The 72,089-nt window shown below is 40.5% G+C and overlaps 1 long non-coding RNA gene across 3 annotated transcripts; it reads left to right on the top strand.

The window, feature by feature from the left end:
- Window positions 1-4,815: 4,815 nt before the first annotated feature.
- Window positions 4,816-31,073, top strand: LOC136167000 (uncharacterized). Of its 3 annotated transcripts, XR_010663038.1 has the most exons (4): window positions 4,816-4,866; window positions 8,128-8,278; window positions 16,266-23,390; window positions 29,980-31,073. It is a non-coding gene; the product is annotated as an uncharacterized lncRNA (long non-coding RNA). The 3 variants fall into 3 exon arrangements; XR_010663037.1 differs by lacking the exons at window positions 4,816-4,866; window positions 8,128-8,278 and having other exon boundaries at window positions 9,281-16,410; window positions 16,972-23,390; XR_010663039.1 differs by lacking the exons at window positions 4,816-4,866; window positions 8,128-8,278 and adding an exon at window positions 9,281-13,680.
- The last annotated feature ends 41,016 nt before the right edge of the window (window positions 31,074-72,089 follow it).

Consider the following 72,089-nt stretch of genomic DNA (forward strand, 5'->3'; position numbering starts at 1 on the left):
AGCCTGAGCGTCGCAGCTGCGGAAGCCGGGTGCTCAGAGCCCGGCTCCGCAGAGAGAGAAGGCTCCACGGTGAGAAGCCCGCCCTGCGACGAAGAGGCGCCGCACCCACCGCAGCTGGGAAAACCTGTGCCGCGGCAGAGACCGGCCGGACGCCTAAAGAGTGGGTAACCAGCAAGGACCCACGCTATGGCACAGGGAATTCTGCGCAATGCTATGTGGCAGCCTGGATGGGAGACAGTCTAGGGGAGAAGGGGTGCATGTGCATCTGGGGTGGACTCTCTCTGCTGCCCACCTGAAATTATCACAATATTGTTAATCGGCTGTACACCAATATAAAAAGCAAGGCTTTAAAAAGTTACCCTATCTTTGCTCTTCTCCTCAGTTCAGTTGCTCAGTCGTGTCCGACTCTTGGCGACCCCATGGACTGCAGCACGCCAGGCTTCCCTGTCCATCACCAACTCTCAGAGTTTACCCAAACTTACGTCCATTGAGTTGATGATGCCATCTCACCATCTCACCCTCTGTCGTCCCCTTCTCCTCTTGCCCTCAATCTTTCCCAGCATCAGGGTTTCTTCCAATGAGTTAGTTCTTCGCATCAGGTGGTTCCTATTTTCTTCCAAATCCTTATACAGTTTTTACCTTTATGCTCCTAACATCTCCTATCTTCTCTACCTCTTTTCAGTAAGACCCAATTCAGAGTACCCTCTTTGTCTCCATGGGGGTGAAATCTGTAAAATAAAACTCTGCTGAGGTCATTACCTTGTCTAAAATCTTCCACCAACTTCTTGCCATCTTCTGGGATGAACTTAACTTCCTGGCTTCCCTTTCAGATCTCTATCGCTGCATGAGGAACCACCCCAAAACCCAGTGGTTTAAAATAATAGCCACACACTTTCTCATAACACTGGGACTCCTGGTGGCATCTGCAAGGCTCACTCACGTGTTCTGTGTTTCTCGGGTGGCAGATCAGCTAAGGACTGGCAGGCCCCAGATGACGGTTGCCTGGGGATGCCAGCCAGCGTGCCTCCCTTCTCCTCTTCACGGACTCTACAGTGTGAGGAGGTTGGCAGGGAAATGCTCTGGAGGCAGCTGGATTCCAAGAGAGTCAAAGTGAAAGATGGAAATGCTTCCTGGGGCCTCAGTTCATCACACAGTCAGCCATTCTACACCCTATAGGTCAACGTAAGTCACTAGAGCAGCCCAGATTTGAGAGGTTGGAGGAAGAGTTTTTTGCTCCTGATAGAACAGTAGCAGCAGTGGTGTGTGACTAAAGGGGTATTGGAATTTGTGGACAGACAGTAAACACCCTGTGCACGAAAGTTGAGTTGTGAACTTCCAAAGATGCAAATGTGACCCTGTATGCCAACAGTTGTACTGTACTGTAAGATTAATAATGCTTTCTTTATTTTTAATGTGCATATTGCTTGTGTGAAAGCTGTTACATTATAAACCCTTTATAGTTCAGTACTGTATAGCCAATCGTGTAACTTGGGTACCCAGGCTGACTTTGCAGGAGTTATGAATAAATTGGATTTGAGGACGTGCCCTCCGGACTCGCTCATATGTAGCGGACTTGCTGTGTTTTGCAACTGACCATACTTTGCCGTGTGTCCTCCCCGACCTACACTTGCTGACCTCTCTTCGCGTGTCTCCATTACTCTCCCAAAATGATGCTCTAGACTTGGCCACATAATAGTGATGATAACCAGTACACAATCTTTGAGGACTTTGTCCCAAGCACTGTAGCCAAAGTTGTGCATGTACATTGTCTATTTCATCCTCCAGATTCCCTATCATGGAGGTATTTTGTTCCCATTTTAGGGTCAATGAAATTGAGACATTCAGGAGCTTAAAAGGTCTCACAAGGAAGAACCTGAATTGGGATTCAAAGTTAGATATGCTTGATTCCAACATCCATCAAGTTTTTACTCTGCCACACAGTCACACCACAATGCCTGCCTTATTTGTTGTGTACTCACATGCCTATGTGACCCTCACAGGCCTTTCCCTCAGGCAGAAAAAGCCTTGCTCACTCTTCTCTGCTCTTCCTTTTCCTTCCGTCTCCCTCCCCACTCACCATGGAAAAGCACACACGTGACACTTCACAACAGCTCTCATTTCCCCAGGCAAAGTTAGATGACCCACTTCAGGATCCTATAAAACCCCTTTGCTTACTTTTTCCTCCTTCTTGACCATTTGCTCCTTATCTTATTTATTTTTGCATCTCCCTGACCTATTATTGTCCTCAGCTTATAACCATTGGTTGATAAGTGACTGTTGAATGGAATTTTCAAAAGCATGCTAACTTTACACACTATTATATATAAGATAAATAAACTATTATATAAGGACCTACTAAATAGCACAGGGAACTATAGTCAATATCTTGTGATACTATATAATGGGGAAAAAAATCTGAATAAATACTTATCTATCTATCTGAATTGTTCGGCGGTACACCTGAAACTAACACAACATTGTAAACCAACTCGACTTCATTTTTTCAAAATGCACAGCAAGCAGACTAGAAGGAAATGTAATAAAAATAGAGTTAATATATGAAGGGGGTTTGAGGCATTAGGTCATTTTATTTTCTATGTCTACTTCATTTTTCAAATTTTCTATGATGAACATGTATTGCTTTTACAATGGCTAAAATAAATTTGATAAAGAGAAAAACACATGCTAACTTTGTCAATTAAGATGATATTCAGACATATTAATAATTCCCATTGAAAAAAGCCATCAAATGAGTCAAATGGTCAAAGCAGTTGTTCATGTAGTGTTTCAGGAAACCTTTTGCAAGTGCCAATCTCACCAGGCCGTTCATTCATCCAGTTATTGGCTTATTCAGGTTCTTGTGTATAGGACATTGTGTACTTTGACAAGACATGCATGCATTTAGTTACTTATTAAGAAAATTACCAAATGCAAAAATTAACCAATCTTATGTTTAAATGTCACTCGATTCTGTTTTGGTTTGATTTTATAATCAATACTGTGATCTACACTACAGGTTAGCTGGCTTGGCACCTTTCTTCATAACCTTCAACCTTCAAGGCTATAAATACTATATACTTACTTTCTCAGTCTCTCTTGCAGATATGGGTAGTCATGTGACACAGTTCTGTTCAATGACACATAATCTGAAGTATGAATCTTTTCACAGTTTTTGTGAAAAGTTTCTTCTTTAAATAAATCATAAACACAGCTGGCTTCATGCCTGTCTCCCTTCTTGCTGCTGTGAGTAGAGACATAATGGTAGGAGCTGCAGCAACCATCCTGATTCTATGAGAAATGAGCATCATGCTAAGCATGGGAGAGCATTCAGAGCCTAAATCCTCCATGATACACTGGAGCTACTGCACAAGCCTCCAGGCAATCTATATCCAGCCTTTTGCAAAGTACGAAAGAAAACACTGTTTGCTTAAACCATTTTTGGTCAATTTTTCTTACTTGTAGCCAAATGCATCCCTGTATAATACAAATAGAATTTGACAATACAATGTGGAAATGGCCTAAAAGGAGAAGTGCTAATTATAGTTAAAGAACAATAACAACATTACTGCAACATAAAGTCTTAGAGGGTAGGGATGTTTGTTTGTTTTCATTTTATTCACTGTGGTAGCTCCAAAATTTAGAACAGTGACTGGCATGTAGTAGGCATTCAATCAGTGTTTGCTGAGTGAGTGGTAGCATTTATGTTTGGGGAGTTGTCCCCTAAATTCTGTGTCCTTTCTTCACTTCTGCAAGATGCATTTTCAGCTGCATGTCGTAATGGTTCTCTTAAACCTGACTCAACCACTAAAAGTGTCCTGAAGCAAAAATTTCATGCAACCTCGGGAGTCAAAGAAATGAGTCAGAGGAGCCCTATAAATTTGGTGAAATCTTACATTCACTTTATCAGAGGTCAGAGGATACTGGAAAGAGACCTGAACTCTCAGCTCCTAAGAGCTGTGTCATATGTCTTACCTTGGGTTCACCTGCTGTCTGACTCCATCTGCTTGAATCACTCATTCCACCTTTCAAACAGGATGGGATCAAGTAAGAGCGCTGACCTCAAGCACCAAAACGTGGCCATAAAATTTTCAGTTTATTGCCTCCTATCTACCTGCTATCATCAGGGAAATGTTGGAGGTTTGTGAGGCAGAAAAGTATTAGTTGTTGAGTTCTTGGCTTTTATGCATCTGTTCAAAGGTAGTTTTCCATCTTTCCCATCCAATATTCCCTAAAGGACCAAAAAGATAAAATGACATTTGGGTGAGTTTCCTTCTTAAATAATTAAACATGACTCATCTTTCCTCCAGCCATGTGCAAGAGATATTTCAAAGGGAAATTCTTCCTCCTATCAATCGATCTGCTCTAACAAGAACATCATTTTGACTTTCAGCACTCAGTTTATCTGTGAGAAAATACCTGTGGCATGTACAGTTAATCATAAGCTGTCACTGTGAGGATAGCAATGCTGATGTAATCAAATGATTTAAAAATAACTAGGCATGAAATTCACTCTCCTATCAATAATTAAGTTGTCACCCTCTGGAAAAATATTATCAGAATCATTACTATTACTATTTTTCCTGTTTAAAGATTTCTAGGATTTCCCTGATGGTCCAGTGGTTAAGAATCCACCTGTCAATGCATAAGGCATAGGTTCAATCCCTGGTCTGCAAAGATTCCACGTGCCTCAGGGCAGCTAAGCGCATGCGCCACAGCTACTGAGCTTGCGCTCTGGGGCCCGGGAGCTGCAGCTTCTGAGCCCACGTGGAGCAACGACGGAAGCCCGTGCGCCCTAGAGCCCGTGCGCCCCAACAATGCGCCCCAACAAGAGAAGCCCCCACAGTGAGAGGCCCTGCGTCACATCTGGTGAGTAGCCCCCGCTCGGCCGGACTGGAGAAAGTCTGCACACAGCAGTGCAGACCCTCACAGCCAAAAACAAACTAAGAGAAAGATTTCTAATGAAAGATTCACTGTGATTCTTTAAAACTGTACTTGGTTACACTTCTTAACTCTGTCCCTCTACTGAAAGCGATACCAGGTAAGTGACTTCAAGTGGATTTTGGTGTTTTTCGAGTCCTGCCTGAAATGTCCAAGGGAAGAAATCATTCTCCGGGGAACAGTCGAAACTAGTCCAACAATTTGCCTGAGGAAAGCCTGAAGAAATAGGCTATTTTCACTTTGTTTTTAAAAATAGGAAATGAGGCTGTCCGAGTTCAGTGTCCCTGAACATGTCACGTCTCAGCCCAAAGACATGAGTCCTAAGTTTTGTCACAGGAATTAATTCCATCAGGCATATCTTACTTTGTTGCCCTGGGCTTGACTGTGTTTCGCAGATACAGTGTTTTGTTACAAATTGAAGATTTGCGTCAGCCCTGTATCAAGTAAGTCCTTTTTCCAGGGCATTTGCTCACTCTGTGTGACACTTTTTAAAATATCATTATTGAGACTATTTTTAAAGAACAGTTTAGGGTTGACAGAAAAATTAGGGGGGAGGTACAGATATTTCATATATTCACTGCTCTATGTCACAGTTTGATAATTCTCAAAATATTTCAACCCCTTTACCTCACTGAAGGCTCAGATAATGGTTTACATTTCTTTTTTAGCAGTAAAGTATTTTTAACTAAAGTACATACTTTTTAAAAACATAATGCTATTGCATACTTCATATACTATAGTGCAAACATAACTTTTCCAGCACTAGAAAATCAGAAAATTCATGTGACTCACTCTATTGCATTATCCACTTTATTGCCATGGTCTGGAACCCAACCTACAATATCTCTGAGGTATGCTTGTTTTGGGAGGAATTTCTAGTTCTCCATTTCCTTCTCTCTTTGGAGCTCAGGAACTCTCCTAACTACAACAGCATGCATTGACATTTTTCCAAATAGTGCCGACTGTTAGTTTTGAGAACCAGGTTTGGCAGTTGTTTGCCTCACTGAGTCCTTGCTTTTGTCTTCCATTTGGGATTTTCACCACCTTGCACACCAGGCCCCATGCCTGACTTTGGAAAATTCACACTGTATATGCTTCTGCAAAGAAGTAATTGGATTCCTCTGTTGACTTTTGAACCCTGTTTTAACCTCAACCATCATCCCTTGTCTAGCCCAACGGACATCTGAGCTTTGTTTATGAAGGAAAAAATGAGGAAGAATCAACTGGCAGATCAGGGTCAGGAGGTAATGAGCCACTGCGATCAGGTGGGGGCAGCTTGAGCATTTTTCACAGGACACTGAGCAGGAATGAAGGCTCAAGGGCATCTCTCAGAGAAGAGCAGAGCTGAGGACTAAATCCAGGGCTTGGCTACTCAGAAGCTTCAGGGGCCATCATTGTCTTGCAGAAAACATTCCCAGCTGGGCAACTGGCCTGGTTTATGGAAGGATGAAGCTGTTTATGGTAGAGAAGTGGTGACAATTATTTTATACCCTTGAAAAGGGCATTAGACATAATCTATGAAGCAATGAAAAGTATGACTATTTCAGAGATTATCTCCCAAGCTTGGCTTCCCAGGAGTGCCCCCTTTCACAAGTCTGTGGTTTATGCTCCTGTGGATGTGGAGGTTGGAACACTATTCTGGGGACTGCCAGCAGCAACAGTCAGCTTGGTTGCATTCATGCTCTTGAGGGTATAGAAGCGGTCATAAAATCTGGCTTCTTGCTGGGAAATGACACCTGATATGGAGCTGTCCCCTAAGGAGGTGTCGAACATAAAAATTCAATGGAGAGGAAGAAGTATGAGTTCAGCTGAGTATACACACCAGACTGGAACTGGCAGAAGTGAACTCGTTAATGACCTTTAAATAGTCTCCCTCGTGCTCTGCTGGGAGATTGACTTGGAGCTTGGTTAGGGGGGAAAGACCTCTCTAGAGCCTATGTCAACAACAACAAAAAAAATCATGAAAGATATATAAAAGAATGTGTGCGTTCTAAGTCACTTCAGTCCATATAAAAGAATATCTGATGTGTATTTAGTATTTGGGAAGAGCCAGGCCCTGGGTTAAGTCTTTTTCAAGCATTCACAAGTAAGTTCATGATTAAATCCTTGGAGGAAGACACAGTTACGAACCCCATTTTATAGTGGAGGAAATTGTAATTTTAAAAAGTCAACTTGCCAATAAATGGCTCGGTCAGGTGTGTCTGATTCTAGTGCCCCCCAAATCTGAACCTGATAGACTGTGTTGGATTTTCACTTGTAATTGCAAAGTCAGTCATTATACTAAATAAAATGAAAGAAAAATAATGTGGAAAATGCAGATAATCATTGAATTCCAAAGGGCAATTTATAAACACAAATTCTGAGCTATCATATTAGTCATCCAGCAAGGCTTCAGTTGCACATAGATTCAAAGAAATGTAAATGTTTGTTCCACACAGCAATTAATTTCAGAATAAAGAGCAAGTTTGTCAACACGATAATCTTTCTCTTAAAGTCCTGATTTTTAGAAATTTAGGCGTTGTGCTCTCTCCGTTGTTTTGCTTTTTACCAAGATGCTCGGGGGCCCTGTGCTGCAACACAAGTTCCCTTCTCCTGTCTATTCAGGGGTTTGGATGAGCTGGTACAGATAAAGATACACTTTCTGTCAGAACTTTTCTTACTAAGAGTTCTTTTAACTCATGTGAGTAAACGGGTCAAAAATTTCTCCCAGGAAAAGTACAGGGTGGTTTGGTGGGAGGCAGCTTGCAAATGCTCGATCTTAGCTCAGTTCAGTCGCTCAGTCGTGTCCGACTCTTTGCGACCCCATGGACTGCAGCACACCAGGCCTCCCTATCCATCACCAACTCCCAGAGCTTGCTCAAACTCATGTCCATCGAGTCGGTGATGCCATCCAACCATCTCATCCTCTGTCGTCCCCTTCTCCTCCTGCCTTCAATCTTTTCCAGCATCAGGGTCTTTTCCAGTGAGTCAGTTCTTCGCATCAGGCAGCCTAAGTATTGGAGTTTCAGCTTCAGCATCTGTCTCTCCAAATCTTAAAGTGTTGATATTTATTTTCCCCACTAGAGGGCAGTGCTTGAAAGGATTACAGTCCTTACCTCTGAAGTTAGTACAACGGACTGGAACAAACCCTAGTATTGTTCCTTGCCCTAACCCACGCAGAGAGAACATAAAGATTTTATTTCTTTGAAGGAAAAAGGAGAAAGAAATGTTTGCTCTAACATGACGCAGAAATCAATGATGATGCTGTCTTAACTTGCTGAGCTTGGAGAAAGAGAAACGCTAGTAAAATTTAATACTCTGAATCATCAAAGGATAAATGGAAGAAGACATCTTTATAAACGTAAGTGAAATTCTTTTACGATAAACTCTTAGAGACAGAATATTGCGACCAAATACTCAGAAAAATAATCTCTGTTGCTTTGGTTTGATTATCATTAGAATTTACTGGAGTGAACAACGGATTTCAATAAGCCTCTTTTTTCTTTTGTCAGTATAATGGTCACACAGGGTGTATGGTGCAAAATACAAGCTCAAAAAATACAGACTATTATGTAATGGTTGAGCTTTCCCCTTTGAAAGAAGGATGAGTGCTGAAAGGGCAGTAGCTGGTATTCGAAGATGGATTTAAAAGCTGTAGAAATTTGCTGAGAACCCTTGGGTTACCTGCTTGAATCTTCCAGAGTGACTCAGAAAGGCTGCCAAAGTGGAAGCACTGTTTCCTTAAACCATAATTAAAGCCCATGGTTCTTGGGTCTTGACCTCTGCTTTAGCAAGGATGACTGGGAGGGACCCTGAGGGATTCACTGAGCATTCTTACTTTTCAAAACAGTCTAGTGGGGACGGGGGACGGGAGGGGTACCCTGACAGACTCAGTCAGCAGTTTATCAAGGGGTTCCCAGTCCAGACATTCTCATTTTTTTCCCGGTCAGCCCAGGTGATTCCCTATCAGCAAGCAGATACTGCATGCCTACAGAGCCACAGATTGAGCAGCTTTGTGACCCAGCTACGGGCAGCGCTGGGTCCTACAGGAGGTTCCAAAGTTTACATCTTCTCCCTGCCCTGAAGGACAAATGAATACACTCACCTTCACTGTGAAAATGCAAAGAGCTCAGGTGTGAGGATGGGCTGGAGGGCATTGTCTTAATTCACCGAATTCAATAAAGCAGAAGCCCTCCCCTCTAAGAGCTTCCAACCTAACGGAGAAGGTACCCTGACACCCAGCTAACCTGCTTCCCTAGTTGGTGTGTGACCCTATCTGAAGAGCTTTTATTCAGAGGACACTGTGTATTCATTCTCACTGTTTGCCCTTGACTTAAAGGGAACAGTCCTGAAAACACCCCAAGGAAGATCGTTAACAAAAATCACCAGTCTGGAAGATGATTTTTATTCACCCTCAGGAGCTGTGTTGACTCTGATGGCCCTGCCCAAGGCAATAACTACTCTCTTCAACACCAACAGTTTCCCTCTTTGTAGAATGAAATTACAGAAACACCCACGTCACAGGATTCAGCATGTGGATGGACAGGAAATAAGGGTAGAAACCACTCTGATGAGCCTCACAGAGGTCTTTCTGTTCGGGACCCATTGCAATCTTAGAGACTTCACTCATCTCAAAGCAATAGGCTTTATTCAGCCTTCATTTTGGGTGTGCAAACATTTAGCCCCAGATAAATGGAGACCCTATTATCCACATTTCAAAGGGTTTTTAACTTTAAAAGCCTTAAAGCAGATTTTTTTCTGGAAATAGGCTTTTTTTTTTTTCTTCCTTTTGAAATGAATTAGCTGCAATTGTAGAATGCTGGGCCTGGAAGCGATTTCAGAGATCTTTTACGTACATACACACTCCCGATTTACAGAAAAGGAAAGAAAAATCAGGCTGTTTTCCCTAAGTCAAGAGCAAATTTTTGGAAGGGCTGGAATCATGTTTTCTGATTCTCAGCCCTGTGGGTTGGTCAACTGAGAACAACAAACACAAGATTTGAATCAGATACAAAGAGAAACTGACTTCAAGACCATCACATCGTTCAATGAGATTTGTTTGTTCATGAATTCTACATTCTATAACTAGCTATTCAGAAATACAACTACAAGAAATATTGAAGTACCAATATAAAGAGGAACAAAAACCAAGTGCACAATTATTACATGCAGTCACCAGCCCATCAGGTATTTTTAGTCTTATCAAAATCAACATGGCAATAAAATGTCTCCTTGTCCTTCCAACTTCCTTATTAAAAGGCATTAAATTTGTTTTTCTCACACATAGAAAGATAAGGTTGTTAATTGCAGGAACTTCTTATCAGCAAAAATGTAAAATAGCTGGAGAGTCATTTGATGGTTTAGCTAAGAAGAAAAAGGAACGGAGGAAGGAAGGAATACAGAATAAAGAAAGGCTCAAGGAAGGAACATGAAATCAATCTTCATAATGAATTTAATATCTGTAAATGCAAATATTTCCTAGAAATTATCCTTTGTATTTTTTAAAAAGGAGATAATGCAAAATATAGAAGTATGAACATATATAAAATGCCAATTAAAACTAAAGGAATAAATTGACATAGCAGAGGACAGAGGAGCCTGGTATGCTGCAGTCCACGGGGTCACAAAGAGTTGGACAAGACTTAGCAACTGACTGTTACAAATGAAAAATGTCTCCCCACTTCAGGATGGTCCCGGCAAGACTGTACGTGACTGGAGTGAACACAGGTATGGGAAAAAGTGACCTCAGAGTCTGCTCCAGGCCTGAGTCTTATAAATCCTGTCAATGACTGGAGTTTGGAGATGTCTTAGGTTGTGAGAAGGTTATTTCACAGTGGTTAACATAAAAAAGCTGCACTAGAAAGTAGAAGGTGATCCTCTCACAGAAAGAGAGAAATGAGTCCAGTTCTATCCACCTTCACTGCGTTTACAGCGCTGATGCTAAATGTGCAGTCAGCTCTTGGCTCTCGTGTTTTCTTCCCTGTCAATCAGAACGCTTGCAAAATGGACTTTCAGTATTAAGGGTTAGTCCATAACCTCATTAGAAAAGACCGCACGCATCAAGCTTGTGGCTTTTAACTTCTATGAATTTACATATCATAGTCCCAGATTTTTGCTTCCTCTGTAAAATAAGTTAGTGTAAGTCACTTGTATGGATACAAAGGTTTTCAGATTAATTCATCTAAAACATACACATGCATCTAATTATTCATAACTCCTAATTTAGAGGAACAGGCAAGATGTTTGGGTATTTGGGGCCATTATTCTTTTATTGGGCTTCCCCAGAGGCTCAGGGGGTAAAGAATCCATCTGGAATGCAGGAGACTGCCAGCAATGCAGCAAACCTGGGTTTGATTCTTTTATTATTAACTCTTTTACTTTTTTAAGCAGGAAGGAATATTTTAAATATAATTGGGTGTTGGTGAAGAAGGGTTTAAATTCACAAAGCCTTATGGCTAGAAGCAGCATTTTTTTTGTCCAACAGCACTGTTCTCTGTACACCACCTGTCTGTCTAACTCTCCACTTACCAATCTGGAGTAGTTTTCCAAAACCCTTTCAGCTGTAGAATCCTTTAAAAAATCCTGTCTAAAAATGTAACATTTAAAAAAAAAACACACACTCTGGCTGTGACTGGGGAGAAACCCACATGGGGGCTCTCTGTACACCACCTGTTTGTCTAATTCTCTACTTACCGATCTGGAGTAGTTTTCCAAAACTTTTTCAGCTGGAGAATCTTTTAAAAAAATCATATCTGAAAATGTAACATGAAACAAAGGCACTCCAGCCGTGACTGGGGAGAAACCTACATGGGGCGGGTTCTGTCCCACTGTTTGGACAGAGGATGGAGGCGGCTGAAGGAATGTGTGACCCTGTGGCAGCGGCTGCCGGCAATTCTCAAGGCGAGGTGCTTGCAAGCCAGCCTGGGCAGCGGTCATCAAACAGGCTGCCTCAGCCTTTGCCCAACCAGAGATCATTCATAATTCATTATCATTAATTAATAAAATACACACTCCTCCTTTTTAATGTGTACTGACCGAAAACACTGTAGCAAAATTAGCAGATACTCTAAATTATGACTCCTGTGTATTAAACAACCTTCAAATCACAGCTCACACATAAAAAAGGACATCTTCTGAGTCCATGATGAGTAGAGAGGTTCAGGAAAAATCTATTGTTAGCTATTTATAAAGAAAGTATTTCGGTTTCTGTTCTATACTCTGATGGGAGGGGATGGAGTACTCTTGCTTTATTTGCTTACATTTTTATTTCAATATAAAGAGCCATATTTTGATGGTTGAATATTCTTATCGTTGGCCAAGTGGTGTTGAATCATGTATTTGAGCCAATGTTGGCCAGGGACTGTGAGCTCTCAGAGGATGAGGCTCACAGCTGCTAGACATCAATTCTCAGCCAACTGCTGTGTGTTTCAGGCACCTAGGGATGAGATGGCTTTGGAGCCAGATCGCTTTCTACTACTTCCTGTTCTTCCTTGTTTTTCCTCTGGTCCCCATTCAGACTTTTTAATAAATGCAAACTATATCCCTCCTTAAAAAAAAACCATCTTCAGAACTTTCCTCTTGAGCATCTGCCATGCAAGATTGAAAACTCCAGAAAATGCAGACGATATTTGGCTTTTAGCTAAAATAATTTTAAGAGACTTGGAAGGCATAGGGGCCCCACTAGTTGAACTTCACTGGCACAGTGTTGCTTTTTTAAAAAATATTGAACCCTGGAACTAGCTCATCAGATCTTTCGAATAAGCTCAGCTGATCAGACTGCAGTTCCAGTGACAGCATATTGTACTAAGTGCTAGAAACAGATGAGATAGTGGGTAGACAAGTTATGATTCTCTATGAGAATGGAAGAGTCAGGGTGAGTCTTTGTAAATGCAGGCTCGGCACTCCTTGAAGCCCTTGAAGATTACATTTGATTCCTGGGTGCCTTCTAGATCAGAAAAATTAAAAATCTATTCTTTAATTGCTATTTCAAGGTAAGGAGTCTTTGTACTTTCCAAAAAAAAAATCCCTTCAAATTCTCACAAGAGAAGTTCTTTGAAATTTATATGTCTCTAAGTAAATTTGGATTGGTGCATTAGTCTCAGGCAGTCTAGTAATTTTCAGCTGGTGGACAATCAAATCAACCCTAAATGAATGAATCTTTTCACAAATCTGTATTGGAAAGAAAGGGGTAAAAGAGGAGAGAGGGTGCAGAGGCCACGGAAATTGAGTATCACTTATTCTCAGATACAAAAGTCCTTACAGCTTAAAATGAGCGTTTTGCTTGGAACAATTGGCAGTCCATTCACTCATTCACCAGTTTATTCTGTAAATGTTTATTGGGTGCCTGGATATACCAGGCACCATGCCAGGTTTGGGTTACAACAAAGAGCATCTTCTTTCCTTAAGGGGGTATCGGTTAGTGCTATAGACACAGAAGTAAACAACAAGTACTAGTAATGGACTGGCTGAAGACGCACGAGCTTGTAAGGGACAGCAGAGACAGGAGATCAGACCAAGCCTTGGACGTGAGGGCGACACCGAGATGAGCTGGGCCAGGGAAGGTGGGTGTTAGTGAGTGGTGAGATGTGAAAAGGGAGCGATACTCAGGCCCTAGAGTTTGAAGAGCCTTGTGTACCAAATGAATTTATCTGACCTTCCTCTGCCTTTGTGTCTCTCGGGACTTGGATATCTTGGTATGGCCCATATCCCAAAACCACAGGATAAACAAGAAATGTCTTCCTGGAGCATTAGTTCTGTTTAATGGTGAGTACTTTAAAATATTTGTTACTAAAGGAATAGAAGGCACGATCTACACACACATGTAAGATGAATCGTGAGATGCCGAAGACACTTTGTGCTTGTGATGGGGAACCTGAGGTTGTACCTCCAGCCCCACTCTCCTCCCATTAGGGGACATTTATGGAAAAGTTTGCAAAGCATGTTGTCATGGGAGCTACTTAAGTTAAGCCGACCAATGACAGGAGCCAATCTGCAATTTGGAAAGACCCGCGGCTGCGAGGTAGATAATGATTCAGAGAAGGGTGATGGGGATAGCAAGAAAAGCTGCTAGGAGGCTCTTATAATCTCCGGTCTGTAACATCTCACGACTCTGACTAGCGGAGTAGCAACAGGGATGAAAAAAAGTGATTTGCAAGATCATTTATTGAGTGGCTCTCATGTTCCAGGCGTTATTGCTGGCAGGGAAGAACACAGAAAAGATCCCTGCCTTCTTGAGCTTATAAGCTAGTGGAAGAGACAGAAAAAAAGACGGTAAATGAGAAATTAACGTCATTGTATAAATTAGTGATGAAGTTTGTGAAGGAAATGAAAGTGGGAAATGTGGTATTGTCTTGGGGGGTGAACAAGGTGGTCGGGAAAGGGACTGGGAGAGTGAGAGGGGAATGAAGGCAAACGCGGTTGAATGACCGTGGCCTACACTGAGACCGGGAATGTACGGAGAAGGGGAAGTCTAAGAGGAAACGATGTTGAGCGCAGTGTGCGAGATCCATGAGCACAGGCCCAGAAGAGGACCAAGAAGACAGGAATATCTCTGCCACACCATACTGTAAGTACACACGTGCTCAGAGGCTTCCACGCACGTGACGCATGTACACACATCCCAGGGCATCACTCCACACAGAGATGGGGACGTGCGGAACCTAAGGGTCAAACCAGCCACAGTGCGAAGTGAAAATGAGGTCCCGGAGGCCTCCTGAGGGTTCAGATGAAAGATCGATTCTTCTTTAAGAATTAAGAATCATCATCGCGTAGGCACGAGCGGTGAGCTCCCTCCTACTCAGCAGCGATGGCCAGTGGTTTTATGCTTTTACTCAGCACACGTGCTGAGCTGCTTTGGTTGGTAGACAGAAATGTTAGGTGCGGGCCTGGGTTGCTCCCCAGACTGCCTGACATCTCCTTGCGGGTGTGCTCGAGACAGCTCTTCCTCCTCACTGTCCACCAGAGCTTCAAAAAGGCCCCGTGGGCCCCCGGGAGACCGCAGGTTCTAATAAGGCCCCCGCCTGGCAGCCCAAGAGCCTCGGAAATAATGAGGGAGCCTGCTGCTCTTCCCTACGAGTTCCCTAGAGCCCCAATTACAGAATTTAAAACCCCAACTTCCAAGGCTGTGTTGACATTGGAAAAAAAAAACAAAACCCATTTTTCTCCCTGCCCAGACAATAAAACCCCAATCTGAAAAAGAAGCAAGCCCAAGGAACTTTGTTCTGGGAAGAAGTGGAAGAACAGTACATAAATCACATTTTTTTTTTTTTTTTAATCCTCTAACAGTCTTCCACTGCAGCTGAATGTCTTTCTTCAATAGCTATTGCTTTATATTGCGAGCATTTACATTGACCTTTAAATTGGCCACTTGGCTGGAGACAGTTTTCTGTGAGGCAGATTAAACTAGGAAAGCATCCATTGGTTTATACTGAAATCCTTTATAATTATAAAAGCCACAGATCTCACTGATTCCAACATCAACAAACACCCCACCTTCAAGAAAGGAAAAACGTGCCCACGTGAAAGGGCACTTTGAGTACATGGAAGTTTCCGATGCGCAGCTTTAAATAAATCTTTTCACGAGTTCTCCCGTTACGGTAGAGGAAAATGAACGATTTTTTCCCCATCATAGGGTTAGAGACCAGGAGTGAGCTTAAGAAGCAGAGGCTGCTGGCCAGAGCCTGGAAGGCAGGCATTCTGGGAGGCTGCTGCTTGCGGTGATCTGGTAAAGGGTTACTCGGGGAATAGAACTAGAGAGGCTAGGTCTTGAAAAAGAGAACAGGATATGAGACAGCACACACTTATCCAAAAACCATATTTCAGAGCTGAATGTGGGCATGTAACTGTCCCTGTTGTTCTGCATTTTCTTCTCACATGCTCCGAGTCTCAGAAGATTTCTGGCACATGACCATGTTTGGAGGCTGTTTCTGAACTCATCCAGGCTGTGGTGCCAGAGACACGAAAAAGCCCCTAATTCTCTAAGTCTAGACATGAGGGGATATCCAGTGACCAAATACATGTGCCCATTTGTTGTTTTATTCCAGGAGAAAAATCAGCTGGGTTCCATGAATACACTTCTTTAGTCAACTTTCCAAATCAAAGAGCTGTATGTATTTGGCAGCCACATTTTAAAGAATAAGCTGAAACCCAATCAGGCGAATTATTGAGGATTCCTGTGTGTTAGCATCATCTTAATCTGGCACTTGAGTTTTAATTTAAGAACTCCATAATATGACATTTTCAATTTAAAGAGATGATGGAATTGAAATTAAGAAAAATTATGTCACGTAACACAGGCAGGAACAATATTTCAATTTGAGATTCTTTAAAGACTCTTTTGTTCTTACTAGGCTCTCCATCTCCTCAGAGAAAGCCATAAAAGAAGATAAATTAATGAGAAGAAGACCTACAGGAAGAAGGTGGTGTTCTGTGTTGGGAGGCCTGACCGCCATCAGGAGCAGAAAGGACCCCACCCATGGGTTGGCTGTGGCCTCAGTGAGTTCTGAGCTGCTAGGGCCCTTGCTTCAATCCTGCAAGTTCAAAGTTTAATCTGATCTTCATCCCCAAACTGATCCAGCTAGAGTCTATTTTTCTCCCTCTCTCAAACATCACAAAAGTATATTTAAAATCAAGACAATCTTTAAGTTTTTTAGAATGAGAACTATAACACCCAAGTGAAATGAACAGTCACATTATCCTTCCTGGCACATCTTCTTCCCAGAGATAAGCTTTATGAGATGCCAAATTATGACTGGAACCAGCAAGGTTTTGTAGAGTATTCGAAAATCTACCACATCAGGGTCTGATAGCCATACACACAACTGGTGATGGATTCCTTGGGCCAGCTAACCAATTGGTCTTCATTACCGGACCAAGATCTCCATCAGCCTTGAATATTTAGATTTAACTTGCCAATGTTTGTCTCTTGGTGCTCTCTTTTTCCCAAGACCTTTAAGGCTAACTAATTTCTTTCTAATTTATTAATTAGCACAATTAATTAGGCTATTGATGATCCTTGAGACCAGGAACCCATTTTTATTTTTATTTCTTTTTTAGGTTTCTTGAAATAGGTTTATGTTTAGCCATTCAACAGACAAAGAGTAGCCATTAATTTTATTCATATCTAGCCGCCTACCCCTGTCTTTGGAGAAAAGAACCTTTTGAGAGTTTCAGCTGTATCTGCGACCAAAGGAAGTCCAGTTTTCACCAGGTTGACATAGTAAGTCTCATAATAAGATAACAGTGATTCTGCACACAAAAGGTATAGTTCATTTGGCACAACTGTCCTTTAACCTGATGCCTCATTAGGAGATTTCAAGCAGCTCATTTGCAGCACAGAACCATCATTCTGGAGAAAATTTCTTCATGAGTAATTATACAAAAATTAAATAAACATGCTGCCGCCAAGTAAATCCGTTAAATTGTACTCTCACTCTATCAGGGCCTCGATTCAATTGTCATCTGTCTGTAAATATTAGAGAAGAATTGGCCATCACTTTCAGAAGATAATGACGGGCAGTTTTCCAGGTATAATTACTCAAAGACAGAACAGCATTGTGTAGGCCGCAAATGCTGACACAAAGGCTATAGTCTGTGACTGAGGTGAAGCAAGGGCATGGAAGAGGAAATACTACTTTTACGCCCATTACAAATATCAGGAAAAGATTGGGAAGAGACAGTGCTGCTGAGTTAATGAAGGTGACATTCCCACACGTGACTACAATCCCAGTTACAGAGAGAAACATCCTTCAGCGGCAAACATCATCAGAACCTATCAAATTTCCATCAGGCTTATGCGATAAATATTGCAGAGGAAAGACGGATGAGAGATAATTACTTAGAGCAGACCAGAACTTTTCTAGAGATGAGACAAGGATGTCATGGAACCAAATATGGCAGTTTTTCAGTTCGGAAGAAATGGAAGCAGGACAGATTCAGCGTGAATGAATGGGATGGCTGCTGGGAGAGCTGGACTCACAGGTGGAGGAGGCGCCAGGCACAGCAATCCAAGGAGCAGGAGGGAACCTCGCCCCCAGAACAGCTCTGCCGCTCCCTTGCTGCCAGGGAAATTCCCCCGGAGCAGCTTCAATTCACATTCCAAATACCATTGGGAACCAAAGAACATCAAGTGACTGCCAACTCTTTACTTTTCAGTGGGAAATAATTTCACAACACTTATTGCACAAGCTTTTATTTATATACCAGGCCCTCTAGTAGATGTGAGGGATACATGATGGAAATAATATAAGTAATACAGATAGGATTCCTTGTCCAGTGGATCTTAGGTTCTAGCTGAGAGGATGACCATTGACCAGATAGCCCCCAAATGAGTACTTAATTGCACCTGGCGATAAGAGCTATGCAGAAAAGAAAGCTGAGCCCCGAAGTGCATATGACCTCATCTAAGCTGGAATTTTGGGGGAGTTCCCTGAGGAAGTGTGATCACTGGGTTGACTACTGAAGGCTGGACAGAAGACAATCAGGTGAAGAAAAGAGTAGAAAATCATTTTGGGCAAAGCAACAGTATGTTCAATGCCCATAAATGGAATATCATTCAGCTCTAAAAATGGATAAAGTGCTGATACATGCCAAAGTGGATGAACCTTGAAAATGTTATGCTGAGTGAGAGAAGTCAGACACAAAGGCCATATATTGTATGATTTCATTTATATGAAATATCCCCAATAAGCAAATTCACAAACAGAAATCAGATTAGTGGCAGGCTGGGTCTGAGAGCAGGAAAGAATGAAGAATGTCTCTCTAATAGGCCTGGAGTTTCCTTTGAGGGTAATGGGGTTGTTCTGGAACTTGACAGTTATGATGGTCATGCAATATTGTGAATCCACTAAAATGTTACTGAGTTATCTACTTTAAAATGGCTAAAATGATGAACTGAAGCTGGTGGTGGTTCAGTCGCTAAGTTGTATCTGACTCTTGTGAGCCCATAGACTGTAGCCCACCAGGCTCCTCTGTCCATGGGATTCTCCAGGCAAGAATACTGGAGTGGGTTGCCATTTCCTTCTCCAGTATAACAGCATATGTAGCATATATTTATGATGTTAAAAAATGACAATGTTTGGAATTTTTAATGGATTGTTGTTGGTATTGTTTAGTTGCTAAGTAGCATCCAATTTTTTTGTGACCCCATGGACTGTAGCCTGCCAGACTCCTCCGTCCATGGGATTTTCCAGGCAACAGTACTGGAAACTCCAGTACTGGAGTGGGTTGCCATTCCTTCTCTGGTGAACTATAAGTTATGTGTATTTTACCACAATTTTTTAAAAAAAGAACAGTATGTTCAAAGGCTCTCCCCTGCAGGAATGAGCGTAATCCCTCCCTGGAACTGAAAGATGAATGGATGGCAGGAGTGAAAGCAAGACCACAGGGACAAGGGGCTGGAGAGTTGGGCTGGGACCAGAGCATGCAGGGCATGGAGACCGTGTCAGACTGTGGCCTTTATCTTAGGGGAATGGCACTTAAAGTGGGGAAGGGCATCATCAGTCAGACAGACATTTCAGAAGATAACCATGTATCCACTTAAGAGTGAGCTTCCACAGCTTGAAAGTAAGACGTGGTAGAAGTCAGGACAGAGGAAGGGTACTCTATACAAGTCAAAGGGTGCCTCCTTCCCAATGTCTATAGTGTGGATTCCACCCGCATCTGCTACATAGACCTGTAGAGAAGTTTCAGATGATCATAACACCTGAGGACATTTCAGAGCAAGGTAAAGCAGAAAGCAATGCTGAGTGTAATCACTGGGGCTTAAGTGTATTGTGGTCCATTCTCTTAATAAGGGAAAGCAGAAGAGTGGATCAGCAGACATTTCATGGGGTTTTATGATAAAGAGCTCAGTAGGTGCTCAGTTGGTTCAGTCATGTCCGACTCTTTGTGAAACTACAGACCTGCAGCCCGCCACGTTCCTCTGTCCATGGGATTTCCCAAGCGAGAATACTGGAGTGGGTCACCATGCCCTCCTCCAGGGGATCTTCTCCACCCAGGGATCCAACCAGGGTCTCCTGCATCTTCTGCATCACAGGGCAGCCTGGCGCTCAGCAGAGAGAGAGGTTTATAGGCCTTCAGGATGAGGCAGGATGAGGAGACCTCAAAGAGGCTGGGATAGTCAGTGAGAGCAGTGATGTGATTTTGGTTTTCTAGAGTTACTTAAGTTTCTTGAAGATGGGCCAGAACGTCTGGGCTCCAGATCATTTGTGGAATGCTGTAGTCTGGCCAGATAATGAGCACCATCCTCTTAGCATCAACCATGGCGCTGATTGTGATAGATGTGGTACTGATTGTATCTATGTCTCAGTATCAGAAAGGTGCTCTAAGAGTCAATATGCTAACTGATTTTGAAATGGTAGGGTTGCTAAAAGGGCAAATACAACATTGTGGAACATATGTTTCATTCATTTGTTCCTTTTATTCCTTTCTCATTCAGCAGGGTTTTTGTTTGTTTAGCATTGCCTATGGTAGGGTGCTATGCTAAGCATAGATTTATAAGACTACTAAATAACTAAAATTAGATCATCTTATATGAAAACTAAGAAATTATCAATAAAATATTACAGATAAGCTACATAAAAAAAGCTTTCCATTTAGGTCACAGGCCAGAGCCGAGGCCCTCTTGTTTGCTTTCTTGTTTTCTATGTTATAGATGTATGGATGTGAGAGTTGGACCAGAAAGGCTAAGCACCAAAGAATTGATGCTTTTGAACTGTGGTGCTGGAGAAGACTCTTGAGAGTCCCTTGGACTGCAAGGAGATCAAACCAGTCCATCCTAAAGGAGATCAACCCTGAATATTCATTGGAAGGACTGATGTTGAAGCTGAAGCTCCAATACTTTGGCCACCTGATGTGAAGCACCAACTCACTGGAAAAGACCCTGATGCTGTGAAAGATGGAGGGTAGGAGGAGAAGGGGACGACAGAGGATGAGATGAGATGGCTGGATGTCATCGCTGATTCAATGGGCATGAGTTTGAGTAAATTCTAGAGATACTAAAGAGCAGGGAAGCCTTGTGTACTGCAGTCCATGGGGTTGGAAAGAGTCAGACACAACTTAGTGACTGAATAACAACAATGTTACAAGTATTATTTTCCAATAGTCATAATCTTTGAATGACTAGGTTTTGAAAAATAACTAAAATAACTTTTTGCCCTGATGTCATCAATTGCTAATTTCTTCCACCATCATAATGTTTTTATAAATACAGGAAGTATGGACATCTCAGGTAAAAAACTAAAAATAGGTAAAGAGATGGACTTCCCTGGTGGCTCAGTGGTAAAGGATCCACCTGCCAATTGAGGAGATGCAGGTTTGATCCCTGAGCTGGGAAGATCCCCTGGAGAAGGGAATGGTAACCCGCTCCAGTATTCTTACCTGGGAAATCCCATGGAGAGAAGAGCTTTATGGGCTATAGTCCATGGGGTTGCAAAAAAGTCAGATATGACTCAACCACTAAACAACAACAACAAAGAGATAAAGGTTCCCTTCTTTATTATTTATGTACATGCAAACTTGTGTCATCATAGTCCACGGTAAGATGTGAGATTTTCCAGAACCATCTGACAATGAAAATGGAAATGTTCAGTGAAATCTCAAGAAGCAATTTCTTTGTGAAAACAACTCTCAGAGAGTTATCCAAGTTCCCATAGCAATAAAGCAGCACCACATTAAAGCCCCGACATCTTGCTGTAATTGTCTAGCGCTGTAACAGACAGCCTTTCCACTGTGCAGTGAGCAGATCAGAAGGGGCTGCTTCCTTCCCTTTCTGTGGAGCTGAACGTTGGTCAAAAGATCAAGAGACCATCTGATTAAAATGTTTCCTACTGACTCAAAACCAAGATGCAAGGGTAGGAATGAAGAGGCACCCAATAGTTAAGGAGTTGAAAAACCCAGAAAGAATAGCAGTATCTTCCACAATCCTATGGCTTAAAAATATCAGAAATATTAGATATCAAAGAAAAAATACTCATTTATTTTATATAATTAATTTTAACTAACATCCATGGCACATATAATAAACCTGTAATAATATGTGCATGTGCTTAAAAAATTGGAAAACAAAGCTTACATTTGAAAAAGAACAGTCATTTTTAAGAATGTGTTTAGTATCAAAGAGGAAACTAGCAAACTTCTTAAAATTCTTGCTCTGGGATAAAGAGAAAATTAGAAAGGCAACAAATATGATACATCCTTTCAGTTATTAAAACTTATTGACACTGATAAGCCTAAATTTGAATGGCAGTGTTTTCTTAATTGAGTCATTGATACCATTTGTATTATCATGTACAACTAAGAATGAGATTTGTAGTAATCCCGGATTTTTATAGCACATAGGCTATCTATCAGTGGGCTTTCAGGCATCTAAGAACTCCCCATTCCACCACATTTTATGATGAATAGTATGTGATTGTTCTGTATGATGTCAGCTTGGCTATGTTGGAACTATGTTTCCAAAATTCCCTTCTCTACCCATGGAGTTAGGCCTCAAGAGATATTTTGCATGAGATCAAGAAAGTAGAAGAGGAGCAGTGGCCACCTTGTCCTTTTATGCTTGAAAGGTGGGCATAGGACAAAAATGTGGAAACAGTGACAGATTTATTTTCTTAGACTACAAAATCACTACAGGTGATGACTGCAGCCTTGAAGATAAAAGACACTTGCTCCTTGGAAGAAAAGCTTTGACAAACTTAGACAGCATATTAAAAAGCAGAGACATCGCTTTGCTGACAAAGTCCGTCTAGTCAAAGCTGTGGTTTTTCCAGTAGTCGTGTATGGATGTGAGAGTTGGACCGTAAAGGAGGCTGAGTGCCAAAGAACTGATGCTCTTGAACTGTGGTGTTGGAGAAGACTCCTGAGAGTCCCTGGACTGCAAGGAGATCAAACCAGTCCATCCTAAAGGAAATTAACCCTGAATACTTATTGGAAGTACTGATGCTGAAGCTCCAATACTTTGGCCACTTGATATGAAGAGCCAACTCCCTGGAAAAGACCCCAATGCTGGGAAAGACTGAGGACAGGATGAGAAGGGGACGACAGAGAATGAGATGGTGGGATGGCATCAACTCAGTGGAGATGAGTTTGCACAAACTCTGGAAGACAGTGGACAGGGCAGCCTGGTGTGCGGCAGTTCAGGGGGCTGCAGAGAGTTGGACATGACTGAGCGACAACGGGGCGCCGAGAGCTGCTGGCACGTAAGCGTGCTGTGACTTACCCACAGGCTCGCCATGTTGGCCTGGGGCAGCGGCTGGGCCCCTGCCAGCTCCTCCTACTGGCAGCTTCCCTGACTCCTGGACCAGATGCGTAGTGAGCTCCATGATGGAAGGCACCAGCTTCGCCTTCATCCAGCCTGTCTGTCCTGGCCCTGCTTCACGTCCTTCTTTTCCCAGCTGCCTGTGGACTCAGGTGCCAGCAGCAGACATGGAAGCAACTGTGCACCCTTACTTACACCTCTGGCCAGCTCCCAGATTACAGTAAGTTTAACTCCTTGTAATGAATACAATAACTAATAGCCATATATAAATAAATGTACATATGGTTTTGCTTAAACCCTAACTAATACATTGTATGCAAAAGCATAATTTTTGAAAAGCTGCAAATGTAACTCAATGCAAATATACAGCAAGCATGGGAAAGATTAATTTATGAGGAACCCAGCAAGGCTTCATATATAATTCAAAGAAAGATACTAAACATTGATATCAGTCAAAAGAGAATTCTGGAATATGATTGGCTAAATTAGACTCAAAACTGGTTAATATACTGCATGACAATCAGAGCATAATCTTTGGGATTATCTTCTCTTTTGGAGAGAAATCACTGCACAATAAGCATTTCTACAACTTAGTACACATTTTTCAATTAAATAGAAATTTTAAAGGAAAACTTTTAATGTTACAAAATTAAAAAACCTGGAAGTCAGTATCACTTGCTTTAAATAGAAGTAAGCCTTATATATTATAATTATTAACATAAATATTACATATCAGTTCAGTTCAGTCCCTCAGTCGTGCCTAAATCTTTGTGACCCCATGGACTGCAGCACGCCAGGCCTCCCTGGCCATCACCAACTCCTGGAATTTACTCAAACTCATGTCCATCGATTCGGTGATGCCATCCAACCACCTCATCCTCTGTCGTCCCCTTCTCCTCCCACCTTCAATCTTTCCCAACATCAGGGTCTTTTTAAAAGAGTCAGTTCTTCACATCAGGTTGCCAGAATATTGTAGTTTCAGCTTCAGCATTAGTCCTTCCAATGAATATTCAGGACTGATTCCCTCTAGGATGGACTGGTTGGATCTCCTTGCTGTTTGAAGGGACTCTCAAGAGTCTTCTCCAACACCACAGTTCAACAGCATCGATTCTTCGATGCTCAGCTTTCTTTACAGTCAACTCTCACATCCATACATGACCACTGGAAAAACCATAGCTTTGACTAGATGGCCCTTTGTTGGCAAAATAATGTCTCTGCTTTTTAATATGCTGTCTAGGTTGGTCATAACCTTCCTTTCAAGGAGCAATCATCTTTTAATTTCATGGCTGCAGTCACCATCTGCAGTGATTTTGGAGCCCCAGAAAACAAAGTCTATCACTGTTTCCATTGTTCCCAATCTATTTCCCATGAAGTGATGGACCAGATGTCATGATCTTAGTTTTCTGAATATTGAGCTTTAAGCCAACTTTTTCACTCTCCTCTTTCACTTTCATCAAGAGGCTCTTTAGTTCTATATCACTTTCTGCCACAAGGGTGGTGTCATCTGCCTATCTGAGGTTATTGATATTTCTCCCAGCAATCTTGATTCCAGCTTGTGCTTCATCCAGTCCAGCATTTCTCATGATAGACTCTGCATATAAGTCAAATAAGCAGGGTGACAATATATAGCCTTGACATACTCCTTTCCTGATTTGGAACCAGTCTGTTGTTCCATGTCCAGTTCTAACTGTTGCTTCTTGACCTGCATACAGATTTCTCAGGAGGCAGGTCAGGTGTTATAGTATTCCCAACTGTTGAAGAATTTTCCACAGTTTGTGGTGATCCACACAGTCAAAGGCTTTGGCATAGTCAATAAAGCAGAAATAGATGTTTTTCTGGAACTCTCTCACTTTTTCAATGATCCAGCAGATGTTGGCAATTTGATCTCAGGTTCCTCTGCCTTTTTTAAAACCAGCTTGAACATCTGGAAGTTCACGGTTCACATACTGTTGAAGCCTGGCTTGGAGAATTTTGAGAATTACTTTACTAGTGTGTGAGATGAGTGCAATTGTGTGGTAGTTTGAGCATTCTTTGGGGTTGCCTTTCTTTGGGATTGGAATGAAAACTGACCTTTGACCTTTTCCAGTCCTGTGGACACTGCTGAGTTTTCCAAATTTCCTGGCATATTGAATGCAGCACTTTCACAGCATCATCTTTCAGGACTTGAAATAGCTCAACTGGAATTCCATCATCTCCACTAGCTTTGTTCATAGTGATGCTTCCTAAGGCCCACTTGACTTCACATTCCAGGATGTCCAGCTCTAGGTGTGTGATCACACCACTGTGATTATCTGGGTCGTGAAGGTCTTTTTTGTATAGTTTTTCTGTGTGTTCTGGCCACCTCTACTTAATATCTTCTGCTTCAGTTAGGTCAATCCCATTCCTGTCCTTTATTGAGCCCATCTTTGCATGAAATGTTCCCTTGGTATCTCTAATTTTCTTGAAGAGATCTCTAGTCTTTCCCATTCTAATGTTTTCCTCTGTTTCTTTGCATCGATCACTGAGGAAGGCTTTCTTATCTCTCCTTGCCATTCTTTGATATAAATATTACATATATACCACTTGAAATACATATTCCTCTGGTAGCACATACTGTCTCATACTTTGGGAAATATTAGTCTAAGATATTTATGAAGATTCTAGATTAGAGATTACCTACTCCTAAACTCAAAAGGGACTGTAGACACTAGCTCATCTTACACATGAAGAAATGGAAAGACAAAAAGTTTTAAGTGACATTCCCAGCCATTCAGTGATGACTAGGGTCCTCCTCCACCCAACTGCCTAGCTCTCCATGACATATATTTGCTTATCTCTATCTGCAATTTGCAATTTAGTAAATCTTCTCTAAGCATTTACCTAACTCTGAACATTTCCTTTTGCTTTTCTAGCCCCCCGATCAGACTCATCTTGAGTGCTATCTCCTCCATGAATGCTTTATTTGTATTTCTCTTTTAACATTTTTTTGGCCTTTTTTTCATTCGACTACTCTCTTCTTGTACTTGTTTTGTATTTTCTGTTTTTCTTGAGCCTCAGAACAGAGCGTGGGTATAGAAACAGTCCTAGTTTTGTACTTTCCTCCCATGGCACCCAGCACTATACCTGTCAGAGTTTGTGCTCAGTAGGCTTTTTGCAATGGACTGTCTACTGAACGAATCTTACCACTATTTGGGAACAAAACAATGGAAAATGTGATGCTGGTGGTCTTTCTATATTATGGGGCCCATCTGTTTGCTATTACCTTTTCCCACCTGCTGTCATTACCAGCATAAAACTCCATCTGCTACTTTCTCTTCTCTTCCAAGCCTGACTTGGCACTAAATCTATCAGACTCTACTTTAGGTGTGCCTCGTCAGCATTACTTTTCCTTAATGATTTTTTACTAATTAATATTAAAGGTCTGCTTTATTTTCTTTGCCTCTCGAGAGTATTTAAGATGTGAGCCAGGTAACCAATACTGAATTCAAGACAATCTGTCTAAACTATTTATAAAAATAGTACTAAGCAAAGCCAAAGGTGGGGGGGGGGGGGCGTGTATTAAGCAAGCACAGATTTGGAACTGAAGAAGGGGTTATGGAGGAGAGAGCGTGACCTTGGGAAATCAGTTCTTTAAGATGAGAGAATTAGGTACAAAGCCTCTAAGGTCTTTTCTGAGTGAAACATTTTCTATGGCAAATATTCATCCTTTAGGACAGCTTTAATTCCACCTCAATTCCATTTCCTTTACGAATCTTTCCTGACCTCTATCCTGACAAAAATGTGTCCCTTCTTTTAACTCCTGCATGGCTTAATTCTCAACTAAGTTATAGAAATACCTTATCCTGAGTCGTGGTCAAGCTAGCTCTTCAACCTGACTTTGTCTTATTCCATTACACTGACCCTCCCCTTAAGCTGTGGCTTCTTAAATGTGTTCATAGAGACTTTTAACTCTCCCAAATGCCTAGCCACGTGGATTATAGATAGTACATTGCAGTGTAGGCTGAATCACTATGTATTGAGTAAATTAATGAATGAACTTGAAAATGACTGAATAAGTGAATAAATGAATAACATCATAATAATTCTGTTCTGAAGGAAATGAAAACCAAAAATGCTACTGAACTAACTGAATAATGAAAGAAATTAATGCCAGGGTTATGAATTTTGGTCACCATGGAAAGTAACTCCAGAAGGTAAATATAATAATTATTTAAACATAATAGCAACATATAGTGTGGTTAATATATAAAATGCATTAGCGTATGTAGAAGGAGAGGCCATGATACAGAGCGACTAGGGCCACAGATTCTAGAGATAGATACCGGCTTTTGTTCTGGCTATTATATTTTGTATGACCTTGGGAAAGGTATGCATGTAACTCTGTCTCAGCTTGATTATCATCTGTAACATGGGGGTATTTACTTCATAGAGTTATTGTGAAAATTAGATGACTACCCGGCAACCTGGCACATATATAGTGCTCAATAAGTGTTAACTTATTTTACAGTTAGTACTGACATATTTCAATATGTCTGTCCTTTAGTACATAAAATGAGAGTAATTATGAAAGCTTTCTCCAGGAAGATTGTGAGGATTTTTTTTTTTTTTTTTTTGCTCTTATGGCCATTGAATATGTTCTACTTACATCATTCTATTGAACAAAGATAACTTAAAAATAGCTAAAAAGCACAGAGGTATTTTTAAGGTGACCTGGATTCTTCCTCATCAGGCCAGTTTATTTTTCTAATCTAAGAATCCTACAACGTGTGCTTGTTACAAAACTGGTATAACATAAACTGCATACTGTATTATCTTAATATATACGTATCAGGCACAAAATTAATGAGCATGAATATTTTCCCTTAATGCTTCAGAAGAAAATTCTACAACACTCTTGAAACCTACCAGAATCCTGTGGGGTCCTCCCAGGTACAAACCCTTTCTGTGTCCCCTATTTCTTGTTTGTAGGAAAATAAGGTTTCAGCCTCCTGGATCGTCCCTGAGTTCCAAACAGCAGATTCAAACAGTTACTAACTAGGGATGGGAGGTAATGCAGAAACAAAGGAGAAACAGTCAAGAAAAAATAGTGCAGGATGGGGGAGAGTCCTGGGTCCCCCTCAAGGGATATACAGAGCAATATTTTAGAGATTTTCTGCTGGAACTCTGCCCCACCCTCCAGGTAGAGGATGATAAATTCAGGCTGAACCCAAGATTCCTGGAACACGCCCTGTTACCTCACCACAAAGCGATCAGAAGAAAGTTACACTCCCTGCAGCCCTCAACCCAAATTTTGCCTATAAAAACTTCACCCTGAAGACCATAGCAAGCCCAGGCTTTCTGAGCACAGGTCACCCATTCTCCTTGAATAGCCCTGAAATAAACCTTTCTCTCTGCTCCCAGGTGGTGCAGTGGGTTCAATGCCTGGGTAGGGAAAATCCCCTGAAGAAGGAAATGGTGACCCGCTCCAGTACTCTTGCCTGGAAAACCCCATGGACAGAGGAGCCTGGTGGGCTACGGTCCATGGGGTCACAAAAGAGTTGACACGACTGAGCCACTAACTGTTTCACACTCTGCTCCAAACACTGATGATTCTGTTTGTTTGGCCTCACTATGCATTGGGTCCATGAACTTGCGCTTCATAACATTCTTACTTCAAAAACATCTTCCTCTTGGAAGCAACCAAATGCCTTCGCCAAATTTGTCAGTTAATGTTCATTCTCTGAGGATGAAATTTGTAATTAGGGGCCAAATGCCAGTTTCCATTCTGGCTCTACCAACTTCCTAGCCATGTAAAATCAAATGTGTTATTGCATGTTCTGTAACCTCAGTTTCTCTATCTGTCACACAAGAGTAATAGCAACACCAGTCCTTAGAGGGTTATTGTAAGGATGAAGTACAATTGCATAGAAGGCACCAAGCGCTGAGTGTGTGGTAGATAATAAATGATCAATCCATGGGATCGATTTTTTTTTTTTTTTTTGGATGAAATACACTTGCAATTATACCAACAAAATGTAAAGTTAGTCCATTTAGGCATACTGCATTTCATAAAGAGGTTCCAGGTTTCTACAATACTAACTGATTGAACAATTAGAGGAATTTTTTTTTTCTTTTAATGAAAGGCAAAATGTTGCTTGAGCTGTGAATAGTTTTTTTTTTTTTTACAAGGCTTTACAGATCCTGGGATGAAGTCTTGCTATCATCTCTCTCATTGCTGAAAGACTGACAGTCCACAGAATTGTTTCCCTAAGCATAGGCAGTGATATTTTGTGAGTAAGAGGGAGGAGAGAGAGGTGTTATAGCAAGGTTATAGGAGTGTTTTGAAGCCGTAGGATCTCACATCTCGCCCAGTGGAAGATATAAGCCCCCGTAACATCCCCACTGACAGCACCCAGAACTAGGGCTGCTTCAAGGTCAGCACATGCATTTGCATCTACCTTTTCTGCCCCCATTTTCCTGACTTCTCACTTCAGTGACCACAGCAGAAGCACATATAGGAAAGCAGTGAAAAATTCAACAACACAGCAGAATTCTGTGATACAACAAGGTGACTTTTCAGGAAGCTTTAAACCATAAGAAATGTCTCTTGGGAAAACAGGAAAAGGAATCAAAACCTAAGCAGTTTGACACAAAATATTTCTCTAAGATATTTCAGATAAATTGGTGATTTAAGATGATAAAGTGCCAAGGTGACAAACAGCCCCAGATTTAGCGATGAGCAGAGAAATGCCCTCTAATTTTTGCGACCTTCTTGAGCTCTGCTCTAATTCACAGCATCTCCACTGACAGCTCGCTGAGCTATGCATGTATATCTTTTTATTTCCACACAGGAACCATGCCCAGAAGCCCAGGAGCTGTTCAGAAATGCCAGGCTCCCAGCCGCCGTTCTAAGACACAGCAGATCCATAATTTCTTCATGTATTTTTATAAATGACTCCTGTGTGGGGGGAAGACTTTATGAGGCCATCATAAACTTCTGATTTGAAACAACCCATTACCTATGACCATCCCCTGTAACCGGCCTGTGCATAGAGAAGGCGAGCCCATAGAAATGTCATAAGAGAAAAATGAAATAGTTCAAAAAGATGAGGTGAAAGACAATTGCCTAGCTCTAAAACTGAAAAGTACTGGGTATAACTGTATATTATCCATATTAGATCATTAAACCAGGGACGCAGAGAAGGACTGAAACCCTGGTACTGAAACTACTATAACCATTTGATTCTTTCTCATTCCCCTTCTCCCTCCCTCCTTCCCTCCATCTCTCTCAGTCTTCCTCTGTCCCTCATGTGAAAACCCTATTATTCAAAGAACAAAAGCAAACCTGTTTGAGGAAAGAAAAAAAAAAACACTAATATTTCTCTCTTCTTTCAATCCATTATTCTTCTACAACTGTGAAAGCTATTAAGTGGTCTTTGCACCACAGAATACCACTGAATAGTCTGAGCATTCTAATGAAGATATTTCATCAAGTAGTTGCTATAATTATAAAAATTACCTAGATTGGATAATTAGATCTTCTTTATTGAGAAGCTGTTTCTAACCCTCTTGTACAAGAGGGTATGAAAACGGATAGATTTGAAACTGTGTTTATTCCAGAACTTGTTTATCCTCAGCTCGAAATGTTAAGATCTGGAGTCAGCTGGTCAGAATCCTTTTTATCAAAGGATGAAGGAATCATGGAGAATGAGCTTGTTCTAAGAAGAGAAGTTGGGACAAGAGGTAACTTCCAGGAAAATGGACCAGAGTGTCAGGGGGTAGATGATTCTGGGAAAGTCGGTGCTATATTTTTAGCTTATCATTTTCCAACCACTCACTGACTCTCCTCCCGAAAGCAGCTTTCTTGAGTCCACAGCAAACACTGTACTTCCATTATCAATCCCCCTCACAGCATCTGTAGTCTTCCTCCTAATAAAATTATATATTTGTTGTTATGTTTACCAGCTTAATGCCTGTCCTTTCTACTTGATTGGAGGCTCCATGAGGCCAGGGATCATGTGTTTTGTTCCCTATCTCCTTATTGCCCTGGGTTTCCCGGTGGCACTAGTGGTGAAGAATCTGCCTTCCTGTGTGGGAGATGCGGGAGACTGGGGTTTGAGCCCTGGCCAGGAAGGTCCCCTGGAGGAGGAAACAGCTGAGCAACTGAGCATGTATTGCTCTGCTCTGATTCTCTCAGTTGCTTGGTCATTTCCGACTCTGTAAATCCATGGACTATAGCCCACTAGTCTCCTCTGTCCGTGGGATTTTCCAGGCAAGAACACTGGAGTGGGTTGCCATTTCCTTTTCCGGGGATCTTCCCGACCCAGGGATCGAACCCACGTCTCCTGTGTCTCCTACGCAGGCAGGCAGAGTCTTTACCACTGAGTCACCCGGGAAGCCCTGACCGCTGTCGCTCAGCCTGTGTACTTATTGAATGAACGGGGCCATGAATGCATGAGTACCAGGAGAAGGAGGGAGGGGCTTTGATATAAAGAGAGAATAGTGAACAGAAAACCAGATACACTGAGAACAAAAATCACCTCGCCATTAGCTTGGATTACATTCACAGGGGTAGGACATGGCACGCGTAGTGCAGAGCTGTATCTCTGAGATCCAACATTGACATCTTTCTCCAGACACTGGATCACTAGATGCCACAACCAGCAGCAAAGATGCTGTCTCTAGGAAGGCGGAGGGACGCAGTCACTCTGTGCCCTAAACAGCACTAAGAGCAGGCAACGAAGGAGAAAAGAACTTGAGGCGTTATAGAGAGAAAAATAACCCAGAAGATTATTTTTAGGGTTCACACAAGATACCCCAGGAAATCCTCTGGATTATTTGGGGAATATTTGAGAAAAGCTCAACATTTACATTTATAAATTGATTTTGAGATTTTATAATCACGCTTAAAAACATGAACGGATGTACTGCTAAGAGAAGAAGGCGGTCTGTAGATGAACATTATAAAGTCATGCTCCTATATGCATGCATATGGACAGGACATTTATTTCCAGGACATTCACAGTGTATCATATAGCATACATTATTTTGAAAAGTGACATAGATAGTTCTATTTATCTTTTTTTTTAAGGTTTGTCTTTATTTTGTTAAGTGAAAAATCACTGTGCCATCTTAGTGAGTCTTTAACATGTTTACATCACACTTGAAGTATATTGCAGTGTGCATCCCCAGCCAACAAGGTACCGTGGGAGTTATGTGTGGTGGAGAGACACTGATCTGTGAGTTCATAGCGTGGCAAGATTAGCATGTGTCTGTATTTCTCATTTTCCCCCACTGAACAAGGAATTCTTATGCTTATAAACATTGTAAGCATTTTAAAGATGTGCTTTTTTTTTTTTTTCTGAAAACCAGTAAGAAAGGAAAAACAAATTATGCTCATTTCAGTGTGTTAACTTGAGAACAGAGAGAAAAAGGTAAAAGAGTACAGGGTCACTTATAAAAGCAGGGACACGATGACCCAGCGGGGTAATGCGATGGTGCAGTTCCTCCTTCTTACTCTCTTTCCTGCAAGTGATCACTTCCACTCTCAGATCATCTATGATCTCTGAGTAGATCATAGAAAAGAAAGGTTTTAAGTAGAAAATAAAGGTTTTTTGGAGGAAATAGAAAAAGTGAATATGATCAGTAGAAAATGGGATCAGATAGTGAATAATATGCAGTTCTTACGTAGATCAGGTAGGGATAACCCTATTCCCACCCCCCAACCCCCACCCCCACCACGCACACACTGGGCAAGATGGGACACGGCCCACAGTCACCTCTGTGTCTCTGCAAGAGCAGCCCCTCTGCCTGGAAGACGCTTTCTGCAGTTTTCCTCCTTGCTCCTCGTCTATCCTAGAGGAGCCGATATCTGACAGCTTTTGATTATGCCCTGAGGAATCTGTTACCATAAAGTGGGATAACAGTTTAAAGGGTTGAAAACTTAAGAAAGTTACTCAATGGCTGTTTTCAGGACAAGTAAAGCCAAAGATGGATTGCTGTTCCCCACTCCACCTCCAGCTTTTGCTTTCCATCCAGCTGTTTCAGCTTCAGTGGCACAGTTAAAAACAACAGCAGTGACCACAAACAGGACCTACCGACCCGAAGAAACAAACAGCAGACTTTCTCAAGTGCCCGTTTGTTACTGCACTGGACTCTGGAGAGATGAATAGTTTGGGATTCTGATGGCAGAGACTTGGGTCTTCTAAAATGCCAAGTGAGAGTCACAGGAAGAAATGAAGTTGGATTTAGCCAAAGCAGTTTCCACATCTGATACCCTGGTTTCTCACTGTGCCCTGTGGCCTTATTCAGAGTATTTCCTCTGCCCACAAAGTGGCCCAACATCCCTGCACATGACGTTGTGTCATCTGTTGATTATTTCTTAACCATATCCCCCTTAACAATGGCTGAAGACCCAAAAAATGTTCTTAAAGCCACCAGTCTCTGCAGAGAAGAAGATAGGGAAAATTTAAACGTACAAAAACATGGTAGCGAGCACACCAACCACATGAGATTATCATGCAGAGGGGCTTTGTAACAAAGACCAAATGCCTCTTCTACCGAAAGGTTAAGTACTTCACCAAACAAGTTTCCCAGCCCACTGCAACCATCCCAGGCAGACATAATCACCCCAACTATGGAACTCCTATAATACTTTGGTTTTGCACCAAAAACAACAATGAAAGTTAAACCTCAATATTAAAGTTAGATGTGGTTTTGCTATGACTCCAGGTATAGTGCAAGCTTCTCCACTAGGGAACATATCTCGTACATCTTGGTCTTCAGAGCTTCTAACTTAATTTTTGGTACTTGGGAAGTTTTGAGAAACAATTACAGATAAAATGATCCAAAGAGAACTTTAATACCTTTTACTTTATATATATATATATGTTATTATATAGCTGAATAACAATGTCTGAATTAAGACGAAGAACCCACATCTCTAATTCTTTCATACACAATTTCATGGATACCTATTGTCGCACTGAAGTATAATTCTAATCATGCCATTTTCCTGCTCAAAAAAAGATAAAACTTAAATAAATTGCTCCCCATTACCTGAAGAAATCTGGGTTCCCCTTAAAATCTGCTCATCTCCAGTCTTCTCCATCTTTACCCACCCAGCCAACATCTAGGAGCCATTCTTGATTTCTCTCTTTCCCTCCTATCACTCATGATCAGTTCAGTTCAGTTGCTCAGTTGTATCCGACTCTTTGTGACCCCATGAACTGCAGCACACCAGGCCTTCCTGTCCATCACCAACTCCCGGAGTTCACCCAAACCCATGTCCATTGTGTCAGTGATGCCATCCAACCATCTCATCCTCTGTCATCCCCTTCTCCTCCTGCCCTCAATCTTTCCCAGCATCAGGGTCTTTTCAAATGAGTCAGCTCTCCACATCAGGTGGCCAAAGTATTGGAGTTTCAGCTTCAGCATCAGTCCTTCCAATGAACACCCAGGACTGATCTCCTTTAGGATGGACTGGTTGGATCTCTTTGCTGTCGAAGGGACTCTCAAGAGTCTTCTCCAACACCACAGTTCAAAAGCATCAATTCTTTGGTGCTCAGCTTTCTTTATAGTCCAACTCTCACATCCATACATGACTATGGAAAAACCATAGCCTTGACTAGACAGACCTTTGTTGGCAAAGTAATGTCTCTGCTTTTTAATATGCTGTCTAGGTTGGTCATAACTTTCTTCCAAGGAACAAGCATCTTTTAATTTCATGGCTGCAATCAACATCTGCAGTGATTTTGGAACCCAGAAAAATAAAGTCAGCCACTGTTTCCATTGTTTCCCCATCTATTTGCCATGAAGTGATGGGACCGCACTCATGATCAACTCCTATCAAATCTGCCTCCAAAATACACCTAAAGTCTGTCCACTTTACCTCCTCTGTTACTTTCCTAATCTCAGGTACCAGCACCCCTTACTCAATTCTCAAAATAGCTTTCTTATTAGTTAGTAAAACTGGTTTCCCTGTTCCTGGTCTTGCCCATCTCTAATCCACATTTCACATAAAAGGGCAGTGGAATGAACTTTAAAAAACTGTGCATTCATACTTCAATGCATTCTAACTAAAACATTTTATTACCTTCCATCGTACTTAGGGAAATACAGAAACTCCTTACCATCACCTTGACAGCTGTTTTTGACCTGCCCCCACCATGTTCATCTCACTTGACCACATCATCCATTACTGCTCTTGTCCGTGGACCATTACTTTTCAGCACACTACTAATTTCAACCTGAGAGCCTTTTCCCCTTCCCAGGACAGTTTTTCTCAAAGACTTTCTCATGCATGCTTCCTTCTTGTCTCAGCCTTAATGTCACCTCCTTAGGTCTTCCTGGACAACCTAATGTCTTCCCCATTCATGCTGTCATCTCACTGTCCATTGCATTTTCTTCCCAGCACTTATCACCACTTGATATTGCCATGTTTGTTTTCTTGGTTTGGGGGCTTCCCTGGTGGCTCAGATGGTAAAGAAACCACCTGCAATGTGGGATACCTGGGTTCAATCCCTGGGGTGGGAAGATCCCCTGGAGGAGGGCATGGCTACCCACCCCAGTATTCTTGCCTGGAAAATCCCATGAACAGAGGAGTCTGGCAGGCTACAGTCCACGGGGTTGCAGAGAGTCGGACATGACCGAGTGACTAAGCACAGCATCTTCTTCCAGTGAAATAGAATATTGGACCCTCTTCCATCTTGCTTGGGAGATGAACTCACACTGAATTCCATTGCCTGGAACAACTCCTGACACATGGTGGACGCTGCATAAATATTCATTGAGTGAATAAAAGAATGTGGTTCAAATAACTGGACAGGCCATTCAGAACCCTGCTGTTAAGACACCACATTATCCTTCCAGCCCCTGCTGCTGCTGTGTTTGTGACCAAACACAACACTTTGTTCCCTCTACACACTTAGGATTTCCCTGAACTGTCCAGTGATGGAAGGGTATTCAGGACGAATTCAGGACCAAACCAGCTAAACGTGTCAAGTCAGTCACATTTGTCTTTCGGTCCTTCCAGCCCTCTACTTATATTTCTCTCCTTTGCCTTGTTCACTATGCAGTGTTACTACTTTGAGGGGAATCTGTAAACTTGCTCACCTTGATGTTTAGGGCTATAGACCACCAGGTGGGTTCATACACAGCTTTATCTACATTTCACTCAGGTTGACCAAGTACCTCAAAATGATCTGGATAATTGACAGTAGAGGTTTCTGCCCAGGAAACAAACAAAAAAGTGTTCTATGAAATTTTGACTTCCTAATTAAGCAAGCTGTATTGTTATTACTATCTGACATGCCTCCGGGACAGATATTTCATAGGAGAGGGTCCACAGTTACTCTCTAGGCTTGCACCGCACGTTCCAGGGCCAGTGTGCTGTTTATGTTAGCCTGGTATCTCAACCCAGGTGTCTCTGTGCAGAACAGCCTGGAGAGACATAGCTCCCAATTCATGTTAGTGTTCCTGCCAGGCAGGAGGGGAAGGACTGCGGGGTGCTGCTAAGCCATTCCATTTCATTGACGCCTAATTCAGGATAGTGTTGTCTCATTTTTTTTTTAATTTTCAGAAAATATAGTATAGGCAGTTGGGCAGTTTTATCAAAAACCTTACAAATAAAATCTTCAGTTTTAAATTCTCATTGAGTTTGACATCTCTATTTTCCCTTTGCCTCTCTTTTCTGATCTATGCATATATGGTCTCTATAAGAGTGGCTGGCATATTATAGACACTTTAAAAAGCGTTCGTTGGGCTTCCCTAGTGATTTGGTGGCAAAGAACCCTCCCTCTCGCAGGAGACAGAGGTTTGACCCCTGATCCAGAAGGGTCCCACAAGCTACAGACCAACGAAGCCCATGTGCCACAACTATTGAGCCTGTGCTCCTGAGCCTAGGAGCCCCACTATTGACGCCCGCACGCCCCAGAGCGCCTGCCCTACAACAAGAGAAGACCTGCAGTGAGAAACCCATGTACCACACGAGAGGGTCGGCCCAGCTCACCACCGCTAGAGAGAAACCTGTGCAGCAGCAAAGACCAACCAGAGCCATAAATCAAAAATAAGCAAATAAGATTTAAAAAAATAAATAAAAAACACTTGTTGAGTACATTTTCTTTTCAAAATATTTTGAGAAAAGGAACTGATAATAAGATTGTCACTATAAAAAAGTATTCCCACATCACAGAAAGACTACTTAGAGGTTCAAAACCTAAAACATTTATGTCTGAAATGCTGAATGTATAGAGGTCCTCAAATAGCCAGAGAACTTTCCTACTGAAAATTTCCTTGTCATGTTCTGATTTGGGCTTATTCTGAGAACTCTGAAGAGTGCTCTCCACTACTCTTGGCCAGACACAGAGAATATATCACCTGTCTTCACTGCTTCAAAGTTAGTCGAGCATCATCTCTATACTTACGTACATAAGTAAGCCCTCCGAGAGCCCACAGCCAAATCTGGAGGATTTTCCCCTTTTTGTTAGATATGTGTTTCCTTGTATGAAATGTTCATTTCCCCTGAGGTAGAAGCACATCTTGATAATTCATCATAAGTTTTCCCCATGCCTACCCTCATCCCACCAAAGACACTATCTCTCCAACATTCTGTGTCAGTTTGGGGACAAATGCTAGAATGAAGGGAATAGACTGTAACCTGAAGAGTTCATATCTCGATTACTTCAGCAGATTAAGTTTTGATTCAGTAAGAAGGGAAGTTTTTTGATTTTTAAAGATTTACTTTGAAAAAACTTTTAGTTGATAAATGTTATATAGTCTAGTACAAACTGCAAAATACACTGTGGATGATTGTCAAGATTTCAACACTGTATGTATGTTTTTCTACACATTTTAATTTTAGGTCCAGGGTTTTCATTGAGACCATCTGGCAACATTCATTTCCTCTTTTACTCCATGCTAAATTATACTGCTTCTCATGTCCTGGGCCATGTACCCCTTAATGTACTAATTTAAGGTCTCAGGGCTTAACGTGATGCTGCTCCTAGATTACACTTGTGTTTGACAGTTGACTTTGGTGCTACAAAAACTTCAGTGCTTCTGATTAATCAGAAGAGGGAATTACCCACAAAACATCATATCACTTGGGAAAGTGTTTCCTGGGACCTCTCAGTTCCTCCAAGATAGATGAATGGAGAAGACGTTTGTTTTGTTTGAAAAAACACACTGTATGCGTGTGGAAAAGCCATGAGAGAAAAGCTGAGTTCTGTGCAGTATAGACACCATCCCTAACAGTTGTAACCCTGATGCTCTCACTAACATGTAATAGAATAAGGAGAGGGAATACAAATTAAGCTTTTCTGAGTTACTAAACACAATTTTAAGAAAAAAATGTCCCCTGAGGATGTGTTTACACACACACACACACACACACACACACACACACACACAATCTTGAACACAGATTACCTAAAAAGGTTTCAGAGGTAACAATACCAGATGGTGGTGAGAGGGGGAGATTGTCCAATACAACCACCGGGAAAGCAGTTAAAAGCTGAGGTCAGGTTGGCCTTCTGGTCAACAGATGTATAGTTTAAATGATTACCATGTTTGTAAAGGAGAAGAAGGAAGGAAGGGGGATGGTAGAAAGGAAGGAAGGAAGAAAAAAGAAAGGGAAAGAAAAGAAAAGAAAGATAGGGTATCTCCCATGATATAGCATGTCTCCATGTAAATGCTACTGGTAATTTAATGTTTTAAACATGCATTACTGTAACAACCTCTTGAAGGGAAAAAACAACACATATGAGGCATTACCCAAAGTAATAAACTCAATAGTGACTTCATCAGATTGGGTTCCTGTGACCCCCTTTGAAGTTATGAAGTCACGAAACATAAAGCAAACTCTGAAATTTTGAAAAGAAAACGGCTGAATGAACTGAGCTTTATGGCCTGTGGCTGGGTCAGTCGCTCCCTCTTCTCACATCTGTACATTGCTAACACTCTTTTACCAAGTTCTCACCTATTTACATATGTACCTTTTCTTAATTTTTCTCCCCGAACTAATACATCATTGACATTCCAAATTCATACTGATACAATTAGAGTATTAACCCAGTGAAATATTTTTGTCACCAAAGTAAGTACACAGATGAGCCAATGAGAATTGTGTGCTCAAGTTGCTTAAGGACCGGTGGGAAATCCATGATACCTTCACACCCACACAGATAGGCCGGGGTGACATATACGGTTGGTTGAGTTGCGCGGTGCACAAGCTGCGTGGCCGCCGAGGCAGTCTGTAGACAAAGGGATGGGCCGTGGTGTCCAAAGGAGAGAGGCTTCTTCCATCTGAAACGTTAGGAAAGGCTTCCCAGAAGAGATGATATTTAAGCTGCACAGTGATGAACAGGGTTTAGACCAACACACGTGCTGTATTGCTGGTGAGAGAAACTTAGCGAGGAGAAACTGGCTGCTTCTGACCCCAGTGGCCCAGAACCCACTCACTGATCTTGGTCATGTGTCGTGTGATCAGTGCGTATCTCTCTGGCCTGACCTCTTCACAGGACTCCTTCATGGGGATTCTCTCTGTACCTGCTGAGGCCTTTGCTTCAGGCCTCCCACCCTTTCTCCTGCTTTGCTAGCTAACTCCCCTGCAGACCCGAGGTTAGGCTTTACTGCCCATCACTCACTCTCCATCCCAGCATAGACTAGGCCCTCTCCCTGGAACTCTGGACAATCTGTCATCAAACTTATATATGCTCTGAATAGAGCCTCTGCAAAACTATAGGCTCTTTAAGGGCACAGCCTATGCTTACCTTGTTCACAACTAATTCTCCATCTTGTTCACAGCAAATTCTCCAGTGACTAACATAGTCACTGATACTGATGAGCTCGGTAAACAATTTTTGAATTGCTAACAAAGCAATAGTTTGCTACATCAAATTAAAATAGGCCTTGTGAGAAAGGGAGACTGAAAATACTAGGTTTTCTGTACAATTCAACTTCTTTCAAAAGTGCCTAGAGATTTATAAAATACATTTTAGGTAATAAGATTTTATGTTTCTTTAATTTTTAAAACTCTGCTCTATGAACATTTAGAATTGTTATCCGACTAAACAAATAAGTCCTATCCACATGGAGGCAAAGGAGAAAGGGAAAGATATGTCCATATGAATGCAGAGTTCCAGACAATAGCAGGGAGAGATAAGAAAGCCTTCTTAAGTGAACAATGCAAAGAAGGAGAGGAACAATAGAATGGGAAAGACTAGAGATTTCTTGAAGAAAACTGGAGATACCAAGGGAACAATTCATGCAAAGATGGGCATAATAAAGGACAGAAACAGTGTGGACCTAACAGAAACAGAAGAGATTAAGAAGAGGTGGCAGAAGAGATTAAGATTGCAGTGGACTGGTTCCAAACGGGGAAAGGAGTACGTCAAGGCTGTGTATCATCATCCTGCTAATTTAACTTCTATGCAGAGTACATCATGTGATGCTAGTCTGGATGACTCACAAAGTGGAATCAAGAATGCCAGGAGAAATATCAACAACCTCAGATATGCAGATGATACTACTCTTAATGGCAGAATGTGAAGAGGAACTAAAAGAGCCTCTTGATGAGAGTAAAAGAGGAGAGTGAAAAAGCTGGCTTAAAACTCAACATTCAAAAAACTAAGATCAAGGCATCAGGTACTATCACTTCATGGCAAATAGATGGGGAAACAGTGGAAACAATGACAGGTTTTATTTTCTTGGGCTCCAAAATCACTGTGGATGGTGACTGCTGCCATGAAATTAAAAGACTGTTGCTCTTTGGAAGAAAAGCTATGACAAACCTAGACAGCATGTTAAAAAGCAGAGACATCACTCTGCTGACAAAGGTCCATATAGTCAAAGTTATGGTTTTTCCAGTAGTGATGTATGGATGTGAGATTTGGACCAGAAAGAAAGCTGAGTGCTAAAGAATTGATACTTTTGAAATTTTGTGCTGGAGAAGACTCCTGAAAGTCTCTTGGACAGCAGAGAGATCCAACCAGTCCATCCTAAAGGAAATCAGTCCTGAATATTCATTGAAAGGATTGATGTTGAAGCTGAAGCTCCAATACTTTGGCCACCTGATGGGAAGAGCTGACTCATTGGAAAAGACCCCAATGCTGAGAATGATTGAAGGCAGGGGGAGAAGGGGACAACAGAGGACAAGATGGTTGGATGGCATCACTGACTCAGTGGACATGAGTTTGAGCAAACTCCAGGAGATAGTAAACAACAGGGAAGCCTGGTATGCTGCAGTCCATAGGGTCTGTCCAAAGAGGTGGACATGCCTTAGGAACTGAACAACGATCCACATGGCACTAATCTCCACATGACAAGAATATTAAAACACATGAATTTCAGTTATTTTGAAAGTATAGAACATATATGACAGGCTAAGGATAGATTTCATCCACTGGTTCCTTCATCCAATAAAACATTCACTCAATGCCAGAGCTAATCTAAGCATTGAGGATACAGTTAGAAATAAGACAGAAAAGACTGCATGGGGGTGCTGGTTGGAGGAGATAAACATGTAAACCAACAAATAATCAAAAACATTTGGAGATGATGAGTGTTACCTGAGAAAATAAAAAGGAGCTTGTGCCAAGAGATGGGAACACGAAATAACTTACTTTATAGATGATCAGAGAAGGCATCTCTGAGGTGGGGGTATTTAGGCTGAGATGAGAAGGAAACAGGCATGAGAAGAGTTGGAGAAAGTTGTAAAGGACGGAGTTCAGATGTTTCACTGTAAGGATAGGTGAATCCATTGAGTGCCAGTGATGAGTGCTATCCAGGCTTCTGCAGAGATCTTGCTCCCCCTACCCCCAGCAGAATCACCTTTATGGTCAGAGGAGCAAGTCCTTGAAATGTGGGAGGTGAGATAGAATTTTTTTTTTTTTCCAAATGCCATTCCCCATTTTCTATTTAAATAACTCTGGGGAGTTATCTTTGCCTTCCAGCCCAGAACTGGTTAGGCTTCTTGTACACCACTGACACTAACTTGCTGACTTAAGATGAAAAGAAGTCATTGGAAGGATATGAGGATTTTATTCATCCAGTGAAAATGCTGGAGAATCAGCTTCAAGAGCTGTCAGGAAACAAAGGTCCTAGTCAGCAGAGAACAGGGCCAGTTCCCTGACAAAAGCATCTGCTTGGGACCCAGAGCCTGGCCCTGTTCCCACTCGATCCACACTGCCGGCTCTTCTGTCAGTGGGTGTCAGCTCCCAACTCACTCCATCCCACTGCTTCCAAGAATCATCTCTCAATATCCTTTTATCTTTGCAGCTGTCCCTCCAGCTTCAGATTCCTTGGCAGAAACCAAGGAATCCAGTTGGCCAAATTCAATATGCTTACACCTTGGTTTTCTCATCTCGAAAATGGGTACACTGGTATCATATCCATCTCATGATGCTGTTGTTGGGGTTAAATTAGACAATATGGCAGTAGCTGTGCTTTGTGTTATTCTCATTCCTATTTGGACAGGTTCTTTGGCATAAGCAAAGTAGCTACATAGGCCTTTATTCTAATTGTTTTTTATTTCTTTTGTTTTTGGCCATATGCCGCATGTGGGATCTTAGTTCCCTAATCAGGGATCTAACCCACGACCCCTGCATTGGAAGTGCAGAGTCTTAACCACTGGACCACCAGGGTTGCTATTTCCATTTTTGGTTTCCATTCCCTCTTACCTTGTCATTTCATCACTCTTTTTTCCCCTTGATTTTCTTTTGTCTCCCATTTCATCTTCCTTAATGAATCTCAGTTTTCAGAATTATACGTTGGTCTTTCATTGCTATCACTGGCCAATCTGAGAATGTCTTTCATTTTATGAAGGAAAAGAATGTTTCAAGTAGGACTGTCAGGACTTTGATTCTTCTCCATATTTTAAAATGATGTCTTTGGTTGTTGAGGACAAAGAGGTATTTTATTCTTGCTTTTCTTTTCTAAGTCCAGAGTCAGCCTGAAAACTGGAGGTTGCAAAATGTTATTCTCTAGCGCAGAGTTGTCAGCCTAGCACTCCTGACATTGTGATTTGGGCAGTTCTTTGTTTGGGGGTCTGTCCTGAGTATTGAAGGACATTTAGCATTTTCGGCAGCCAGTATCTATCCTCTCCCCTATTCCAGCATCACAATTTAAAAAAATGCCTCCTGGAAGTTAAAACCATCCTGGTTGAGAATATCTGCCAGGCATTCAATTAGGTGATTTACATCTATGTTACTCTTGACTTCACGATGGGGCTCTTTTCTAAACAGTATTTAAATATTTTGCCCCAACTTAGATGACTTGGACCACCTCTTGAATAAACCGACTGACTTTTTCCAGTCCTAACCATAAGTTATGTCTTGGACTTCCCACCTTGGCAACAAGAGTGACTTCATTCAGAGGGTACATATGGATCATGACTGTATAGTCCATCAAGAACATTCATAAAGCAACTCAAATATGTCTTCTTTTCCTACATGACTTATAAGCTCACTGTTGCTGAAATATAGTTCTTTCATTGTCAAATACCATTGATTGTAGGATTCACCATTATAGTTTTCTTCTTACTTAAAATACATTATGTTAAAAGTTCATGTCTTCTTTTTAGCTTAATTAAAGACAAATGTTACATATATTTGCATTCCACTTTATTTCTCAGGATTATAGTCAAACTATGAGTCTAAGAATAGATTTAAATGGTAAGGTACATCAGAATTATCTTGGGAGCTTGTTAAAATGTATCTTATTTCTGTCCCTGCCCTTCATATTATAACTTCGAGGATGAGCGGCAGAGCCCAAGGATGCTCTAAACAAGCATCTCAGTGCATTCTGATGCCAGTGGTCCACCAACACACATTGAAAAAGGTTGGTTTAAGTTCTTTTCCCTTTTGGAGTATAAATGTTTGTCTAAGTCACTCTTGGGCCTCAGCAGTCATGTGGACCATCATAATAACACACTGCTTCATAGGCTTGCTTGTGATCTTAGGAGATGTTCTAAATAGTACCAAGGATTCATCTGAACTTTCTATTTTGCTAAATTTGTAGTTTTGCTTTTAGTAATTCAGTGATGGACCACTGGGAGTCGAATGGCTTGTTTTATAAGCCAGCTGGGACCTTTCAACAGATGAATGTTTATCACGTGATACCACACTTTCCTGAAGCTTCTGCTGGCTACACTAATCTTTGCTGTCTTAGAAAATTCTCTAACTATTCCCCAAATTTTGGCACTTTCTACTATTTTCCAATATATCCCTTGGGGGCAAAACAGATGATCTTCTGGATATAAAGTAATTTTTATTTCAAGACTGCATAATAACATCAATTTTACAAGAAATGTTAAGTGATGGTTAAGGATTGGAGTTGAATTTAAAATTTGCCAGAGTGTGATGCTACTAACGCAAAGCTGTTAATTGGGGGTGACACCTGGGTGATCAGCGCCTTGTCCACATGTTAAATCTGGGTGTGTCTAGTCGCTGACAGCTACTTATCAACGCACCTTCTCCCTGGAGGCTGGAGATTTTCATTTGTCATTTATTGCATGTTCAGGTTTTAGAAGCAATCAAATATGAGAAAAGTTATTTCACAATAAAAAATTAAAAATTTTAAGGCTAAGTTTTGCATTTGTTAATCATACTTTTCAAGAATATTGATTAAGCAGACTTATCCAAGCAGGGGAATTGTGTCCTACATAGAATTTTTAAAACAAGAAATTTTGCTATTGCCAAAAATAAGAAGCACAATATTTGAATCAATGAGGCTCCTTTTTTATATCACACACACTAGTATTCATAAATAATTAGCAGGTTCTTAGTAAATGTGCTTTTTCCCAATTAAAAAAAAAAAGCATAAGCTAGTTCATCAATTAAGGCTTAAACTCCTTTTCCCAGACAAACCACAGAATTAGAAGATGCAGAAACAGGTTTATCAGACAGAAAACTACAGGATTAAGTCTGTAAACAGAGTTACAGAAATGTTTTGGCTCCATTTAATTTCAGAAGGCCATGTTCCACATGAACGACCCTAGAACACACTCCAAAATTGGCTGTTTCTATCCATAAAATGTGCTAGTTAGTCCCTCAGTCATGCCTGATTCTTTGCAACCCCATGAACTGTAGCCCATCAGACTCCTCCTCTGGAATTTTCCAGGCAAGAATACTGGAGTGGGTTGCCATTCCCTTCTCCAGGGGACCTTTCCAATCCAAGGATTGAACCTGGGTCTACTGCATTGCAGGCAGATTCCTTACCATCTGAGCCATGAGTGAAGCCATAATATGTGCTGAGATCTATTTTATTTGGTGGGTTAGAAACCACTGACGAATTCTTCTTACTCTACACAGAGATCACAGAGCAGAGAAGTGAACGGAAGCCCTAAAGGTTCCTCACTGGGGGTTACTCATTGTGTGGACCATCATCATTTACTCACCAAAGCTCTCTGATAAGAGTTTCTAGAAAACACAGGTAGATAGGAGAGCTGAAAGCAACTCTCTGTACTACAAGAATGCTAACCGGGCATCTCGGAAGGCTGTCAAGCCACTGGTATCTTAGTTTCATGAAAAACTCCCCCTCCACACTGAGAGGCATTTATTCTGATATGGCCAAATCACAAGAAGCCGGCTGGACCTCTGCCTTGCAGAACACCAGCAACACCAAGAAATCTTTCCTATTGTTTTCCCATCCAGTCTGGCTTGAGATGTTAGGACAAAGTAAACATGGGATTTTGTCAAGACCAAAGTCTCCTGAGATTTATTCCCTGGAAATAGAAAGCTTTGGTGCGTCTTCACTGACTGAATCATAGAACTGAGAGCCATGGCAATCAAGGTGAACCGTCAGCCTTAGCCTCCACGACAGCAGTGAACATCCCCCCAACAACTCGCTTAGTCTAAACATAAGCTAATGATGGCCAAAATTATGGTGGTAAAAACTGGATTAAAAGATAGAACAAATGGGGACTGAATTGCCAAGAAAGACTAGGCAAACCTTGTCAGTTTTTAAAAATGGGAAGGGAAAGAGAAGGCAAAATAAAAAGCCAGTTCCATTTTTAAAACCCAGGAGACTGAATACAGCAGTGCCATTAATAGCACTGGCAAAATCAGGACAAATATTTGAGGGTTCAAAGATGTGTGAGGTTTGCAATTTATTAAATTTGAAAGACCAATCCAGTTGCAAGTGTCCAGTTGGCATGTAGAGGAATAGAAACAAAATTCAAGAGGGGATCTGGGAATTTGCACAAAGATGTCAGTGGACATGAAGTAGTAGATGTGTTCTTCCAGGGAGAAAATATAGGAACTAAGGAAGAAGTGGCTGAAGGTAAATGTCTTCAAAATATTTACAGTTAGCAGATAGGGGAGGGCAAACCAGCATTTGAGAAGACAAAATTCTGAAAGTGTGCTCAGAAAGTTCTGTGTCAGAGAGGCACATCTCAGGGAAAGGGCTGATCAGCTGTCAGTGATGGGGAAACCTGAGACAGATGACAGGACGATGAGCACAGTAGAAAAGGAATTAAAGCAGCCTGTGATAAGTTGGAGGCAAATTTGAAGGAAGATCATTTGGTGACAGTCCTCTAGGGACTGCGCCCTTGACACCTTATATTTCATCTCCAGCTCAGCCTGAACAGATGGCACAAATGAGACTCTCTTCATATGAGAGTTCATCTGGATTTATAATCTAGTCAGTCCCATTTCCTTATTCGCCTCCAGAAGGACTGGAAGCAAAGCTCCATCTGTATTCCCGGAGGAGGCAGAATAAGGCTCATTAACAAGATGTTTGAGACAGCTCTGCTTGCAGTTTTATGAAGAAACTTTATGAATTAGCAATGCAATATGTAATATAGTGTAGACTCTCACCATTGCAGACCAAGATTTCAGTGCCTTATATTACAGCTATATTTTCAATGACATGTAATCGGTTTCTGAACTGACAGATTTTAGCATCTTAAAGTTAGTATTAAAAGTAAGATTGATAAAGTTATTTTCATCTAAAATATTAAGAGCTGGAATCCTGTGAGAAATAGACATATGGCACTTTCTTAATTTCCAAATTTAGCAAATCCCAAGCCGAACTGTTTCAGGATAATAAATCTTTTTTGTATTACAGTGAAATTCCCTCAAGTCTATCCCAGAAGTTGGAAATAAAGTATGAAATTAACACTTGTTTCATTTCTGCAAAATACTTCAAGTTTCCTTTATGATATACGGCACTTGTTCAGATTTTATGCATATGTTTTGAATTTTACTAATGCCATTTCAAATACTTTATCATATTTTGCTATACTGGATGATGTATTAGGAGTTTAGTGAAGAAATAAAACCACAATTTGATTAATTACAGTCCAGTGGTTATAATTCTGCCTTTCGAGTAATACGAAGTCATTTCTTTTGTCGTAACATAAGTAGTCCTTTTACAGACATAATTTTTCACCGACTAGTAATAACGCTACATTTTCTGGACTTACATCTGGTTGTAAATAGCAGAACACTTCTTTGCGCTAACCTCAATACTGTCATAATAACAAAGGCCAGTAACCAGAGAAAGCACGAGAATGCAGCCGGGCTCCGAGCGCGATCGAGAAAGAGTCGTGTGCTGAGCCTGGTCTTCTGCTTTGGTTTTCCTGCAAGGACTAGCTGGATCTGCTCCTCTGTCAACAAACAGAACATGGGGACCAAAAGCTGATTTATAGGTCGTAATTCAGCCATCCACGAGGAGACTGATCCTCTCTCTCTCATTTTGAATTTTAAAATTCGGGGGCAAAAAAATGACTAGTTTTCATCAGTTATCCATTCTTAAATGAATCAACTCTGGCTAAAGACTGGTGTCTCCGGAGAGGAGAAGGGGTTTTTTTGACCCAGCCCATCAACTGTGGACAGGAGCCATGGACATGTCGGACAAAACGGCTGCCCAGAATTTCCACCCATTGTGATGAAAGCAGAGGTGAAAAGTGGCATGAGCTACAGAAGCTCTTCTTCTTTTTCTCCCCCCCTTTTTTTTTAAATACAAGAGGCTCTTCTTACAAAGCGTTGGGATAACATATTCATTCCATCGCTTACTTTTTTTTTTTAATCGGCTAATTTCCATAGAAAACTAGAATCGCTAACTATTGTTTGGGTCTGTTTAAGTTACTTTATTGAAAGATATTTGGTCTGGGTGCATGTGTAAACACACTGTTTATTTTTAGTTGCCTACTAGGGACTCTGGTGGAAAACTGGGTGAGCAGGGGAACATATTTCAAATAACACAAGACAGCTGGTTTTATCCAGTCACTGATTGGTTAGGTGTGGGGGTGGAGGAACATAGAGGCTTGGAATTCCCCTTGGTTATTAGAGACAATACTCAGGTCGCTGACTCAACTCCCTTCATGCTTCCCTTCAATGCAGAGATCAAAAGGTGAAAATTCATCTTCCCAGCCTCCCGGGAAGGGGGGACTTGCTAGAACAGGACACAAGTGGAAGGCCATTAGTGTGGAAGGCCCTTCTGCTTTCCTCCCAGCCTGGAAAGCAGCGAGGATCCGTGAGGCTCATGTCACCCCTACGGATGACACAGCAAGAAAACAGGAAGAAGATAAGAAACTATGAAGGGCCCATGTCTAAACTTCCTGTTGCCAGGAAGATAAACTTCCTGAAACAGATAAATTCCCTACCTTATAGAAGCTCTCTGCAGAATTTTTCTTTGACTCAGAGCTGACATAACCTAATGGATGTAGCTATGACAACATCAAGGAAGCAGAAAATAGTACCAGTCTGTCCTTGGTAGACAAAGGTCACCATGTTTTTCTGCAAATCGGGTTGCCCTTTTGGGAGGCATAGAAGGCTCAATACTGGTCCCTCAAAGATGTTCACATCCTGTCTCCAGAACCTGTGAATTGGATATCTGTGAACATGATATCTTACCTAATAAAAGAGAGCTTGTGTTATGATTAAGTTAAGGATCTTGAGCTACGAAGGTGAGCCTTGATTATCTAGGTGGGGCCAATATAGTTACAAGGGTTTTTATAAAAGGGAGACAGGAGTGTCAGAGATGTGTGAGGATGGAAGCAGAGGTTATGGAAGAAGATACCGCACCACTGGCTTTGCAGAGGAAGGGACCACAAGTCAAGGTTTGCAAACAACACCTAAAGACTGGAAGAGGCAAGAAAACAGATTCTCCCCTAACACTCCCAGAAGTAATGCCACTCTGTGAACCCATTTTAAACACCTGACCTCCAAAGTTGTAAAATAATAAACTTTTGTAGTGATAATACTTAGTTTATGGCAGTTTGTTACAGAAGTAGTAGTAAACTAACCCAGTTCAGTTCAATTCAGTCGCTCAGTCGTGTCCGACTATGTGACCCCATGAATCGCAGCACGCCAGGCCTCCCTGTCTGTCACCAACTCCTGGAGTTTACTCAAACTCATGTCCGTAAAGTTAGTGATGCCATCCAGACATCTCATCCTCTGTCATCCCCTTCTCCTCCTGCCCCCAATCCCTCCCAGCATCGGGGGTTTTTCCAATGAGTCAACTCTTCGCATGAGGTGGCCAAAGTATTGGAATTTCAGCTTCAGCATCAGTCCTTCCAATGAACACCCAGGACTGATCTCCTTTAGGATGGACTGGTTGGATCTCCTTGCAGTCCAAGGGACTCTCAAGAGTCTTCTCCAACACCACAGTTCAAAAGCATCAATTTTTCGGTGCTCAGCTCTCTTTATAGTCCAACTCTCACATCCATACATGACCACTGGAAAAACCATAGCCTTGACTAGACGGACCTTTGTTGGCAAAGTAACATCTCTGCTTTTTAATATGCTGTCTAGGTTGGTCATCACTTTCCTTCCAAGGAGTAAGTGTCTTTTAATTTCATGGCTGCAATCACCATCTGCAGTGATTTTGGAGCCCCAAAAAATAAAGTCTGACACTGTTTCCGTTGTTTCCCCATCTATTTCCCATGAAGTGATGGGACCAGACACCATGATCTTAGGTTTCTGAATGTTGAGCTTTAAGCCAACTTTTTCACTCTCCTCTTTCACTTTCATCAAGAGGCTTTTTAGTTCCTCTTGACTTCCTGCCATAAGGGTGGTGTCACCTGCATATCTGAGGTTATTGACATTTCTCCCAGCAATCTTGATTCCAGGTTGTGCTTCCTCCCACCCAGCATTTCTCATGATGTACACTGCATATAAGTTAAATAAGCAGGGTGACAGTATATAGCCTTTTCCTATTTGGAACCAGTCTGTTGTTCCATGTCCAGTTTTAACTGTTGCTTCATGACCTGCATACAGATTTCTCAGGAGGCAGGTCAGGTGGTCTGGTATTCCCATCTCTTTCAGAATTTTTTACAGTTTGTGGTGATCCACACAGTCAAAGGCTTTGGCATAGTCAATAAAGCAGAAATAGATGTTTTTCTGGAACTCTCTTGCTTTTTCGATGATCCAGTGGATGTTGGCAATTTGATCTCTGGTTCCTCTGCCTTTTCTAAAACCAGCTTGAACATCTGGAAGTTCATGGTTCACGTATTACTGAAGCCTGGCTTGGAGAATTTTGAGCATTACTTTGCTAGCGTGTGAGATGAGTGCAATTGTGCAGTAGTTTGAGCATTCTTTGGGATTGCCTTTCTTCTTTGGGATTGGAATGAAAACTGACCTTTTCCAGTCCTGTGATCACTGCTGAGTTTTCCAAATTTGCTCGCATATTGAGTGCAGCACTTTCATAGCATCATCTTTCAGGACTTGAAATAGCTCAACTGGAATTCCATCATCTCCACTAGCTTTGTTTGCAGTGATGCTTTCTAAGGCCCACGTGACTTCACATTCCAGGATGTCTGGCTCTAGGTGAGTGATTACACCATCGTGATTATCTGGGTCATGAAGATCTTTTTTGTATAGTTCTTCCGTGTATTCTTGCTACCTCTTCTTAATATCTTCTGCTTCTGTTAGGTCCATACAATTTCTGTCCTTTATCGAACCCATCTTTGCATGAAATGTTCCCTTGGTTATCTCTAATTTCCTTGAAGAGATCTCTAGTCTTTCCCATTCTGTTGTTTTCATCTATTTCTTTGCATTGACCACTGAGGAAGGCTTTCTTATCTCTCCTTGTTATTCTTTGGAACTCTGCATTCAAATGGAAATATCTTTCCTTTTCACTTCTCTTCTTTTCACAGCTATTTGTAAGGCCTCCTCAGACAACCATTTTGCCTTTTTGCATTTCTTTTTCTTGGGGATGGTCTTGATCCCTGTCTCCTGTACAATGTCACAAACCTTTGTCCATCGTTCATCAGGCACTCTATCAGATCTAGCCCCTTAAATCTATTTCTCACTTCCACTGTATAATCATCAGGGATTTGATTTAGGTCATACCTGAATGGTCTAGTGGTTTTCCCTACTTTCTTCAATTTAAGTCTGCATTTGGCAATAAGGAGTTCATGATCTGAGCCACAGTCAACTCCCGGTCTTGTTTTTGCTGACTGTATAGAGCTTCTCCATCTTTGGCTGCAAAGAATATAATCAGTCTGATTTCAGAGCATTTAATTCACAGCAACATTAACACACTGGACTCCTATAAGACTTCCCAAAAGATCACTTGGCCTCCAAGCACCCCTCAGATCTGTACAGGACACGGCAGGCGCAGCACGAGGCTGTGTGCTACCGGCAGATCTCTGACCTAATGAGGATGGCATTGCAGATTTGAAGGCAAACCCGGTTTCTTTGATCCATAATTGGTTTTTTGAACTCAGTTTCCCAGAGGTTTTTGTGACTAGGTTGTATCTATTGAGTTGGAAATTTCATTCATCTGACATTTAATATAGAACTCTCTGAATGCATGCTTAATTTTTGCAAATCAGATATTACCTCATTATCAGATTTACAGAAAGCAGCAATGTAATTATAAAGCAGCTATTTTCTTCACACTCTGCCCAGGTTATTTCTCTGCCAAATCATTTTGCCCTGGGAAATAATGCATGGCACTATCAAAAACAAGCTGAATCTTGGTGAGCAATCTGTTCAGATAATTGCATCTTTATTATTGATGGCTCCCCCTCAGGATTTGGGGGTCTCAAGATCTGCTCTGCCTCTGTACTGCAATTCATTAAGGTTTCCATTCTGAGCCAGTTTTAATTAAACTGTCCTCCTTTTCTCTTTAGTTTCCCATAGCTCAACTTTCTCAGCAGGTCACAGTTGAGAAATCCAGCTGCTGAGGTTCATCTGAGTCCTGCCTCCCTCCTATTTATCATTTCAAGGAGTCACCACTCAGTTTAAAAGTTCAGCATTTTATTGAGCTGAACAAGCATAAAATGTACCTGCTTACAAAAATAGAAAATAAAAACTAAAAAGGAAAGGAAAAAAAAAGACTAGCATCTCAGTCTGCATCTTATAAAAAATAAAATGGATATTATTTTATTCATAAGCTGATCCTATGTTTGTGACAGTAAGGCTAAGTGATAATTTAATGTCCTTAAAAAATCAACATCTGGCTTTCTTCATCCTGAAATTAAACTGCCTTGTGATGGATTAATATGACATGACAGGGTATGACATAAGATATGATACACAATATGCAGATTTCTGGAAGATTTGTAACTTTCCATCCCCTTTCCAATAGGATTCTCCTGATTGGCTATAGTCATTTTTTTTCATCTTATGTACAAAGTGAAATAGATTTGATTGTCTGTTACTTGTTTATTTTCACTGAGAAGCAATAATATAACTGCATTTCTTATCAGTTGTCCTTATAGTTTTCACAGTGATGACTGTTTCCATAACACAGGTTCTCCTTCATTGTAGGTAAGGGAAAAAGGAGTTTCTTTGTTCATCCAACAATCTAATAAATATTCATTGAGAGCTTTCTTTGTGCAAGGCTGAACACAAGGCAATGCATAGAATATAAAATTGTCTAAGAGAGGATCTACTGGAAGGCAGTTCACTGAGTTAGGTTTCACATGTTGACGATCATTCTCTACCTCAAAGAAAAGCAAAGGACTCCTCATTGCCACCCCATTTCTCATTACAGTATTTGGAAGAGATTTGAGAATATAGTCTGGAGGAAAGGTTAAGATTAGTTAGGAGGCATCAGTTATTCATAAGATACTATAGAGACAAATAGAACAATAGAATAAAGAGAAAAGTAATGTTATAAAATACATTTACAAAGGAAGACTTGAAAAAAAATGTAGTAACTGAACGGCCATTAGGTAAATATGTAGTAAATATAAAACATTTTTTCTTTAACTTCTTTAATATACATATCTAAGCATTGTCTTATGAAGTTAAGATAAAACAATACATGTAATACAAATGAAAACTACAGCATGAAGGATTGAGTGAAGTGGAGATAAATGGAACTATACCCTTTTACAAAACTGCTATGTAATGTGAAGTGGTATATTATTTACTTTATATGTACCCTGTGAAAAGTTAAGGGTGTGTGTGTGTGTGTGTGTGTGTGTGTGTGTGTGTGTGTGTGTGTGTGTATACAGGCTGCATGGGTCCTAGTTGTAGCATACAGGATCTTTGTTGCCCCGTGACACGTGGGATCTTAGTTCCCTGACCAGAGATCGAATCTGCACCCCTGCAGAATTGCAAGGCAAATTCTTAACCACTGGTTCACCAGGGAAGTCCCAAGGATATATATTTTAATTCCTACAGCAACCCATAAAAATAAAAATAAAAAATAAAAAGAAGTATACCGCAGAAGTCAAAAAGTAAATTCCAACAGAAATCTAAAAGTGATTCAAATAAGCTCAAGGAAAGCAGGAAAAGAGAACAGAGACAACTTACAGAAGACAGAGAGTAAAACGGTAGACCTAAATCCAACTATGTCAACAACTGCACTAAACGTTCAAGAAACTCATTGGTTGATGAAACATTTTTCACCAAATAGTGCTAGAACTGAATATCCATATAGAAAATACTGAATATTATTGCCTATTTCATGCCATACACAAATATTAATTTGAGGCATATCATAAACCTAAAGGTAAAACCTAAATCATAAGGCTTTTAGAAGAAAAGAAAATGGAAGAATACAAGTAAGCCACAGAATGTAATATTAGCTAAATAAAACTGGTAAGTTATATTGTATCCAACTCTTCTGCTTATCAACAGACATTAGTAAGAAATGAAGAGGTAACCTATGCACTGGGGAAAAACATGCGCTAAACTAGTATCTGGAATACACAAAAGATGGTCTCAGTAACAAGAAGACATACAACCCCATTAGAAAAATAGACAAAGGATTTGGACAGACAATTCATAAAACAAGATAATACAAGTGGTCAATAAATATATGAAAAAGGTTTAGCTTAATTATTCAATAGAGAAATGCAATTTAAACCCACAATTAGGTTTCATTATGTGGCCATCGGAAGGGCAAAACTTTTTAAAAACTGAGAACAGCAAATGTCAATGAAGACATGAAACAACTATAAGGTTAGTGGGGATGTAAATGGTATAACCATTGAAAATCATCTAGCAGTTCTTATAAAATACACATACCTATGCTACAACCTGGCAATACCATTCCCAAGTATTTACCCCAAAGAAATGAAAAGTATCATCTACATAAAGACATGAAAGAATATTTATAACAGCATTCATAACATCTCAAAACTGGAAACAGCTCAGGTGACCATCAAAAGGAGAAAGGATAAACATAATATATTCATGGGGTATGATTCAGCAATAAAAAAAAGCAATAAACACTACTGATACAAGCAGTAGTGTGTATAAATTTTAAGTTATGTTAGAAGAAAAAAACCTCAGGCAAGAGAGTACATACTGTATGACTTTCATTTATATGAAATTCTAGAAGATTTAAAATTAATCTACTGTAGAAAAAAAAATCAGAACAGAGTTCCCTCTGGAAGTGTAAAGGCAGAGATTGCTGTTTCAGGGACATAAGGCAACTTTTTGAGGTTATATTAACATTTTATGTCTTGATAAGACTTTGGGTTACTCAGATGAGTACATTTTTCAAAGCTCATTAAAGTTTATAGTTAATATTTGTGCATTTAATTATATGTCGAACCAAAGAAAACTGTAAAAAACCAAAAAGCATTAAACTCTAATTGTTGATATGTAAACTAAAGTCTTTAGAAAGAAGTCTATGAATCTAAAAGTTACTTTGAAATTCATAAGTAAATAAGATGGGCTGATGGATAGATAATGGATGAATCTAATAAAGCAAGTTAGTGAAATGTTACTGGTCACTCATGGTTAACACTTTCCAACTTCTTTGTATATTTAAAATGTTGGAAAAAAATTAAAAACTCAATCAATATAATGCCCAATGAACAGAATAAGAAAAATAAAGCAATTCAACTCAATAGCTGCAGAAAAACATTTAAAAAACTCAAAGCCCATTTATTATAAAACTCTTCAAAAACTAGGATGACAGTTTATTTCTTAAACTGAAATAAATTACACAGACACACGAGCACACAATTTATAGCAAAATCTACCTAGTGGGGATTACTTCAGAAATTTCCTTTTGAGATAGAATACGATACAAGGTTTTCCAACTGTCATTAATTGTATTCCACACTGTTCTGAGTCTTAGCTTAACAAGATAAAAAAATTAAGTGAAAAGAAATAAAAGGCACTATCATTGGATTAAAAATAAAATTTACAGACTTCCCTTGTGGTCCAGTGACTAAGAGTCTGCCTGTCACTGCAGAGGACACAGTTTCAACCCCTGGTCCAGGAAGACTGCACATGCCTTGGGGTAGCTGGGCCTATGTGCTGCAACTGCTGAGTCTGTGTACCTAGAACTCATGCTCCACACACAGAAATGAAGACCTAGCACAGCCAAAAAATAAAAATAAAATAAAATTGTACTATTTGCAAGTTCAGTTCAGTTCAGTTCAGCCACTCAGTTGTGTCCAACCCCAACTGGGACACAGGGCGGAGCAGCTGGGTGAGCACCAGCGCTGCTTCTTCCTCCTGTGTACCAGCGAACCTGCTTCAAAAAATATAAACAAATCGAACTGAAGGGCTCTAGATAAATCCCCTGATTGCATTTCATGCCTTTAGGGAGATGGCTGTTTCAGCCAATAAGACTGGTACTTTTTTGCTACACCTTTTGCATTTCCTCCTTGTCCTTGGGTGCCCCATCTAAGTGTTTTGCACATGACAGAAAAGAAATTCTATTTTACACTCAAGTATAATTTTTAGTTTAAATTAAATCTACTCCCCTTGATAGTCCCATGAGGAAAAAGAACTGTTTTGTGTCCTCCTCATCAGTTCAGTTCGGTTCAGTTGCTCAGTTGTATCCAACTCTTTGCGACCCCATGGACTGCAGCATGCTAGGCTTCCCTGTCCATCACCAACTCCTGGAACTTATTCAAACTCATGTCCATTGAGTTGATGATGCCATCCAACCATCTCATCTTCTGTCGTTCCCTTCTCCTCCTGCCTTCAATCTTTCCCAGCATCAGGCTCTATTCCAATGAGTCAGTTCTTCACATCAGGTGGCCAAAGTATTGGAGCTTCAGCTTCAGCATCAGTCCTTCCAATGAATATTCAGGGTTGATTTCCTTTAGGATGGACTGGTTGGATCTCCTTGCAGTTAAAGGGACTCTCAAGAGTCTTCTCCAACACCACAGTTCAAAAGCATCAATTCTTTGGTGCTCAGTGATAGTTTGAACATTTGCAAGTTTGACTGTGTAAATAAAAAATCTGAAATATTTGATTTAGAATTAATAAGTAAATTTTATCAAGTTTGCTGAATTTAATGTCACTATTCAAAAATTAATTGCATTTCTATGAACCAGCAATAAAAAAGTTTCTTAAAAAATAAGTTTTTAAAATTATAACATTTAGAGAAAGGAAAAATTACAATTACCTTGGAATGAGATATGTCAAACTTTTTTTACAGAAAATTACAAAATATTGAGGTAAATTAAAAATCATAAAATAAAAAAAAGATATAAATGGAGACATACACATTGTGCATGATTACAAGTTTCAGTATCACAGAGACATCTGCTTTCTCCAGTCAAGACACGAACCGGACCTTTTGTGAAACTTAACAAGCTGATTCTAAAATTTTAATGAAAATGACCATGGGCCAAAAAACATCAATGCAATCTTGAGGAAGGAAAACAAGATAAGGTGATTTGGTCTACTGGGTATAAGACTTACTATAAAGCTACAGTAATAAAGAAAAACAAAAAGCATGGACAAATATAACCAAACATAATAGTAAAAAGAAAAAAGATCCTTGCATTTATATACCTAATACTCAACAAAGCAGGCATGAAGAACAGTAAATAAAGGTAAATATTTTGAAAAACAGATTCTGTCTAATTTGGATATCCATTTGGAATGGTGTCTTCCACCATACACAAAAATCAATTCCAAGAAGACCGTAGCTCGAAACATGAGAGAATAATAAAGTATCTAATATAGGAGAATGTTTTCAGGATACAGGCTATTTCTTTCTTTTTAAAATTTAATTACTTTTTCTTCCAGTTTCATTGAGATACAACTGACACACAGCACTGTAAGTTTAAGGCATGCAGCATAATGATCTGACTTACATACATCATGAAATGATTACCACACAGTGAACATCCATCATTTCACATAGATACAAAAAAGAAAACTAATTTTTTCCTTATGATGGGAACTCTTAGGGATTACTCTCAGCAATTTTTGTATATAACATACAGCAGGGTTAAATATATTTATAAAGTTGCACATTACATCCCTAGTGCTTATTTATCTTATAACTGGAGTTTGTACATCTTGACCACCTTCATCTAGTTCCTGCTCCCCAACCATTTGCCTCTGGTAACCACAAATCTCACCTCTTCTATTTCTATGTGTTTATTTTTGAAGTATAATTGTCCTTCAACACTATATTGATTTCTAGTGTACAACAGAGTGATTCAGTGTTTCTATATTACAAAATGATCATTATGATAAGTCTAGTTCTGTCATCATACAAAGATATTACATTATTATTGATTATATCCCTATACTGCACATTTCATCTTTGTGACTCACTTATTTTGTAACTGGAAGCCTGTACCTCTTAGTTTCTTAGGTTATTTCTTAAACAGGGAACAATACTAACCATGTAGAAATAATTTTAAAAATATGTATTATATTAAAATTAATAACTGTTTTTGTAAAAAAGATTTCAGAACATGGAAGTTAGACAGGAGATTTGCAAAGCTTATAACTACTAAAGGGTTGTAGCCAGAATAATGTAGAACTCTAAATCAATTAGAAAAAGAACAGGCAACACAGAAAAATGAACAAGAGACTTAAACAGGTAATCACAAAGTAAAATATCCAAATGACCTATGAAAATATAATGACCTCATCAGTAATTAGGAAAATGCAATTAGCATCATATTGTGGTACCACTATAAACCCATCAAAATGGTAACATTAAAAAGAATGATAAGACCAGGTGTTCACAGGGACATGGAACAATGGAAACACTCATACATTCCTAGTGAGAGTGTAAATCAGTACAAGCATTTCGAAAGACAATTCACCACTATCTACTAAAGTTGAAAACAGGCAAAACCAATGACTAAGCACTTCTTTTCCAAGCTAAGCTTCAATAGTATGTGCATGGAGAACTTCCAGATGTTCAAGCTGGATTTAGAAAAGTCAGAGGAACCAGCGATCACACTGCAAACATCCGCTGAATCATAGAAAAAGCAAGAGAATTCCAGAAAAACATCTACTACTGCTTCATTTACCAGGCTAAAGCCTTTGACTTCATGGTTCACAACAAACTGTGGAAAATTCTTAAACAGATGTGAATACTAGATCACCTTAACTGCCTCCTGAGAAATCTGTATGCAGGTCAAGAAGCAACAGTTAGAACCGGACATGGAACAATGGACTAGTTCCAAATTGGGAAAGGCTGTATATTGTCACTCTGTTTATTTAACTTCTATGCAGAGAACATCATGTGAAATGCCAGGCTGGATTGAAGCACAAGCTGAATCAAGATTGCCAGAAGAAATATCAATAACTTCAGATATGTAGATGACACCACTCTTATGGCAGAAAGTGAAGAACTAAAGAGCCTTGTGATGAAAGGGAAAGAGGGGAGTGAAAAGCTGGCTTAAAACTCAACATTCAAAAAACAAAGATCATGGCATCCAGTTCCATCGTTTCATGGCAAATAGAAGGGGAGACAATGGAAACAGTGACAGACTTTATATTCTTGGGCTCCAAAATTACTGCAGATGGTGACTGCAGCCATGAAATTAAAAGACACTTGATCCTTGGAAGAAAAGCTATGACAAACCTAAATAGCATGTTAAAAACCAGAGATATTATTTTGCTGACAAAGGTCCGTCTGGTCAAAGCTATGAATTTTCCAGTAGTCAGGTATGAATGTGAGAGTTGGACCATAAAGAAGTCTGGGAGCCAAAGAATTGATGCTTTTGAACTGTGGTGTTGGAGAAGACTCTTGAGAGTCCCTTGGACTGTAAGGAGATCCAACCAGTCCATCCTAAAGGAAATCAGTCCTGAATATTCATTGGAAGGACTGATGCTGAAGCTGAAGCTCCAATACTTTGGCCACCTGATGTGAAGAACTGACTCATTGGAAAAGAGCCTGATGCTGGGAAAGATTGAAGGCAGGAGGAGAAGGGGACGACAGAGGGTGAGATGATTGGATGGTATCACCTACTCGATGGACATGAGTTTGAGTAAACTCCAGGAATTGGTGATGGACAGGGAAGCTGGCATGCTAAGAGTTGGACATGACTGAGCAGCTGAACTGAACTGAAGGTTAAATTATGAAAAAAAAAAACAAAACAATATCTGGTCTTTGTGGCTTCTGTAGTATAGGGTGGACCTTGTTACCATCAAATCATAAAATGTGAAAAACAAGTGATTGCTTTTTCTATTTTGATTAGATGTGGCCTGGAAATTCATTGATCTCACTATGCCACAGCAGATCTTTCAATTTATTCAATAATTATATATGAAATAACTTCTGTTTCCTTTTGTAATAGTGACTGAGTCAATGAATGCTACAGAAAGTTGACCACAATTTTCAAGAATGTTTATAATAACCTTGTAAAATACAAAGAGCTCTACACAATCTTAATGGTCTCATAAGGTAGCTCTGAAAAGCTGGTGAAAAGACATAACTCTACTCCAAGCCCAAGAGTATATAACCATGTGTTGTTACAATAGAAGTATTAGCAGATTTGGACTCTATTCTAGAAGTTGCACATCCTGAGTGACTACAGACAGGTCTCCGAGCTTTGATTTCTTTACTTACAAATGAAAATATCAATAAAATTATAATGACCTTTTATTATGCCTCACCAAGTTTTTCCGAGGATCACATAGGACAATATATGAGTATACCTCAAAGAATAAAAGATAAGCAAGTACATGTAAATTATCAATATTATAATTAAATAAGTAGCAGAACTCTATTTAATTGGAGACCATTTCTATCCTAATTACAGGAACTACCATTTATGTATCTCTTGCTATATCCTGTAACTACTTCCAAGGTGGTCCAATGATAAAGAATCCACCTGCCAATGAAGGAGATACGGGTTCCATCACTGGGTCGGGAAGATCCCTGCAAAAGGAAATGGCAAACCACTCCAGAATTTTTGCCTGGGAAATCCCATGGACAGAGCAGCCTGGCTGGTTTCAGTCCACAGAGGCGAGAGAGAGTCAGACAGGACTTAACAATAACAATTTCCTGTAAACATGCCTGACTCCTTATTTTCTCATTCTTTTTTCTCCTGCCACCTGGCTGAGCACAAACATCTCAACTAGACCTCTGCCAGATCTTAGAGATCCTGACAAAGGCCCCTTCCTTCTCTCTTGACCTCATGCTTAGTATGAAGAGGTTTCAGCTAAGCCAGCTAAACTCATGGTCTCCTTCCCCAAGGGAGAAGGGATTTATTCGATTAAAGAGTTTAGGGTAGGAAACTGACCTTCCTTAGGCTAATAAGTACTAATAAGTCATTTTTGGCTTATAATTATATTGGCCATTTTGTCTTACACTTGACAATATCTCTGCAGGGAATGAAATTCTCTTTATAACGTCTAATAACTATTCACATTATTTCATTCACCGTAAAAGCTTAGGTCTTCAAAATTTGATTAGTTCACACTATGGCTGGCTATATAACACCTGGAGTATTTTATGTATATTAATTCTAGTCAAGTTTACCCTTATAGTATCTTAGCAGTCCTGTCTCAATTCATAATCAAAGACATAGATTTGCCACTTGTAAACACTTTAAAATATGCATTCATTTTAACTTGCTAACATGGTAAAACATGGAAAATGTGATATGCAAAGAACAAACACAAGTCACAGTGCTTACAACACAAAAGAAGCAGAGTGGACAGATTTTTTAAAGGCTCAGCTCAACAGGGAATAGAAAAAAAGAAAACACAAATGTCTCTGCCCTGCATGGAAAAGCCTTGACTTTGTGTGCTGTTTCCAGGTAGAGGAAAAGGCAAAGAGAAGCTCCAGCCTGCATTGCTCCCCTGGGAACAAAAGAAAAGTAAACACTCCTTTGCTTCCAAGAATGACATTTAGGCAAGAAGCCTCTATCTTTTCTGTTTCTCCTTCTTTCTATTAAACAAAAGATAATGGTAAGGTAGAAATCCTTTTTAAAATTATTTTTGTTTGGGGTTAAGAGTGTAGTACCTCTTGTGAAAATGACAGCAGAACTTATTTTGCTTCCCTTCTTCACATTGTCTAATGCAAAATTCATTTGTTAATTTCCAAGGGATTTCTGATTGTTTTATGATATAGTTGAAATTTAAAACCTCTGATTTTTTTCAATGATCTATTATTCCAAGAACTATAGGGAATACCCTCAGTTCAGTCTTTCCTGGTGGCTCAGTCGGTAAAGAATCCATCTCCAATGCAGGAGATCTGAATTCAGTCCCTGGCTCAGGAAGATCCCCTGGAGAAGGAAAAGGCAATTCACTCCAATATTTTTGCCTGGGAAATCCCATGGACAGAGGAGCCTGGCGGTCCACGGTTCATGGGGTCACAACAGTTGGACACAACTTATTGACTAAACCACTACCACCAACAGTTAATGCTGATTGTAAATGACTTCCTCATGCGACCTAAAACCTTCTCAAAGTCCTATCCCTAGGACTTCAACTCATCTTACATGTTCATCCCAGTGATGTGCCGTGATGGGGAGCAGCCACTAGGATGAACTCAACGCTTGACACAGTTCCGACCTGATAATTGTCCAGGCTCTGGAGCCCATCAGTGGGAGATGATGTGAGGCTCTCCAATGGGTGGTAAAAGCTGTGCTAGTATGCTCAGTTCCAATGCACACTGAGGCAAGGGGCTTCCGTCACTGCCTCTTTCTCACGAACCTTATTCTAAATAGTAAGACGTATGTGGACAACGCAGTCTTACTGAATTCAAAACACATCACCATAAAATAATCGCTGGCTAGTGCATTCAGTATCCTCATCCTCTAAATCCTGGCAAGTTATGACAGGTCCTCTCTATGAAATCCTTTGCATTTCTTACTGACACTGAGGGCCAGATACTGAGGTGAATCACATAAAGGGAGCAGAATATTCTTTGGCAGTTTTTGCCAATTGAATCCACAAATATCTTTGACTTAAAAAAGACTGCACAGGGAATTCGCTGGTGGTACAGAGGTTAGAACTCCACGCTTTCACCACAAGAGGCTGGGTTCAATGCCTGGTTGGGGAACTAAGATCCCATAAGCCACTGTGTGGCATTATCGTCATAAAGACCTTTCAGCCTAAAGCGGATGCTCTTGACCGCCAATATTCTTAACATCCTATCCTTAAGGGTTTGCTTCAAATCTTCTGGCTACTCCTTTCCAGTGTCTAAGGATCTTTGTCCTCTTCCTTTTATTGTGAATATTGCCGACGCTTCCATCCTTGGTGCAATGTCGGACACTCTATAGGACTAAGGATCACATGAGTGAGTACATGACTCTGAACATAAATGGAACAGGCCATATTTGAGACATATAATGCTCTCTTACTTTTTGATACAGTGAAGAACTACCTTTTCTCTTATAAGAAAAACAAATCACAAGCATGATCTTAAATGGCAGCTGACATTCGGCGTCAGGGAGGTAATGAGTCGGTAGAATCACTAAGCCTACCAGGAATCAGGAAGCAGCTACTTCTCAGCTTCAGTCAGTGTCTGCCAGTGGGTAAAACAACTATTAGCAAATTTTTTTCATTTCTCAAAAGAATCCAAAGCTAGACTTCTATATGAAACCTCCAATATTTAAAAAAGAATAGATATGTATATGTATAACTGAATCACTTTGCTGTACCCCTGGAATTAATACATTGCCAATCAACTATATTCCAACATAAAATTAAAAATAATACAAAATTTAGCACAATAAAGTAAAATTTTGCTCAAGACTAACACATCTGCCCACCAGAAACAGCCAGCCAAACAGAACATATTTCCTTGACAGATGTGATCAGTTGGTCATCAGCTGGTGACTTCTTTGCTACAAATTACTATAGGCAGTTGTTTTCAAACTGTAGAGCACAATGCACTATTAGACTGTGTAATCAGTTCAGTGGATCGCAAGAAGCAATTTTACATGAAGTCAAATTGCTTTGAAAAAATAAAAAATAAGGAAATGTATCACATTGAATAAGGATAGGTGCTATTATAGGAGACAAACATGCGTCTGTGAGGGGATGTGTGTGTAGCTGGGGATCCTGGTGGCTCAGACAGTGAAGAACCGGCCTGCAATGCAGGAGACCTGGGTTATGATCCTTGGGTTGGGAAGATTCCCCCAGGCAAGGGAATGGCTATGCACTCTTGCATAGCCATGTATTCTTGCCTGGAAAATTCAATTTTTAACCGTTGTCAAAAAGTTTGAAAGTCACCACCTAGTTATGCCCTTCCAATCCTTTATCTTCAATTGCGACTTAAATGCAAATTATTGTGAAATGTTCATCTGTATGCTAGATTTTTCTCTTGAACTTCAGTCACTTACTTTCAATTATCTGCTGGATATTATCATTGGATAACTCACAGGTCCCACAAATGCAATCTAACAGAATGACTGAAATAATAGGCTCTGTAGTTAGATCTCAGTGTGAATCTTAAGATTTCCTAGCCTGTTTTCTCATCCTTAAAATTAGGATAGCTGAGCTGTCTGAATAGGGCTGTTGTAAGACTTTGTCCTTACAACAGGGCCTGGCACATACAAAAATAAATATTGCTTGAGCACTAATCATAGACATTGCTCTGGGCACTAGAGATTAAAGGGAACAGTTAGCCCTTCCGTAATAAGATAGTGTTGCTTTTCAGCAGTTCAATAAAGAAAATTAAATCAACAAAACATCACTTCAGTGTTTACTGGATACATACTGTAATCCTTTCATAACATAACCTCTCAATACCCTTTTCAAATCACCTCTTTGAGGATTGCTAACTCATGACCATAAGGATGACCTTTTCCCTCCGGAGTATCACGAGCCCGACCCTGACCAGGAGGCAGTTCTCAGACAGGTCTTAGCTGCACTGGGCATAGGACACACCTGTCATTCTACTGGGTTACAGAGCTTGGGGGATATTCCCCAAGTTCCGGTGAATACGATGGTGTTTGTCCTGGTCCCTCAGGGCTGCTTAACAAAGTGCCATAGATGGGTGGCTTATGTGCAGCAGGCATTTATTTCTCACAGTTCTGAAAGCGGGGAAGTCCAACAACAAGGTACCAGCACATTCAGTTTCTGGGAAGAGTCAGCTTCCTGGTTCAGAGAGACTTCTCACTGTGTTCTCAAAGGCAGGAGGGACAAAGGTCTCCCCGAGGCCTTTTGTTTAAGGGCACTAGTCCCATTCATGGAGACTCCGCTCTCATGACCGCCTCACTTCGCCAAGTCACCAAATTCAAGCAGAATCACATGGGGGACTAGGTTTCAACATATGAATTTGGCGGGGAGGACACAGACATTCAGTCCACAGAAATGTCCTTGCCCTTGAGAAGCAGTGAACACAGGAGCGATCCTGATCGGCCTTCCTATGTCTATTGGCCTCCTAGCCCCTTTTAACATATCATTTACTCTAAAACTACAGACTACTAGGAGGGACTCTGAGCATGTCCCTTCACTTTCTCACCCTTTCATGATGTCCCATTGCTATCTGCAGAAAAGGCTCCCAGTGAGATTTACCAGGGCCTTTCCGATCTTATCCTCATCTCTCAAATTCTACCCTCCTTTCTTTTTTTTTTTTTTTTTTTCCAGAAGGTGGAATCTTTTATTTGCCATCGTCTTAAAATTAACAGAGCTTTGAAAAGTATACTCAATGGCACAATATAAGTTTTATTAGTTCAGTTATAGTTTTATTTTATTTATTTTTTATTTTTTTTAATGTATTTAAAAAATTTTTTTTATTAGTTGGAGGCTAATTACTTCACAACTACAAAGCCACAGTCATCAAGACAGTATGGTACTGGCACAAAGACAGAAATATAGATCAATGGAACAGAATAGAAAGCCCAGAGATAAATCCACGATCCTATGGACACCTTATCTTTGACAAAGGAGGCAAGGATATACAATGGAAAAAAGACAACCTCTTTAACAAGTGGTGCTGGGAAAACTGGTCAACCACTTGTAAAAGAATGAAACTAGAACACTTTCTAACACCATACACAAAAATAAACTCAAAATGGATTAAAGATCTAAATGTAAGACCAGAAACTATAAAACTCCTAGAGGAGAACATAGGCAAAACACTCTCCGACATAAATCTCAGCAAGATCCTCTATGACCCACCTCCCAGAATACTGGAAATAAAAGCAAAACTAAACAAATGGGACCTAATGAAACTTAAAAGCTTCTGCACAACAAAGGAAACTATAAGTAAGGTGAGAAGACAGCCCTCAGATTGGGAGAAAATAATAGCAAATGAAGAAACAGACAAAGGATTACTCAAAAATATACAAGCAACTCCTGAAGCTCAATTCCAGAAAAATAAATGACCCAATCAAAACATGGGCCAAAGAACTAAACAGACATTTCTCCAAAGAAGACATACAGATGGCTAACAAACACATGAAAAGATGCTCAACATCACTCATCATCAGAGAAATGCAAATCAAAACCACAATGAGGTACCATTACACGCCAGTCAGGATGGCTGCTATCCAAAAGTCTACAAGCAATAAATGCTGGAGAGGGTGTGGAGAAAAGGGAACCCTCTTACACTGTTGGTGGGAATGCAAACTAGTACAGCCACTATGGAAAACAGTGTGGAGATTCCTTAAAAAACTGGAAATAGAACTACCATATGACCCAGCAATACCACTTCTGGGCATACACACCAAAGAAACCAGATCTGAAAGAGACACATGCACCCCAATGTTCATCGAAGCACTGTGTATAATAGCCAGGGCATGGAAGCAACCTAGATGCCCATCAGCAGACGAATGGATAAGGAAGCTGTGGTACATATACACCACGGAATATTACTCAGCCATTAAAAAGAATTCATTTGAATCAGTTCTAATGAGATGGATGAAACTGGAGCCCATTATACAGAGTGAAGTAAGCCAGAAAGATAAAGAACATTACAGCATACTAACACATATATATGGAATTTAGAAAGGTGGTAACGATAACCCTATATGCAGGGCAGAAAAAGAGAAACAGAAGTACAGAACAGACTTTTGAACTCCGTGGGAGAAGGTGAGGGTGGGATGTTTTGAAAGAACAGCATGTATATTATCTATGGTGAAGCAGATCACCAGCCCAGGTGGGATGCATGAGACGAGTGCTCAGGCCTGGTGCACTGGGAAGACCCTGAGGAGTCGGGTGGAGAGGGAGGTGGGAGGGGGGATCGGGATGGGGAATACGTGTAACTCTATGGCTGATTCATGTCAATGTATGACAAAACCCACTGAAATGTTCTACCCTCCTTTCAATCAGAACAACCTGTAGTTTTCAATACTTGTAGCACTCTCTGTCACTTCCGGCCTCTTACATGGGCTACTCACCTCTTGGAAAGATTTGTGCTGCCCTTGCTTTCATCACTTCTCCCATCTCCTCCCCCCAAAGTTTCAAATATCAATTGAATACCCTTTGAAATGATTGTTTTTTGATTCTCTCTCCTTGAAGGAAGGGGAGCATATCTTTATGCATTGTTATATTCCCAGTAACTAGAATGAAATGCCTAGCTCATAGAAGGCTTCTGTGTTTATTTCCTATTGCTGTGGTAACAAATTATCACATAGTAGCTGAAAACAATCCAAATTTATTATCTTACCATGCTATGGGTCAGAAGTCTGACAGGTCTCATTAGGCTAAAATTAAGATGCCAGCAGGCTCCATTCATGTCTGTAAGTTTCTGATAGGATTTGTTTCCTTATCTTTCCAGCTTCTAAAGGCCATCTATCATATTCCTTGGCCTGTGGTCCTTTCCTTCTACTCTCAAAGCTAGAAGAGGCAAAGACAGGCCCTCTCACTTCCTCACCTGTCTCCCTCTTCTGTTTCTAAGGACAAGCACAATTACAAAACACCGGAATAATCCAGGACAATGTACTGATTTTAGGTTAGAACCTTAATTACTTCTGTAACCTTAATTCCCCTCTGTCATGTAAGGAAACATTCAAATGTGTCAGGGATTAGGTTATGGACATCTTGGTGGTGGTTCTTGTTTAGTTGCTAAGCTGATCCCCTGAAATGTAGCCCACCAGGCCCCTCTGCCCAAGGTATTTCCCAGACAAGAAAACTGGAGTGGGAAGCCATTTCCTCCTCCAGGGGATCTCCCGGACCATGGTCTGGAATCTGCGTCTCCTGCATTGGCAGGCAGACTGTGTACTGGTGAGCCGCCAGGGAAGTCCGTGGACAGGTTGGGGGCTGTTATTCACCTTCCACTGTCCCAGTCAACAGTTCACAAGTGGATACGCAACAGGTGTCCAGTGGGTTAACTGGGGGCTGCTGTAGCGGATGACTGCCGTGCCGGCCCAGTGTGTGTTCTCTTTTTTTCTGACAAGGCACTTTCATATTTCCAGGGGAGCCGCTTCCTCCTTCTCCCATTTCATACCGTCTTAGTGGGTGTATGGGAGAAGGCAATGGCACCCCACTCCAGTACTCTTGCCTGGAAAATCCCATGGATGGAGGAGCCTGGTGGGCTGCGGTCCATGGGGTCGCTAAGAGTCGGACACGACTGAGCAACTTCACTCTCACTTTTCACTTTCATGCATTGGAGAAGGCAATGGCAACCCACTCCAGTGTTCTTGCCTGGAGAATCCCAGGGATGGGGGAGCCTGGTGGGCTACTATCTATGGGGTCACACGAGTCGGACACGACTGATACGACTTAGCAGCAGCAGCAGCAGCAGTGGGTATATGAGTTAGTTAAAGTAATGATAGTCGCTGTAACTTACAATGCCTCTAGTTTCAAGTGCTTCAAAAGATAATTATTTCTTGCTCACATAAATGCGCAGTGAGTATTTCTGATTTAGCTGCTGTCTTTCAAGTGGTTCAGAGGACTCAAAGACCCAGATTACTTCCATCTTGTGATTTCACCATCAGCAACACACAATTGCCAATATCATCTGGCAATCCTCTTTGATTCATTCAGCTGGAAAAGGAGTAAACTTGAGCATTCAGGAAATGTTTCTACAGGTCACATCAGGAAAGTGGCATCTAGCATGTCTGCTCACATTCTAAGGACTGTGACTATCCCTAATGACAAAGGAGATTGGAATTGTGGTCCAGTCATGCCCACAAAGACAAGGAAATGAGCAAGCTAATCATCTTGCCATTTCAGCCACAGTGAGAATGTTAAATAACAGTGCCCAGGACTCCCACAATCAAGGACTGTGCTAGTGAACTAAGTCAATCAGAAAACAAATCTTAAATGACTCTCAGTTAAAATGTGTTCAGGTACCAGAACCAAAAGCACAATTCAGTGGCATAATTGGATAAGGTATATTTTAGGTCCAAAATAAGAAGTCTGGGGATGGCAGGCCATGGCAGATATGCCAGCTCACTGAAAGGATCAAGAAGCCAAGCCTCCTTTTATTTCCCTGCATTTCCATCCTCAGTATGCTGTGGAGGTTCTCGCGGTTATCGATTGACTACTGCGCTTTCAGGCATCGTGCCCACCGTCCAGACAGAAAAAAGCAGAGGGCTAGAAATGCTGCCCAGGGCTTGAACTGCGTCACCTAGACATGCCTAAGTGGGAGACTGGGAAATTTGCATATTTTCATTTCCTAACTTCCACTACTGGCAGGAAGGAGAAGGGTTTGGAATGGGTGCTGAGTAAACAGCTGTCTGTTTGCATAATTGGAATCTTTGGAGCTGACTCATCCTTTATAAATCTTTAATTCTTAAAGGTATCTGATCCTGCACCTAAAACACCCCAGAATCCTGAGCTGTTCTGTTTCTTGTTATTTCTTACACTTAGCTCTTAAAGCTTCTCTTTTACTTCCCTGAGCTATTATTTTTGCAATAAATTCCCTTTACTATTTTAGTCACTAAGAGTTGGTGTTTCTTGGTGGCAAACAACATAAATTAACTGATAGCACCCAATGAAGGATTCTAGGGTGTTTAAGGGTGAAGGAAGTATGAGGTTTATGCATATTACTCTTTTTATAGTTTACAATCTATTGGGTACTTAGCCCTGTGCATGAAATATCCTAACAACAACTTGGAACAGAAATTTTAACAGAGTACTTAGCAGTTTTGTTAAAGTACCTAAAATACATTTATTAGAAGTGAAAATATTCACCAAATGGAACATTTAGATAAAATGAGTTTTTCTGTCTCCATTTCTGAGATCAACTCTTACCTGTGCAGATTGACTAGTGAATGGAGCTGGTTAAAAATGGTGCAAAAGGATTACTAGCACTTTGTTAATGAAATATCACTATTTAAATACAGGAGTTTCATTAAACAATTGTCATTATCCCTAAGATCCTTTTGATGATTTCTTCCATATAACTCTACCAGAAAAGCACTTGAAAAATAAAAAAGAAATATCAGCTAAAATGTTTTCAGAATATAAAATGGGACAGAAGAGAACAATAGTAGAATAGCATAGACCCTCAGTAAACATTACAGTTGCAAAATGATGATAAATGACAGCAGGATGAGAATGATGTCTTTAATGATATATGAATACTACTCACCCACAGGTAATTTTGGATCATATTTAACAGAATCTCCTGCCTCATTTTAGAGATGAGAAAACTGAGTATCAATAAGGTAACCAACATGAACACTGTTACTCAGGTAGTTGACAGAAGCACCAGGATGCAATTCTAGGTATGAACAGAAGTGTAAACTTTGTGCTATGAAGGAAAGAACTCTACATCTGAACAACAAAAATTAATAATAATTTGAGCTTATTCTCCACCTTATATTGAGGTTAATCTGCAAAATAGCTATCATTTATTAAATAATTTACATAAAAATTGAATAACAAATTAAAATTATTTCAGGTGCAGAATATTTGGTAAAGAATGTGTTTTATTATTTATCATTAAAGTCAGGGCATTTTCCATAAAACTGAAGTTTAAGCATATTACACTGATTAAAAATATTATTATGGCAGACATAAAATAAATCAGTAAATTCTAACCAGGCTTAAAAGATATGAACGAAAATGCAACATTTTTGCCGAATCCAAGTTTGTTTATAAGACACCTGCAGCTATCATTCCTTTTCTCTTGAAATTTAGAATGCAATTAATCATACACCATAAACCCAAACAGAAAAACTGTGTGCAGTAAAAATTCAGATTATGTAGAGTTTTGAAAACCGTGAAGAAAAGCTTTATACAAGAATCCTGCATGGACAATTAACTTGTTGCCAGTCACCATTAAACAAATGCAAGTACTTTAATGGGAGGAACATTTCCAAGCAAACTCTAGTCAGTTTGATTGATGATTGCTTAATGCCTGGAGAAAATAGCACAAAATTGAGTAATAATGATTCATTTGTATCTCTTAAGGGTATTGGTGTGGTTGAGGGAAGGGAGGTAGAAGGTGACATGAAATGAAGGGATACTGAGGTAAGATTTAAGTCATGCATATAATTCATGCATAATTATTTTCACATTGGTTTTATAAAAACTTACAGGTCCCTTATAATAAAGTAATCATGTCCCAGAAAATGTAAATAAGGTAACAGTAAAGAAAAAATAGACATGAAATACTTGTCTAGTAAATCAAAGACTTATTTTGCAGCAGGGAAAAATACCTTAGTGGAATCTTACTGCATTAGAAAGACATTATTTCCTCCAGAGTCATAGGATATACATAAAGAATATTAGGAGTTGTATCAACTGGGGCTATTAGTTGTAAGCAACACAGTCTACTGCAGCTAGTGTAGATATTAATAGAAAAGGAATTTATTGAGAGCTAACTGATTCTATCTAATAAATCTTAAATTTATTAGATAGCTCAGGAACTGTTGGGTGGGTTGGAGAGACAGTCTCAAGACTAGCCTCTAGGAAGAATTACTGGAACCATACCATAGAACTCACATCAGCAAAGCGAATGAGACAGCCCCATCCTCCTTCCTCCTATAGTTCATTTTCCCACTTAAGTCTCACTTGAGGGCATTTCACTCCTAATACCAAGGCCACGCGCCTGCAGCTTAACCACAAGGGACTCTGAGAATGTAAGTGTTTTGTAAACTGCCTTAGGAAGACGGGGGTTTATACCAAGCTGCCAAGGGACTTCCCTGGTGGCTCAGACGGTAAAGTGTCTGCCTAAAATGTGGGAGACCCAGGTTCAATCCCTGGGTTGGGAAGATCTCCTGGAGAAGGAAACGGCAACCCACTCCAGTATTCTTGCCTGGAAAGTCCCATGGACAGAGGAGCCTGGTAGACTACAGTCCACGGGGTGGCAAAGAGTCGGACACAACTGAGCGACTTCACTTTCTTTTCTTTCTTTCTTTAGGAAGATGGAGCTCACAAAGTGGAGGACTATCAAATAGAGAAAGGGTGTTCAAGGCCTTCTGGGAAGTGTGGTAGACAGAATTCTAAGAGATATTATGATTACCACATCCTGGCATTATACC

The sequence above is a fragment of the Muntiacus reevesi genome, chromosome 4 (assembly GCF_963930625.1).
Source record: "Muntiacus reevesi chromosome 4, mMunRee1.1, whole genome shotgun sequence".
Taxonomy (NCBI): domain Eukaryota; kingdom Metazoa; phylum Chordata; class Mammalia; order Artiodactyla; family Cervidae; genus Muntiacus; species Muntiacus reevesi.